This window comes from Salmo salar, unplaced genomic scaffold, assembly GCF_905237065.1.
Source record: "Salmo salar unplaced genomic scaffold, Ssal_v3.1, whole genome shotgun sequence".
Lineage (NCBI taxonomy): Eukaryota > Metazoa > Chordata > Actinopteri > Salmoniformes > Salmonidae > Salmo > Salmo salar.
In genome coordinates, this window is record NW_025548081.1 from 1 (window position 1) to 60,311 (window position 60,311).

At 52.1% G+C, this 60,311-nt stretch overlaps 2 protein-coding genes across 2 annotated transcripts; one reads left to right on the plus strand and one right to left on the minus strand.

The window, feature by feature from the left end:
- Positions 1-10,433: 10,433 nt before the first annotated feature.
- Positions 10,434-43,832, minus strand: LOC106592857 (TBC1 domain family member 30). Its single transcript, XM_045711895.1, has 14 exons — positions 43,490-43,832; positions 37,712-37,876; positions 30,988-31,049; positions 30,639-30,704; positions 27,978-28,103; positions 27,271-27,456; positions 26,935-27,103; positions 26,393-26,561; positions 23,920-24,025; positions 16,971-17,074; positions 15,783-15,922; positions 14,350-14,553; positions 10,608-12,495; positions 10,434-10,557 (listed from the first exon to the last, which is right to left on the minus strand). Exons 1-14 carry the CDS (start codon positions 43,830-43,832, stop codon positions 10,434-10,436), a joined length of 3,852 nt encoding a protein of 1,283 aa, XP_045567851.1.
- Positions 43,833-52,466: 8,634 nt separating this feature from the next.
- On the plus strand, positions 52,467-58,660 carry LOC123732634 (N-acetylglucosamine-6-sulfatase; the record flags this gene model as incomplete). The annotated part of the gene is given in 3 exon segments (XM_045711896.1): positions 52,467-52,768; positions 55,764-55,823; positions 58,454-58,660. Coding segments are annotated over 3 exon segments (429 nt in total), but the record flags the coding sequence as incomplete, so codon positions are not given.
- Positions 58,661-60,311: the final 1,651 nt, after the last annotated feature.

Consider the following 60,311-nt stretch of genomic DNA (forward strand, 5'->3'; position numbering starts at 1 on the left):
GCATGTTGTTCTGAGTCCCCTAGTGGTCCTCTCTACCCGACACTCAGACCAGGGTGGTAGTAGTTCTACACCTCCCTCTGCAACTGGATCCTGGACTTCCTGACGGGCATGTTGTTCTGAGTCCCCTAGTGGTCCTCTCTACCAGACACTCAGACCAGGGTGGTAGTAGTTCTACACCTCCCTCTGCAACTGGATCCTGGACTTCCTGACGGGCATGTTGTTCTGAGTCCCCTAGTGGTCCTCTCTACCCGACACTCAGACCAGGGTGGTAGTAGTTCTACACCTCCCTCTGCAACTGGATCCTGGACTTCCTGACGGGCATGTTGTTCTGGGTCCCCTAGTGGTCCTCTCTACCCGACACTCAGACCAGGGTGGTAGTAGTTCTACACCTCCCTCTGCAACTGGATCCTGGACTTCCTGACGGGCATGTTGTTCTGGGTCCCCTAGTGGTCCTCTCTACCCGACACTCAGACCAGGGTGGTAGTAGTTCTACACCTCCCTCTGCAACTGGATCCTGGACTTCCTGTTGGGCATGTTGTTCTGGGTCCCCTAGTGGTCCTCTCTACCCGACACTCAGACCAGGGTGGTAGTAGTTCTACACCTCCCTCTGCAACTGGATCCTGGACTTCCTGACGGGCATGTTGTTCTGGGTCCCCTAGTGGTCCTCTCTACCCGACACTCAGACCAGGGTGGTAGTAGTTCTACACCTCCCTCTGCAACTGGATCCTGGACTTCCTGACGGGCATGTTGTTCTGAGTCCCCTAGTGGTCCTCTCTACCCGACACTCAGACCAGGGTGGTAGTAGTTCTACACCTCCCTCTGCAACTGGATCCTGGACTTCCTGACGGGCATGTTGTTCTGAGTCCCCTAGTGGTCCTCTCTACCCGACAATCAGTCCAGGGTGGTAGTAGTTCTACACCTCCCTCTGCAACTGGATCCTGGACTTCCTGTTGGGCATGTTGTTCTGGGTCCCCTAGTGGTCCTCTCTACCCGACACTCAGACCAGGGTGGTAGTAGTTCTACACCTCCCTCTGCAACTGGATCCTGGACTTCCTGACGGGCATGTTGTTCTGGGTCCCCTAGTGGTCCTCTCTACCCGACACTCAGACCAGGGTGGTAGTAGTTCTACACCTCCCTCTGCAACTGGATCCTGGACTTCCTGACGGGCATGTTGTTCTGGGTCCCCTAGTGGTCCCTCTCTACCCGACACTCAGACCAGGGTGGTAGTAGTTCTACACCTCCCTCTGCAACTGGATCCTGGACTTCCTGACGGGCATGTTGTTCTGGGTCCCCTAGTGGTCCTCTCTACCCGACACTCAGACCAGGGTGGTAGTAGTTCTACACCTCCCTCTGCAACTGGATCCTGGACTTCCTGACGGGCATGTTGTTCTGGGTCCCCTAGTGGTCCTCTCTACCCGACACTCAGACCAGGGGTGGTAGTAGTTCTACACCTCCCTCTACAACTGGATCCTGGACTTCCTGACGGGCTGCCCCCAGGTGGTGAGGGTAGGTAACAACACATCTGCCACGCTGATCCTCAATACGGGGGCCCCTCAGGGGTGCGTGCTCAGTCCCCTCCTGTACTCCCTGTTCATCCACGACTGCATGGCCAAGCACGACTCCAACACCATCATTAAGTTTGCAGACGACACAACAGTGGTAGGCCTGATCACCGACAACGACGAGACAGCCTATAGGGAGGAGGTCAGAGACCTGGCCGGGTGGTGCCAGAATAACAACCTATCCCTCAATGTAACCAAGACTAAGGAGATGATTGTGGACTACAGGAAAAGGAGGACCGAGCACACCCCACATTCTCATCGACGGGGCTGTATTGGAGCAGGTTGAGAGCTTCAAGTTCTTTGGTGTCCACATCACCAACAAACTAACATGGTCCAAGATGCAGGCCTCCTTACTGTCCCTAGAATTTCTAAGCAAACAGCTGGAGGCAGGGCTTTCTCCTATAGAGCTCCATTTTTATGGAATGGTCTGCCTACCAATGTGAGAGTCGCAGACTCGGTCTCAACCTTTAAGTCTTTATTGAAGACTCATCTCTTCAGTAGGTCCTATGATTGAGTGTAGTCTGGCCCAGGAGTGTGAAGGTGAACGGAAAGGCTCTGGAGCAACGAACCGCCCTTGCTGTCTCTGCCTGGCCGGTTCCCCTCTTTCCACTGGGATTGGGCCACAGTGTCTCCTGACCCCTCCTGTCTCAGCCTCCAGTATTTATGCTGCAGTAGTTTATGTGTCGGGGGGCTAGGATCAGTCTGTTATATCTGGAGTATTTCTCCTGTCTTATCCGGTGTCCTGTGTGAATTTAAGTATGCTCTCTCTAATTCTCTCTCTCTCTCTTTCTTTCATTCTCTCTCTTGGAGGACCTGAGCCCTAGGACCATGCCTCGGGACTACCTGGTATGATGACTCCTTGTTGTCCCCAGTCCACCTGGCCGTGCTGCTGCTCCAGTTTCAACTGTTCTGCCTGCAGCTATGAAACCCTGACCTGTTCACCGGACGTGCTACCTGTCCCAGACCTGCTGTTTTCAACTCTCTAGAGACAGCAGGAGCAGTAGAGATGCTCTCAATGATCGGCTATGAAAAGCCAACTGACATTTACTCCTGAGGTGCTGACTTGTTGCACCCTCGACAACTACTGTGATTATTATTATTATTTGACCCTGCTGGTCATTTATGAACATTTGAACATCTTGGCCATGTTCTGTTATAATCTCCACCCGGCACAGCCAGAAGAGGACTGGACACCCCTCATAGCCTGGTTCCTCTCTAGGTTTCTTCCTAGGTTTTGGCCTTTCTAGGGAGTTTTTCCTAGCCACCGTGCTTCTACACCTGCATTGCTTGCTGTTTGGGGTTTTAGGCTGGGTTTCTGTACAGCACTTTGAGATATCAGCTGATGTAAGGAGGGCTATATAAATACATTTGATTTGATATAACCATGTAGAGTACAGCCGTAATACCCTTTATAACCATGTAGGGTACAGCCGTAATACCCATTATAACCGTGTAGAGTACAGCAGTAATACCCATTATAGCCTAGTAGAGAACAGCAGTAATACCCATTATAGCCTAGTAGAGAACAGCAGTAATACCCATTATAGCCAAGTAGAGTACAGCAGTAATACCCATTATAACCACGTAGGGTACAGCAGTAATACCCATTATAACCACGTAGGGTACAGCAGTAATACCCATTATAACCATGTAGAGTACAGCAGTAATACCCATTATAACCACGTAGAGTACAGCAGTAATACCCATTATAACCACGTAGAGTACAGCAGTAATACCCATTATAACCATGTAGAGTACAGCAGTAATACCCGTTATAACCACGTAGAGTACAGCAGTAATACCCATTATAACCACGTAGAGTACAGCAGTAATACCCATTATAACCACGTAGGGTACAGCAGTAATACCCATTATAACCACGTAGGGTACAGCAGTAATACCCATTATAACCACGTAGGGTACAGCAGTAATACCCATTATAACCACGTAGAGTACAGCAGTAATACCCATTATAACCACGTAGGGTACAGCAGTAATACCCATTATAACCACGTAGGGTACAGCAGTAATACCCATTATAACCACGTAGAGTACAGCAGTAATACCCATTATAACCAGTAGGTGGACAGAAGAGCTGAATCACTCTTCATCAAGATGGGATATTCCTTGGGTTTATGAAATGCTAAACACATTGGCAAACATCTACCTCTTCCCCTACTGTATGTATTTATTTATTTAGCTCCTTTGCACCCCATTATTTCTATTTCTACTTTGCACTATCTTCCACTACAAATCTACCATTATTTTAATTGCTATATTGTAATTACTTCGCCACTATGGCCTATTTATTGCCTTAACTTACCTTATCTCACATCATTTGCTCACATTGTATATAGTCTTATTTTTCTACTGTATCATTGACTGTATGTTTGTTTTACTCCATGTGTAACTCTGTTGTTGTTGTATGTTGTCAAACTGCTTTGCTTTATCTTGGCCAGGTCGCAGTTGTAAATGAGAACTTGTTCTCAACTAGCCTACCTGGTTAAATAAAGGACTTGTTCTCAACTAGCCTACCTGGTTAAATAAAGGACTTGTTCTCAACTAGCCTACCTGGTTAAATAAAGGACTTGTTCTCAACTTGCCTACCTGGTTAAATAAAGGACTTGTTCTCAACTAGTCTACCTGGTTAAATAAAGGTGAAATAAATAAATAAAACACTTTACCCTGTGAAGTCCCTCTTGCTAAATGTTTCTCCTGTCCCCACTCCCTCCCAACGCCACCCCTGGCGGGGACAGGACCGTGCTTTGTGGTGGTCCATCCCTCCCAACGCCACCCCTGGCGGGGACAGGACCGTGCTTTGTGGTGGTCCATCCCTCCCAACGCCACCCCTGGCGGGGACAGGACCGTGCTTCGTGGTGGTCCATCCCTCCCAACGCCACCCCTGGCGGGGACAGGACCGTGCTTCGTGGTGGTCCATCCCTCCCAACGCCACCCCTGGCGGGGACAGGACCGTGCTTTGTGGTTCTGGCGGTCCATCCCTCCCAACGCCACCCCTGGCGGGGTCAGGACCGTGCTTTGTGGTGGTCCATCCCTCCCAACGCCACCCCTGGCGGGGACAGGACCGTGCTTTGTGGTGGTCCATCCCTCCCAACGCCACCCCTGGCGGGGTCAGGACCGTGCTTTGTGGTGGTCCATCCCTCCCAACGCCACCCCTGGCGGGGACAGGACCGTGCTTTGTGGTGGTCCATCCTAAACACCAGTCATGTATTCATTCTGGGGTTTGGAAACGGTTTCCGGGGAACCTGTTTCAATACATCCCATAATCAGACGCTTCCTACCTTCTCGGAGGAAATCACAGAGCCGAACACCTCTCAAAACCACTGGTAAATCTGGGCCTTACATTCATACAGTCGCCCAGGTTGAGTCACATGATGCACTCTGGAAAAATAGATCTCTCAAGAAGACTGAGGGCTCGATTCAATCAATCAATAATCAATCAATAATCAATCAATAAATCAGAGTTCAGAGCTACAGTGTTATAACCCTGAGTTCAGAGCTACAGTGTTATAACCCTGAGTTCAGAGCTACAGTGTTATATGGTCTGAGTTCAGAGCTACAGTGTTATAACCCTGAGTTCAGAGCTACAGTGTTATATGGCCTGAGTTCAGAGCTACAGTGTTATATGGCCTGAGTTCAGAGCTACAGTGTTATAACCCTGAGTTCAGAGCTACAGTGTTATATGGCCTGAGTTAAGAGCTACAGTGTTATAACCCTGAGTTCAGAGCTACAGTGTTATATGGCCTGAGTTCAGAGCTACAGTGTTATATGGCCTGAGTTCAGAGCTACAGTGTTATAACCCTGAGTTCAGAGCTACAGTGTTATATGGCCTGAGTTAAGAGCTACAGTGTTATAACCCTGAGTTCAGAGCTACAGTGTTATATGGCCTGAGTTCAGAGCTACAGTGTTATATGGCCTGAGTTCAGAGCTACAGTGTTATAACCCTGAGTTCAGAGCTACAGTGTTATAACCCTGAGTTCAGAGCTACAGTGTTATATGGTCTGAGTTCAGAGCTACAGTGTTATATGGCCTGAGTTCAGAGCTACAGTGTTATATGGCCTGAGTTCAGAGCTACAGTGTTATATGGCCTGAATTCAGAGCTACAGTGTTATAACCCTGAGTTCAGAGCTACAGTGTTATAACCCTGAGTTCAGAGCTACAGTGTTATAACCCTGAGTTCAGAGCTACAGTGTTATAACCCTGAGTTCAGAGCTACAGTGTTATAACCCTGAGTTCAGAGCTACAGTGTTATAACCCTGAGTTCAGAGCTACAGTGTTATAACCCTGAGTTCAGAGCTACAGTGTTATATGGCCTGAGTTCAGAGCTACAGTGTTATATGGCCTGAGTTCAGAGCTACAGTGTTATAACCCTGAGTTCAGAGCTACAGTGTTATATGGCCTGAGTTCAGAGCTACAGTGTTATATGGTCTGAGTTCAGAGCTACAGTGTTATATGGTCTGAGTTCAGAGCTACAGTGTTATAACCCTGAGTTCAGAGCTACAGTGTTATATGGCCTGAGTTCAGAGCTACAGTGTTATAACCCTGAGTTCAGAGCTACAGTGTTATATGGCCTGAGTTCAGAGCTACAGTGTTATAACCCTGAGTTCAGAGCTACAGTGTTATATGGCCTGAGTTCAGAGCTACAGTGTTATATGGCCTGAGTTCAGAGCTACAGTGTTATAACCCTGAGTTCAGAGCTACAGTGTTATATGGCCTGAGTTCAGAGCTACAGTGTTATAACCCTGAGTTCAGAGCTACAGTGTTATAACCCTGAGTTCAGAGCTACAGTGTTATAGGGTCTGAGTTCAGAGCTACAGTGTTATATGGTCTGAGTTCAGAGCTACAGTGTTATAACCCTGAGTTCAGAGCTACAGTGTTATATGGCCTGAGTTCAGAGCTACAGTGTTATAACCCTGAGTTCAGAGCTACAGTGTTATAACCCTGAGTTCAGAGCTACAGTGTTATAGGGTCTGAGTTCAGAGCTACAGTGTTATAACCCTGAGTTCAGAGCTACAGTGTTATAACCCTGAGTTCAGAGCTACAGTGTTATAACCCTGAGTTCAGAGCTACAGTGTTATAACCCTGAGTTCAGAGCTACAGTGTTATATGGCCTGAGTTCAGAGCTACAGTGTTATAACCCTGAGTTCAGAGCTACAGTGTTATAACCCTGAGTTCAGAGCTACAGTGTTATATGGTCTGAGTTCAGAGCTACAGTGTTATATGGTCTGAGTTCAGAGCTACAGTGTTATAACCCTGAGTTCAGAGCTAGTGTTATATGGCCTGAGTTCAGAGCTACAGTGTTATATGGTCTGAGTTCAGAGCTACAGTGTTATATGGTCTGAGTTCAGAGCTACAGTGTTATATGGTCTGAGTTCAGAGCTACAGTGTTATATGGCCTGAGTTCAGAGCTACAGTGTTATAACCCTGAGTTCAGAGCTACAGTGTTATAACCCTGAGTTCAGAGCTACAGTGTTATAACCCTGAGTTCAGAGCTACAGTGTTATAACCCTGAGTTCAGAGCTACAGTGTTATATGGCCTGAGTTCAGAGCTACAGTGTTATATGGTCTGAGTTCAGAGCTACAGTGTTATATGGCCTGAGTTCAGAGCTACAGTGTTATATGGCCTGAGTTCAGAGCTACAGTGTTATATGGCCTGAGTTCAGAGCTACAGTGTTATATGGTCTGAGTTCAGAGCTACAGTGTTATATGGTCTGAGTTCAGAGCTACAGTGTTATATGGTCTGACTGCAGAGCTACAGTGTTATATGGTCTGACTGCAGAGCTACAGTGTTATAACCCTGAGTTCAGAGCTACAGTGTTATAACCCTGAGTTCAGAGCTACAGTGTTATATGGCCTGAGTTCAGAGCTACAGTGTTATAACCCTGAGTTCAGAGCTACAGTGTTATAACCCTGAGTTCAGAGCTACAGTGTTATAACCCTGAGTTCAGAGCTACAGTGTTATAACCCTGAGTTCAGAGCTACAGTGTTATAACCCTGAGTTCAGAGCTACAGTGTTATAACCCTGAGTTCAGAGCTACAGTGTTATAACCCTGAGTTCAGAGCTACAGTGTTACAACCCTGAGTTCAGAGCTACAGTGTTATAACCCTGAGTTCAGAGCTACAGTGTTATAACCCTGAGTTCAGAGCTACAGTGTTATATGGCCTGAGTTCAGAGCTACAGTGTTATATGGTCTGAGTTCAGAGCTACAGTGTTATAACCCTGAGTTCAGAGCTACAGTGTTATAACCCTGAGTTCAGAGCTACAGTGTTATAACCCTGAGTTCAGAGCTACAGTGTTATAACCCTGAGTTCAGAGCTACAGTGTTATATGGCCTGAGTTCAGAGCTACAGTGTTATATGGCCTGAGTTCAGAGCTACAGTGTTATATGGCCTGAGTTCAGAGCTACAGTGTTATATGGTCTGAGTTCAGAGCTACAGTGTTATATGGCCTGAGTTCAGAGCTACAGTGTTATATGGCCTGAGTTCAGAGCTACAGTGTTATAACCCTGAGTTCAGAGCTACAGTGTTATATGGCCTGAGTTCAGAGCTACAGTGTTATAACCCTGAGTTCAGAGCTACAGTGTTATATGGCCTGAGTTCAGAGCTACAGTGTTATAACCCTGAGTTCAGAGCTACAGTGTTATAACCCTGAGTTCAGAGCTACAGTGTTATAACCCTGAGTTCAGAGCTACAGTGTTATAACCCTGAGTTCAGAGCTACAGTGTTATATGGTTCACGCTGCATATATCTGCTCAAAGGGAAATGACTTTCACATTTCAAGCTCGCTAAAAGCCCTGAAATCCGGGCGCGACGGCCCGTCCGTACCGTTGAAGGTCTGCGTTCTCGTCTCAGAACATTTTATAGGCGATCGCTCCAGATCGAACGGAGCTCTATAAAATAAAAAACGGATTGACAGCATGATTTCACCTTCTTTATTAGCAGTGCAGTGACCTCTCACCCCACAATGGCGTGGGTTCATTTACCAACAATTACAAATCACATCACGGACACACGGGTCTATGGATCTTTCAGTATGGCGTCTTACTGCGGAGAGACACATTGACAGGAAGCAAACAGGAAGTGGGGAACAGAAATCAGCTGAGAGGAAGGAAGGAGTTGAACATTGTGTTTATACGGTGAAGAGAACGTGACCTGGGATAGAAGGTGAGTGGACAGAGACGATCCCATGATGCCGTTCAGCCAGACAGATCCCAGTTTACAGCTTCCAGCAGGGGGGAGGAAATGACCACAACACAGGAAGTTACATAGCAGCTCTTCCTCTTCCTATTGGTTGAGAGGGCATTGACCTCCACTGTGGAGAGTTAAGGTCCTACCTATGAGCAGTGGATCAGACCATAGCTGATTACTGACCCCACTCGTCTCTCTCAGGTCCAGTCCCGTCCCCCAGTCTCTCTCGGGTCCGGTCCCCAGTCTCTCTCGGGTCCGGTCCCCAGTCTCTCTCGGGTCCGGTCCCCCAGTCTCTCTCGGGTCCGGTCCCCCAGTCTCTCTCGGGTCCGGTCCCCCGTCTCTCTCGGGTCCGGTCCCCAGTCTCTCTCGGGTCCGGTCCCCAGTCTCTCTCGGGTCCGGTCCCCAGTCTCTCTCGGGTCCGGTCCCCAGTCTCTCTCGGGTCCGGTCCCCAGTCTCTCTCGGGTCCGGTCCCCAGTCTCTCTCGGGTCCGGTCCCCAGTCTCTCTCGGGTCCGGTCCCCAGTCTCTCTCGGGTCCGGTCCCATCCCCCAGTCTCTCTCAGGTCCAGTCCCGTCTCTCTCAGGTCCCGTCCCGTCCCCCAGTCTCTCTCAGGTCCAGTCCCGTCTCTCTCAGGTCCCGTCCCCCAGTCTCTCTCAGGTCCCGTCCCGTCCCCCAGTCTCTCTCAGGTCCAGTCCCGTCTCTCTCAGGTCCCGTCCCGTCCCCCAGTCTCTCTCAGGTCCAGTCCCGTCTCTCTCAGGTCCCGTCCCGTCCCCCAGTCTCTCTCAGGTCCAGTCCCGTCTCTCTCAGGTCCCGTCCCCCAGTCTCTCTCGGGTCCGGTCCCGTCCCCCAGTCTCTCTCGGGTCCAGTCCCGTCTCTCTCAGGTCCAGTCCCGTCCCCCTCAGGTCCAGTCCCGTCCCCCTCAGGTCCAGTCCCGTCCCCCTCAGGTCCAGTCCCGTCCCCCTCAGGTCCAGTCCCGTCCCCCTCAGGTCCAGTCCCGTCCCCCTCAGGTCCAGTCCCGTCCCCCGTCCCCCTCAGGTCCAGTCCCCAGTCTCTCTCAGGTCCGGTCCCGTCCCCACCAGAGCCAGCCAGTCAGTGCCGCGTGGCCTCTATCGCCTCCTGGTGGACAGAGTGGAGGTAGTACGGCTCAGGCTGAGCCCAGGGAAGTGAACTGTAGGGGTTCTGGGTGTGGGACCGTAGAGACCCAGGTTACGGGCTGCAGATGAACGTCTGTGCTGTTTCACACTCGGGAAGGGAGAGAACACCTGACGGGAGGTGGTCCTGGGATGGTCCTGGGGCACGGAGGGGCAGGAGAGAGGGAGGGAGGGGTAACGGGGCTGTGGGGGGTTAGAGGTGGTCCTGGGATGGTCCTGGGGCACGGAGGGGCAGGAGAGAGGGAGGGAGGGGGTAACGGGGCTGTGGGGGTTAGAGGTGGTCCTGGGATGGTCCTGGGGCACGGAGGGGCAGGAGAGAGGGAGGGAGGGGGTAACGGGGCTGTGGGGGTTAGAGGTGGTCCTGGGATGGTCCTGGGGCACGGAGGGGCAGGAGAGAGGGAGGGAGGGGGTAACAGGGCTACCAGGGCTGTGAGGGTTAGAGGGGGTAACGAGGCTGTGGGGGTTGAAGGGGTAACGGGGCTGTGGGGGTTAGAGGGGGTAACGGGACTGTGGGGGTTAGAGGGGGAAACGGGGCAGGGGGGTTCGAGGGGGTAACGGGGCTGTGGGGGTTCGAGGGGTAACGGGGCTGTGGGGGTTAGAGGGGGTAACGGGGCTGTGGGGGTTAGAGGGGGTAACAGGGCTGTGGGGGTTAGAGAGGGTAACAGGGCTGTGGGGGTTAGAGAGGGTAACAGGGCTGTGGGGTTAGAGAGGGTAACGGGGCTGTGGGGGTTAGAGAGGGTAACGGGGCTGTGGGGGTTAGAGAGGGTAACGGGGCTGTGGGGGTTAGAGAGGGTAACGGGGCTGTGGGGGTTAGAGAGGGTAACAGGGCTGTGGGGGTTAGAGAGGGTAACGGGGCTGTGGGGGTTAGAGAGGGTAACAGGGTTACCAGGGGAGCATCTCATACAGTAGATGTTCTGATAGGAGACTGAAGGGTCGGACTGTTGACCGTGGAGGTGTGATGAGGATGGTCGAGGAAGAGGAGGCAGGACAGGCAGCTCTGGGATGGAGGGAGAGGAGGGCGGCGCGTCCGGGTCAGAGGAGGGCGGCGCGTCCGGGTCAGAGGAGGGCGGCGCGTCCGGGCCAGAGGAGGGCGGCGCGTCCGGGCCAGAGGAGGGCGGCGCGTCCGGGCCAGAGGAGGGCGGCGCGTCCGGGCCAGAGGAGGGCGGCGCGTCGGGCCAGAGGAGGGCGGCGCGTCCGGGCCAGAGGAGGGCGGCGCGTCCGGGCCAGAGGAGGGCGGCGCGTCCGGGCCAGGAGGAGGGCGGCGCGTCCGGGCCAGAGGAGGGCGGCGCGTCCGGGCCAGAGGAGGGCGGCGCGTCCGGGTCAGAGGAGGGCGGCGCGTCCGGGCCAGAGGAGGGCGGCGCGTCCGGGCCAGAGGAGGGCGGCGCGTCCGGGCCAGAGAGGAGGGCGGCGCGTCGGGCCAGAGGAGGGCGGCGCGTCCGGGTCAGGAGGAGGGCGGCGCGTCCGGGCCAGAGGAGGGCGGCGCGTCCGGGTCGGGAGGAGGACGGCGCGTCCGGGTCAGAGGAGGGCGGCGCGTCCGGGTCAGAGGAGGGCGGCGCGTCCGGGCCAGAGGAGGGCGGCGCGTCCGGGCCAGAGGAGGGCGGCGTGTCCGGGCTAGAGGAGGGTCGTGGAGGTGGGGTCTGGTTTAGTTCTGACCCAGAGTTCAGCTCTAGAGACACCAGGTGCTCCTCCTCCTTCCTGGAGGTCTGGGCAGGAGACACAGGGAGGTGACTACCCTCGTCATCAGCCTTTCCCTCACCCACTCCATCTCTCTCCTCCTCCTCCTCCTCCGTCTGACGAGGCCGTCTGTGCTCCTCCTCCTCCGTCTGACCAGGGCGTCTGTCCTCCTCCTCCTCCTCCTCCGTCTGACGAGGCCGTCTGTCCTCCTCCGTCTGACCAGGGCGTCTGTCCTCCTCCTCCGTCTGACGAGGGCGTCTGTCCTCCTCCTCCGTCTGACGAGGGCGTCTGTCCTCCTCCTCCGTCTGACGAGGGCGTCTGTCCTCCTCCTCCGTCTGACGAGGGCGTCTGTCCTCCTCCTCCGTCTGACGAGGGCGTCTGTCCTCCTCCTCCTCCGTCTGACGAGGGCGTCTGTCCTCCTCCTCCGTCTGACGAGGGCGTCTGTCCTCCTCCTCCTCCTCCGTCTGACCAGGGCGTCTGTCCTCCTCCTCCTCCTCCGTCTGACCAGGGCGTCTGTCCTCCTCCTCCTCCGTCTGACCAGGGCGTCTGTCCTCCTCCTCCTCCTCCGTCTGACGAGGCCGTCTGTCCTCCTCGTCTCCAAACCCTAGCTGTACCCGGGCTGTGTTCCTGCGTTGGGTTCGTACGTGGGCTCGCCAGGGGGACCTCGCCCTGCTCCGACAGTCTTCAGCGCGAGATACCAGTCCGTTCCTCTCCCTCTCCCCTCTAGGGGGGACGGTGGCAGGGCTGGACTGTTCCTGGGACAGGGGGACACCTCCCTGCAGGCCGTGGGGACAGGACGGAGGCCGTTCCCGGCCGTTCCTGGGCTTCCTGCCTAGCAACAGGTGGTTGACGACAGGAGAAGGACGGAGTTGAGATGCTAAAACACTGGTGGCTGGACATCGATCTACAGGAGAGAGAGAGAGAGAAGACATACACAGGTCAGCTCAGTGTGTCCCGGTCTACGTTCAGTCTGCAGCAACAGGACAGTAATAACACGGAGGACTCCACATACAGCGATTAAACAACGTCCTGGCTCTGGACCAAACTCAGACCTCACCACAGAGATCACATTTATCACGGGAACGAGACGAAGAAGCTTTACGAGAGTTACAATAAAATACTGCTTTTGGGTTTATAAAAGGAGCTTTGAGTCGTGATTTACTGAAGACGGACAACATCAGGGAGTTGGAGAAATCGTTTTGGAGGGAATATAGAAGCACGGGGGGGGAGTCAAATCCAATGGAAGTGTGTTACATGAGTAGGTAGATTCCTATTGGGTGATGCCGTGTTTAGATGGGCAGCCGCCAGGCCAGACAGACTGACGCTCTCCTGTCAGTCAAAGAGAAGAGCGAGCAACATCAGGCCCCGGACCACCGGCGGCACCGTCCCGTCCCACCCGGACCACCGGCGGCACCGTCCCACCCCAGACCACCGGCGGCACCGTCCCACCCGGACCACCGCGGCACCGTCCCACCCGGACCACCGGCGGCACCGTCCCACCCGGACCACCGGCGGCACCGTCCCACCCGGACCACCGGCGGCACCGTCCCGCCCGGACCACCGGCGGCACCGTCCAACCCCGACCACCGGCGGCACCGTCCCGCCCGGACCACCGGCGGCACCGTCCCGCCCGGACCACCGGCGGCACCGTCCCACCCGCGGCACCGTCCCACCCCGGACCACCGGCGGCACCGTCCAACCCCAGACCACATTCTCCATCAAGGATAAACCAGACTTGTGGAGGTCTACATTTATTTTCTGAGGTCTTGGCTGATTTCTTTTCATTTTTCCCATGATGTCAAGCAAAGAGGCACTGAGTTTGAAGGTAGGCCTTGAAATACATCCACAGGTACACCTCCAATTGACTCAAATGATGTCAATTAGCCTATCAGAAGCTTCTAAAGCCATGACATCATTTTCTTGAATTTTCCAAGCTGTTTAAAGGCACCAGTCAACTTAGTGTATGTAAACTTCTGACCCACTGGAATTGTGATCCAGTGAATTATAAGTGAAATAATCTGTCTGTAAACAATTGTTGGAAAAATAACGTGATTTTTGTTGACAGTGTGTGTGTGTGTGTGTTACCTGTGTGTGTGTGTGTGTGTGTTACCTGTGTGTGTGTGTGTGTGTGTGTGTGTGTGTGTGTGTGTGTTACCTGTGTGTGTGTGTTACCTGTGTGTGTGTGTTACCTGTGTGTGTGTGTGTGTGTGTTACCTGTGTGTGTGTGTGTGTGTTACCTGTGTGTGTGTGTGTGTGTTACCTGTGTGTGTGTGTGTGTTACCTGTGTGTGTGTGTGTGTTACCTGTGTGTGTGTGTGTGTTACCTGTGTGTGTGTGTGTGTGTGTGTTACCTGTGTGTGTGTGTGTGTGTGTGTTACCTGTGTGTGTGTGTGTGTGTGTGACGTGTGTGTGTGTGTGTGTGTGACCTGTGTGTGTGTGTGTGTGTTACCTGTGTGTGTGTGTGTGTGTTACCTGTGTGTGTGTGTGTGTGTTACCTGTGTGTGTGTGTGTGTGTGTGTTACCTGTGTGTGTGTGTGTGTGTGTGTTACCTGTGTGTGTGTGTGTGTGTGTGTGTGTGTGTGTGTTACCTGTGTGTGTGTGTGTGTGTTACCTGTGTGTGTGTGTGTGTGTGTGTTACCTGTGTGTGTGTGTGTGTGTGTGTTACCTGTGTGTGTGTGTGTGTTACCTGTGTGTGTGTGTGTGTGTGTGTGTGTGTGTGTGTGTGTGTGTGTGTGTGTGTGTGTGTGTGTGTGTGTTACCTGTGTGTATGTACAGCCGTCTGGCCTGTTGTTGCTGATGTCTCTTCAGACGCGAGTATTGTTTCCTCAGAGCGCTGACGTCCGTACTCATCCTCTCCTGTAACATACTGTTCACGGCCGCTTGGTGCTCCGCTCTCCCGCCCCCGTCCACCGCACCCGGGCTCAGGGCCGCCATGTCACCTCCCTGCTCCCCCCAGCGCTGGTCTGGAGAGGAGAGAGTCAAACATCTCCTAGGAAATACAAGGACCAGGAGGAGAGAGCAGGACTCTAGGTCTACACACACTGTCTACCACTACATTAAACTAATGGGACCAGGAGGAGGAGGAGAGGAGGACTCTAGGTCTACACACACTGTCTACCACTACATTAAACTAATGGGACCAGGAGGAGGAGAGAGGAGGACTCTAGGTCTACACACACTGTCTACCACTACATTAAACTAATGGGACCAGGAGGAGGAGAGAGGAGGACTCTAGGTCTACACACACTGTCTACCACTACATTAAACTAATGGGACCAGGAGGAGGAGAGAGGAGGACTCTAGGTCTACACACACTGTCTACCACTACATTAAACTAATGGGACCAGGAGGAGGAGGAGGAGAGAGGAGGACTCTAGGTCTACACACACTGTCTACCACTACATTAAACTAATGGGACCAGGAGGAGGAGGAGGAGGACTCTAGGTCTACACACACTGTCTACCACTACATTAAACTAATGGGACCAGGAGGAGGAGAGAGGAGAGAGGAGGACTCTAGGTCTACACACACTGTCTACCACTACATTAAACTAATGGGACCAGGAGGAGGAGAGAGGAGGACTCTAGGTCTACACACACTGTCTACCACTACATTAAACTAATGGGACCAGGAGGAGGAGGAGGAGGACCAGGAGGAGGAGGAGGAGGACTCTAGGTCTACACACACTGTCTACCACTACATTAAACTAATGGGACCAGGAGGAGGAGGAGGAGGACTCTAGGTCTACACACACTGTCTACCACTACATTAAACTAATGGGACCAGGAGGAGGAGGAGGAGGACTCTAGGTCTACACACACTGTCTACCACTACATTAAACTAATGGGACCAGGAGGAGGAGGAGGAGGACCAGGAGGAGGACTCTAGGTCTACACACACTGTCTACCACTACATTAAACTAATGGGACCAGGAGGAGAGGAGAGGAGGACTCTAGGTCTACACACACTGTCTACCACTACATTAAACTAATGGGACCAGGAGGAGGAGGAGGAGGAGAGAGGAGGACTCTAGGTCTACACACACTGTCTACCACTACATTAAACTAATGGGACCAGGAGGAGGAGGAGGAGGAGGACTCTAGGTCTACACACACTGTCTACCACTACATTAAACTAATGGGACCAGGAGGAGAGGTCAGAGGTCAGGAGAGGGGTCAGGGTTCAGACCAACCTTTGATGTGTTTCTGGTACCGCTGTAGTTCTGGAGCTAACAGCCCACCCAGAGGACCCAAACATCCCAACGCTGCTGTCACCACGGCATCTTCATCTTCATCCTCGTCTTCATCGCCCTCCCAGCCACCTGGACCGCCACTGGAATACAACATCATCACTTTACCAGCCACCTAGACCGCCACTGGAATACAGCATCACATTACCAGCCACCTAGACCGCCACTGGAATACAGCATCACTTTACCAGCCACCTGGACCGCCACTGGAATACAGCATCACTTTACCAGCCACCTGGACCGCCACTGGAATACAGCATCATCACTTTACCAGCCACCTGGACCGCCACTGGAATACAACATCATCACTTTACCAGCCACCTAGACCGCCACTGGAATACAACATCATCACTTTACCAGCCACCTAGACCGCCACTGGAATACAGCATCATCACTTTACCAGCCACCTAGACCGCCACTGGAATACAACATCATCACTTTACCAGCCACCTGGACCGCCACTGGAATACAGCATCACATTACCAGCCACCTAGACCGCCACTGGAATACAACATCATCACTTTACCAGCCACCTGGACCGCCACTGGATTACAACATCATCACTTTACCAGCCACCTAGACCGCCACTGGAATACAACATCACTTTACCAGCCACCTGGACCGCCACTGGAATACAACATCACTTTACCAGCCACCTGGACCGCCACTGGAATACAACATCATCACTTTACCAGCCACCTGGACCGCCACTGGAATACAACATCATCACTTTACCAGCCACCTGGACCGCCACTGGATTACAACATCATCACTTTACCAGCCACCTAGACCGCCACTGGATTACAACATCATCACTTTACCAGCCACCTGGACCGCCACTGGAATACAACATCATCACTTTACCAGCCACCTAGACCGCCACTGGAATACAACATCACTTTACCAGCCACCTGGACCGCCACTGGAATACAACATCACTTTACCAGCCACCTGGACCGCCACTGGAATACAACATCACTTTACCATCCACCTGGACCGCCACTGGAATACAGCATCATCACCCTACCATCACCAGACCCGCCTGTACACAACGACCAGACCCGCCTGTACACAACGACTAGACCCGCCTGTACACACACTACATGACCTGTAGATATGAGCTTGACCAACCTGCCGTTGGGGTTGGATGTGGGGAAGGGAGTGATGTTGTAGGTGTATTTCTCTCGGAGTTCAGCCAGCTGAGGGAACGGAAACGCAGCCATGGAGTAGACCGTCTGGAGAGACAAGAAGGATCAGGGTAGTAGACTGTCTGGAGAGACCAGAGGGATCAGGGTAGTAGACTGGAGAGACAAGAAGGATCAGGGTAGTAGACTGGAGAGACCAGAGGGATCAGGGTAGTAGACTGGAGAGACCAGAGGGATCAGGGTAGTAGACTGGAGAGACCAGAGGGATCAGGGTAGTAGACTGGAGAGACCAGAGGGATCAGGGTAGTAGACTGGAGAGACGAGAGGGATCAGGGTAGTAGACTGTCTGGAGAGACCAGAGGGATCAGGGTAGTAGACTGGAGAGACAAGAGGGATCAGGGTAGTAGTCTGTCTGGAGAGACAAGAGGGATCAGGGTAGTAGTCTGTCTGGAGAGACAAGAGGGATCAGGGTAGTAGACTGTCTGGAGAGACCAGAGGGATCAGGGTAGTAGACTGTCTGGAGAGACCAGAGGGATCAGGGTAGTAGACTGTCTGGAGAGACGAGAGGGATCAGGGTAGTAGACTGTCTGGAGAGACGAGAGGTATCAGGGTAGTAGACTGTCTGGAGAGACGAGAGGGATCAGGGTAGTAGACTGTCTGGAGAGACCAGAGGGATCAGGGTAGTAGACTGTCTGGAGAGACCAGAGGGATCAGGGTAGTAGACTGTCTGGAGAGACCAGAGGGATCAGGGTAGTAGACTGTCTGGAGAGACCAGAGGGATCAGGGTAGTAGACTGTCTGGAGAGACCAGAGGGATCAGGGTAGTAGACTGTCTGGAGAGACCAGAGGGATCAGGGTAGTAGACTGTCTGGAGAGACCAGAGGGATCAGGGTAGTAGACTGTCTGGAGAGACCAGAGGGATCAGGGTAGTAGACTGTCTGGAGAGACCAGAGGGATCAGGGTAGTAGACTGTCTGGAGAGACCAGAGGGATCAGGGTAGTAGACTGTCTGGAGAGACCAGAGGGATCAGGGTAGTAGACTGTCTGGAGAGACAAGAGGGATCAGGGTAGTAGTCTGTCTGGAGAGACGAGAGGGATCAGGGTAGTAGTCTGTCTGGAGAGACGAGAGGGATCAGGGTAGTAGTCTGTCTGGAGAGACGAGAGGGATCAGGGTAGTAGACTGTCTGGAGAGACGAGAGGGATCAGGGTAGTAGACTGACTGGAGAGACGAGAGGGATCAGGGTAGTAGACTGTCTGGAGAGACCAGAGGGATCAGGGTAGTAGACTGTCTGGAGAGACGAGAGGGATCAGGGTAGTAGACTGGAGAGACAAGAGGGATCAGGGTAGTAGACTGGAGAGACCAGAGGGATCAGGGTAGTAGACTGTCTGGAGAGACCAGAGGGATCAGGGTAGTAGACTGTCTGGAGAGACCAGAGGGATCAGGGTAGTAGACTGTCTGGAGAGACCAGAGGGATCAGGGTAGTAGAGTGTCTGGAGAGACCAGAGGGATCAGGGTAGTAGACTGTCTGGAGAGACCAGAGGGATCAGGGTAGTAGAAGGTCTGGAGAGACCAGAGGGATCAGGGTAGTAGACTGTCTGGAGAGACCAGAGGTATCAGGGTAGTAGACTGGAGAGACGAGAGGGATCAGGGTAGTAGACTGGAGAGACGAGAGGGATCAGGGTAGTAGACTGGAGAGACAAGAGGGATCAGGGTAGTAGACTGGAGAGACGAGAGGGATCAGGGTAGCAGACTGGAGAGACGAGAGGGATCAGGGTAGCAGACTGGAGAGACGAGAGGGATCAGGGTAGCAGACTGGAGAGACGAGAGGGATCAGGGTAGCAGACTGGAGAGACGAGAGGGATCAGGGTAGTAGACTGGAGAGACCAGAGGGATCAGGGTAGTAGACTGGAGAGACCAGAGGGATCAGGGTAGTAGACTGGAGAGACCAGAGGGATCAGGGTAGTAGACTGTCTGGAGAGACCAGAGGGATCAGGGTAGTAGACTGTCTGGAGAGACCAGAGGGATCAGGGTAGTAGACTGTCTGGAGAGACCAGAGGGATCAGGGTAGTAGACTGTCTGGAGAGACCAGAGGGATCAGGGTAGTAGAGTGTCTGGAGAGACCAGAGGGATCAGGGTAGTAGAGTGTCTGGAGAGACCAGAGGGATCAGGGTAGTAGAGTGTCTGGAGAGACCAGAGGGATCAGGGTAGTAGAGTGTCTGGAGAGACCAGAGGGATCAGGGTAGTAGAGTGTCTGGAGAGACCAGAGGGATCAGGGTAGTAGAGTGTCTGGAGAGACCAGAGGGATCAGGGTAGTAGACTGTCTGGAGAGACCAGAGGGATCAGGGTAGTAGACTGTCTGGAGAGACCAGAGGGATCAGGGTAGTAGACTGTCTGGAGAGACCAGAGGGATCAGGGTAGTAGACTGTCTGGAGAGACCAGAGGGATCAGGGTAGTAGACTGTCTGGAGAGACCAGAGGGATCAGGGTAGTAGACTGTCTGGAGAGACCAGAGGGATCAGGGTAGTAGACTGTCTGGAGAGACCAGAGGGATCAGGGTAGTAGACTGTCTGGAGAGACCAGAGGGATCAGGGTAGTAGACTGTCTGGAGAGACCAGAGGGATCAGGATAGTAGACTGTCTGGAGAGACCAGAGGGATCAGGGTAGTAGACTGTCTGGAGAGACCAGAGGGATCAGGGTAGTAGACTGTCTGGAGAGACCAGAGGGATCAGGGTAGTAGACTGGAGAGACAAGAGGGATCAGGGTAGTAGACTGTCTGGAGAGACGAGAGGGATCAGGGTAGTAGACTGGAGAGACGAGAGGGATCAGGGTAGTAGACTGTCTGGAGAGACGAGAGGGATCAGGGTAGTAGACTGTCTGGAGAGACGAGAGGGATCAGGGTAGTAGACTGTCTGGAGAGACGAGAGGGATCAGGGTAGTAGACTGTCTGGAGAGACGAGAGGGATCAGGGTAGTAGACTGTCTGGAGAGACCAGAGGGATCAGGGTAGTAGACTGTCTGGAGAGACCAGAGGGATCAGGGTAGTAGACGGTCTGGAGAGACCAGAGGGATCAGGGTAGTAGACGGTCTGGAGAGACCAGAGGGATCAGGGTAGTAGACGGTCTGGAGAGACCAGAGGGATCAGGGTAGTAGACTGTCTGGAGAGACCAGAGGGATCAGGGTAGTAGACTGTCTGGAGAGACCAGAGGGATCAGGGTAGTAGACTGTCTGGAGAGACGAGAGGGATCAGGGTAGTAGACTGGAGAGACCAGAGGGATCAGGGTAGTAGACTGGAGAGACCAGAGGGATCAGGGTAGTAGACTGGAGAGACCAGAGGGATCAGGGTAGTAGACTGGAGAGACCAGAGGGATCAGGGTAGTAGACTGGAGAGACCAGAGGGATCAGGGTAGTAGACTGGAGAGACCAGAGGGATCAGGGCGGCAGCTTAAACAGCTGGGAAATACAGGAGGACGAAGTGCTTTTTCCTCCATTATTATAGCCATGCGTTCTGAATGGTCCCGTGTGGCTCGGTTGGTAAGGCAGGGGCACTCGTAATGCCAGGATTGTGGGTTCGATTCCCGCGAAGGGGACCAGCACGAACAAAATATGGAAAAATGTAAACACTCACTACTAAGTCTCTCTGGATAAGAGCGTCTGCTAAATGGACTAAAATGTAACATTTGTGGATGTAAATAAAGGCTGTAAAAAATGTTTGTGTTAAGAGTGGATATACAGTGTGTTCAGAATTGACAGATGACTGAATTTACAATAATTAAATAAAGGTATTGTTACTGGCCTACACACACACAATACCCCATAAAGTCAAAGACCAATTAAATTTTTTTTTAAATGTTTACAAATGATGTTAAAAAATATAATATATATATATATAAAAGCTGAAATGTGTTGAGTCAATAAGTATTCAACCCCTGTGTTATGTCAAGCCTGTATAAATACAGGAGTAAACATGTGCTCAACGAGTCACAAGTGGCCTGGACTCACTCAGTACAGTAATACTGTTGTACAATGATCTGTCAGCTATGGAACCCTGACCTGTTCACCGGACGTGCTTGTTGCACCCTCGACAACTACTGTGATTATTATTATTATTATTATTATTTGACCCTGCTGGTCATTTATGAACATTTTAACATTTTGACCATGTTCTGTTATAATATCCACCCGGCACAGCCAGAAGAGGACTGGCCACCCCTCACAGCCTGGTTCCTCTCTAGGTTTCTAATCTCCTAGGTTTTGGCCTTTCTAGGGAGTTTTTCCTAGGGAGTTTTTCCTAGCCACCGTGCTTCTTTCACATGCTTTGCTTGCTGTTTGGGGTTTTAGGCTGGGTTTCTGTACAGCACTTTGAGAATATAAACTGATGTACGAAAGGCTATATAAAAATACATTTGATTTGAGGTCCCTCAGTCGAGCAGCAGAATTTCAAAACACAAATAAATATTTAGGGCGAGACACACTGGCTTTACTCAGAGCCAGTGACATGTCGTCAGTAAAGATTTTAAAAAGCAAGGGGCCTAAACAGCTGCCCTGGGGAACGCCTGACTCTACCTGGATTATGTTGGATTAGCTTCCATTAGAGAACACCCTCTGTGTTCTGTTAGACAGGTAACTCTTTATCCACATTATAGCAGGGGGTGTAAAGCCATTATAGCAGGGGGTGTAAAGCCATTATAGCAGGGGGTGTAAAGCCATTATAGCAGGGGGGTGTAAAGCCATTATAGCAGGGGGTGTAAAGCCATTATAGCAGGGGGTGTAAAGCCATTATAGCAGGGGGGGTGTAAAAGCCATTATAGCAGGGGGTGGGGTGTTAAAGCCATTATAGCAGGGGGGGGTGTTAAAGCCATTATAGCAGGGGGGGGGTGTTAAAGCCATTATAGGGGGGGGGGGTGTTAAAGCCATTATAGCAGGGGGGGGGTGTTAATAGCCATTGTAGTGTGGGGGGGGGTGTTAAAGCCATTATAGCAGGGGGTGTTAAAGCCATTATAGCGGGGGGGTTAAAGCCATTATAGCAGGGGGGGGGTGTTAAAGCCATTATAGCAGGGGGGGGTGTTAAAGCCATTATAGCAGGGGGTGTTAAAGCCATTATAGCGGGGGGGGGTGTTAAAGCCATTATAGCAGGGGGGGCTGTTAAAGCCATTATAGCGGGGGGGGGGGGTTAAAGCCATTATAACAGGGGGGGGGCTGTTAAAGCCATTATAGCAGGGGGTGTTAAAGCCATTATAGCGGGCGGGGGTGTTAAAGCCATTATAGCAGGGGGGGGCTGTTAAAGCCATTATAGCGGGGGGGTTAAAGCCATTATAGCAGGGGGGGGTGTTAAAGCCATTATAGCGGGGGGGGGGGTGTTAAAGCCATTATAGCAGGGGGGGGTGTTAAAGCCATTATAGCAGGGGGGGGTGTTAAAGCCATTATAGCAGGGGGGGATGTTAAAGCCATTATAGCAGGGGGGGGTGTTAAAAGCCATTATAGCAGGGGGGGGGTGTTAAAGCCATTATAGCAGGGGGGGGTGTTAAAGCCATTATATCAGGGGGGGGGTGTTAAAGCCATTATAGCGGGGGGGTGTTAAAGCCATTATAGCAGGGGGGGTGTTAAAGCCATTATAGCGGGGGGGTGTTAAAGCCATTATAGCGGGGGGGGGGTGTTAAAGCCATTATAGCAGGGGGGGGTGTTAAAGCCATTATAGCGGGGGGGGGGTGTTAAAGCCATTATAGCGGGGGGGGGTGTTAAAGCCATTATAGCAGGGGGGGTGTAAAGCCATTATAGCAGGGGGGGGGTTAAAGCCATTATAGCAGGGGGGGGGTGTTAAAGCCATTATAGCAGGGGGGGTGTTACGCCGCTCTCTCACCTGCATGAGGTGGCTACAGTCCACGAGGCCGCTCTCTCACCCGCATGAGGTGGCTACAGTCCACGAGGCCGCTCTCTCACCTGCATGAGGTGGCTACAGTCCACGAGGCCGCTCTCTCACCCGCATGAGGTGGCTACAGTCCACGAGGCCGCTCTCTCACCTGCATGAGGTGGCTACAGTCCACGAGGCCGCTCTCTCACCTGCATGAGGTGGCTACAGTCCACGAGGCCGCTCTCTCACCCGCATGAGGTGGCTACAGTCCACGAGGCCGCTCTCTCACCCGCATGAGGTGGCTACAGTCCACGAGGCCGCTCTCTCACCTGCATGAGGTGGCTACAGTCCACGAGGCCGCTCTCTCACCTGCATGAGGTGGCTACAGTCCACGAGGCCGCTCTCTCACCCGCATGAGGTGGCTACAGTCCACGAGGCCGCTCTCTCACCTGCATGAGGTGGCTACAGTCCACGAGGCCGCTCTCTCACCTGCATGAGGTGGCTACAGTCCACGAGGCCGTTCTCTCACCCGCATGAGGTGGCTACAGTCCACGAGGCCGCTCTCTCACCCGCATGAGGTGGCTACAGTCCACGAGGCCGCTCTCTCACCCGCATGAGGTGGCTACAGTCCACGAGGCCGCTCTCTCACCCGCATGAGGTGGCTACAGTCCACGAGGCCGCTCTCTCACCCGCATGAGGTGGCTACAGTCCACGAGGCCGCTCTCTCACCCGCAGGAGGTGGCTACAGTCCACGAGGCCGTTCTCTCACCTGCATGAGGTGGCTACAGTCCACGAGGCCGCTCTCTCACCTGCATGAGGTGGCTACAGTCCACGAGGCCGCTCTCTCACCTGCATGAGGTGGCTACAGTCCACGAGGCCGCTCTCTCACCTGCATGAGGTGGCTACAGTCCACGAGGCCGCTCTCTCACCTGCATGAGGTGGCTACAGTCCACGAGGCCGTTTCTCTCACCTGCATGAGGTGGCTACAGTCCACGAGGCCGCTCTCTCACCTGCATGAGGTGGCTACAGTCCACGAGGCCGCTCTCTCACCTGCATGAGGTGGCTACAGTCCACGAGGCCGCTCTCTCACCTGCATGAGGTGGCTACAGTCCACGAGGCCGTTCTCCAACATCTCCTGAGTGATCCATCCCATGGTGCTGTAGAAGTCATCTGCTGTTTGACAGCACTCTATATGCCTGGTGAGAGAGGGAACACAGGGGTTAGGGTGTAGGGGTTATAGGGTGTAGGGGTTAGGGTCAGTGTGTAGGGGTTAGGGTCAGTGTGGTGTAGGGGTTATAGTGTGTAGGGGTTATAGTGTGTAGGGGTTATAGTGTGTAGGGGTTATAGTGTGTAGGGGTTATAGTGTGTAGGGGTTATAGTGTGTAGGGGTTATAGTGTGTAGGGGTTATAGTGTGTAGGGGTTATAGTGTGTAGGGGTTATAGTGTTATAGTGTGGTGTAGGGGTTATAGTGTGGTGTAAGGGTTATAGTGTGTAGGGGTTAGTGTGGTGTAGGGGTTATAGTGTGTAGGGGTTATAGTGTTATAGTGTGGTGTAGGGGTTATAGTGTTATAGTGTGTAGGGGTTATAGTGTGTAGGGGTTATAGTGTGTAGGGGTTATAGTGTGTAGGGGTTATAGTGTGTAGGGGTTATAGTGTGTAGGGGTTATAGTGTGTAGGGGTTATAGTGTGTAAGGGTTTATAGTGTGTAGGGGTTAGGGTTAGTGTGTAGGGGTTAGGGTTAGTGTGTAGGGGTTAGGGTTAGTGTGTAGGGGTTAGGGTTAGTGTGTAGGGGTTAGGGTTAGTGTGTAGGGGTTAGGGTTAGTGTGTAGGGGTTAGGGTTAGTGTGTATGGGGTTAGTGTGTAGGGGTTAGTGTGTAGGGGTTAGTGTGTATGGGGTTAGTGTGTAGGGGTTAGTGTGTAGGGGTTAGTGTGTAGGGGTTATAGTGTGTAAGGGTTATAGTGTGTAGGGTTATAGTGTGTAGGGGTTATAGTGTGTAAGGGTTTAGGGGTTATAGTGTGTAAGGGTGTAGGGGTTAGTGTGTAGGGGTTAGTGTGTAGGGGTTAGGGTGTAGGGGTTAGGGTGTAGGGGTTAGGGTGTAGGGGTTAGGGTGTAGGGGTTAGGGTGTAGGGGTTAGGGTGTAGGGGTTAGGGTGTAGGGGTTAGTGTGTAGGGGTTAGGGTGTAGGGGTTAGGGTGTAGGGGTTAGTGTGTAGGGGTTAGTGTGTAGGGGTTAGTGTGTAGGGGTTAGTGTGTAGGGGTTAGGGGTTAGGGTGTGTAGGGGTTAGGGTGTAGGGGTTAGGGTGTAGGGGTTAGGGTGTAGGGGTTAGGGTGTAGGGGTTAGTGTGTAGGGGTTAGTGTGTAGGGGTTAGTGTGTAGGGGTTAGTGTGTAGGGGTTAGTGTGTAGGGGTTAGTGTGTAGGGGTTAGTGTGTAGGGGTTAGTGTGTAGGGGTTAGTGTGTAGGGGTTAGTGTGTAGGGGTTAGTGTGTAGGGGTTAGGGTGTAGGGGTTAGTGTGTAGGGGTTAGGGTTAGTGTGTAGGGGTTAGTGTGCAGGGGTTAGGGTGTAGGGGTTAGGGTGCAGGGGTTAGGGTGTAGGGGTTAGGGTGTAGGGGTTAGGGTGTAGGGGTTAGGGTGTAGGGGTTAGGGTGTAGGGGTTAGGGTGTAGGGGTTAGGGTGTAGGGGTTAGGGTGTAGGGGTTAGTGTGTAGGGGTTAGTGTGTAGGGGTTAGTGTGTAGGGGTTAGTGTGTAGGGGTTAGTGTGCAGGGGTTAGTGTGTAGGGGTTAGTGTGTAGGGGTTAGGGTGTAGGGGTTAGGGTGTAGGGGTTAGGGTGTAGGGGTTAGGGTGTAGGGGTTAGGGTGTAGGGGTTAGGGTGTAGGGGTTAGGGTGTAGGGGTTAGTGTGCAGGGGTTAGTGTGTAGGGGTTAGGGTGTAGGGGTTAGGGTGTAGGGGTTAGGGTTAGTGTGTAGGGTTAGTGTGTAGGGGTTAGGGTTAGTGTGTAGGGGTTAGGGTGTAGGGGTTAGGGTGTAGGGGTTAGTGTGTAGGGGTTAGTGTGTAGGGGTTAGTGTGTAGGGGTTAGTGTGTAGGGGTTAGTGTGTAGGGGTTAGTGTGTAGGGGTTAGTGTGTAGGGGTTAGTGTGTAGGGGGTTAGGGTGTAGGGGTTAGTGTGTAGGGGTTAGTGTGTAGGGGTTAGTGTGTGGGGTTAGTGTGTAGGGGTTAGTGTGTAGGGGTTAGTGTGTAGGGGTTAGGGTTGGTGTGTGGGGTTAGGGTTAGTGTGTAGGGGTTAGGGTTAGTGTGTAGGGGTTGGTGTGTAGGGGTTAGGGTTGGTGTGTGGGGTTAGTGTGTAGGGGTTGGTGTGTAGGGGTTAGTGTGTGGGGGTTAGTGTGTGGGGTTAGTGTGTAGGGGTTAGTGTGTAGGGGTTAGTGTGTAGGGGTTAGTGTGTAGGGGTTAGTGTGTAGGGGTTAGTGTGTAGGGGTTAGTGTGTAGGGGTTAGGGTGTAGGGGTTAGGGTGTAGGGGTTAGGGTGTAGGGGTTAGTGTGTAGGGGTTAGTGTGTAGGGGTTAGGGTACTCACTCCTCCAGGTGAGACCAGATAGCCAGAGCTACCCTCAGGAGAACCTCCGAACCGTCGAAGAACACCGAGTCCCAGATCTTCAGCACGGTGTTGGGCGGCAGGCACGTCGCAAACATGGTCAGAAACCACTGCATGGTGAAGACATTGGTCAGGGGAGGCTCGTAGCTTCCTGTAAGACACACGCCGGGGTTAGTCAGGGGGAGGCTCGTAGCTTCCTGTAAGACACACGCCGGCGTTAGTCAGGGGAGGCTCGTAGCTTCCTGTAAGACACACGCCGGCGTTAGTCAGGGAGGCTCGTAGCTTCCTGTAAGACACACGCCCGGCGTTAGTCAGGGGAGGCTCGTAGCTTCCTGTAAGACACACGCCGGCGTTAGTCAGGGGGAGGCTGGTAGCTTCCTGTAAGACACACGCCGGCGTTAGTCAGGGCAGTTGTAACGGTCCGTATCCCACCGGCATTAGTCAGGGGGAGTTGTAACGGTCCGTATCCCACCGGCGTTAGTCAGGGAGTAGTAACGGTCCGTACGACAGAGAGACAGACCCACCTCCAGCCTCTCTATCAGCAGTCTTCTGCAGAAGGTGGAGGTGCTGTGAGAGGTGAGGAAGCTTCATCCTCAGGAGATCTCTGAACACGGCCATGTCCACCGACAGAGAACGCAGGTTGTTGGCAAAATAACTCTCCGGTAGCACCTTGTCTATCAGGTAGATCATCACCTGGAGGAGAGAGAGATGGAGGACCAGTAGGAATGAGAAAAGATAAATCTACCTCTTTCAGAGCAGGGTAGGAGTGCACCTTGTCTATCAGGTAGATCATCACCTGGAGGACCAGTAGGAATGAGAACAGATATATCAACCTCTTTCAGAGCAGGGTAGGAGTGTACCTTGAGTGCGTGGCTCTCGTTGCCCTCGGTAACCTCCAGTATGAGAGCCGCCAGTACATTGAAGCCCTGGCAGTATCCTACAGCCTTATTCCAGCGAGCGTACGCCAGGAGTACCCTCTTCAGCACCACTCGGTCCTGCTCCCCCTCCTGGCCGGAGTATGAACTACAACCTGTCCTGTGTAGGTCCTAATGAACAACAATACTTTATTAATCCGTACCAGGGGACAAGCATAACAACAAGACTTTATTCAGAGAGAAAGAGAGAGAGAGAGAGAGAGAGAGAGAGAGAGAGAGAGAGAGAGAGAGAGACAGAGAGAAAGAGAGAGAGAAAGAGAGAGAGAAAGAGAGAGAGAAAGAGAGAGAGAAAGAGAGAGAGAGAAAGAGAGAGAGAAAGAGAGAGAGAGAAAGAGAGAGAGAGAAAGAGAGAGAGAGAAAGAGAGAGAGAGAAAGAGAGAGAGAAAGAGAGAGAGAGAGAGAGAGAGAGAGGAATGGACCTTGTCCTGCTAATTGATGGTTCTCTCTGGAAGTGGAGGGACCAGCTGTTGATTCCATGAACAAATATCCTGCTACACACACACACACAGGCAGTACTGCTAACACACACACACAGGCAGTACTGCTAACACACACACACACACACACACACACAGTACTGCTAACACACACACAGTACTGCTAACACACACACACCCCAGTCTGTGCATTACCTTAACAATCTGGATGCCCAGCGAGTCATCGTCAGGGTTACTGCGTTCGTTGAAAGCGAAGCGGAGAGTTTTGTCCCAGTCGATAGAGATACTGTGGAGGTAGTGATCAGCTAGACTTAACCATACCTGGATAACACACAGAGAGAGAGGATTCATATATACACATTTATACTGTGGAGGTAGTGATCAGCTAGTCAACCATACCTGGATAACACACAGAGAGAGAGGATTCATATATACACATTTATACTGTCCACACTAGTCCTTACAGGAGGAGACGCAGAGTCCTCACAGGGGGAGGGACGCAGAGTCCTCACGGGGAGGGACGGAGTCCTCACGGGGGAGACGCAGAGTCCTCACGGGGGAGACGCAGAGTCCTCACGGGGGGGGAGACGCAGAGTCCTCACGGGGGAGACGCAGAGTCCTCACGGGAGGAGACGCAGAGTCCTCACGGGAGGAGACGCAGAGTCCTCACGGGAGGAGACGCAGAGTCCTCACGGGAGGAGACGCAGAGTCCTCACGGGAGGAGACGCAGAGTCCTCACAGGAGGAGACGCAGAGTCCTCACAGGAGGAGACGCAGAGTCCTCACAGGAGGAGACGCAGAGTCCTCACAGGAGGAGACGCAGAGTCCTCACGGGGGGGAGACGCAGAGTCCTCACGGGGGGAGACGCAGAGTCCTCACGGGGGGAGACGCAGAGTCCTCACGGGGGAGACGCAGAGTCCTCACGGGGGGAGACGCAGAGTCCTCACAGGAGGAGACGCAGAGTCCTCACGGGAGGAGACGCAGAGTCCTCACAGGAGGAGACGCAGAGTCCTTACAGGAGGAGACGCAGAGTCCTTACAGGAGGAGACGCAGAGTCCTCACAGGAGGAGACGCAGAGTCCTCACAGGAGGAGACGCAGAGTCCTCACAGGAGGAGACGCAGAGTCCTCACAGGAGGAGACGCAGAGTCCTCACAGGAGGAGACGCAGAGTCCTCACAGGAGGAGACGCAGAGTCCTCACAGGAGGAGACGCAGAGTCCTCACAGGAGGAGACGCAGAGTCCTCACAGGAGGAGACGCAGAGTCCTTACAGGAGGAGACGCAGAGTAAAGAGTCTTTGAAAGGGGTATGGTAGTAGGTGCCAGGCGCACCGGTTTGTGTCCAGAACTGGGCAAAAAGGGGGAGCAAGTCAATATTAGGAAGGTGCTCTTAACGTTTGGGGACACTCCGTGTATATGTGGTTACCGGTTAGATATCTGGTGGTAGATATACATAAACATATAAAAACACAACAAGTTATAATTTACAGAAGGAAAATCAGTCAACTGAAATAAATTCATTAAGGCCCTAATCTATGGATTTCACATGACTGGGCAGGGGCTCAGCAATGGGTGGGCCTGGGAGGGCATAGGGCCACCCCACAGGGGAGCCAAGCCCAGACAATATGAATGACTTTTTTTTTTTTTGCGCACAATGAGGCTTTATTACAGACAGAAATACTCGTCAGTTTCATCAGTTGTCTGGCTGGTCTCAGACGATCCCGCAGGTAAAGAAGCCAGGGGTCATCTCTGAAGGAGAGAGATGGTGCTTAGAGGAAAAGGGTGGCCAGGGAACACTAGTTTGGTTAAACTAGCACAAATACCACCTACGCAGATTGATCAAGATGGCAAATCAAAAGTATAGGGGACAAAGTGGAGGAGCAATTGAGCGGGGTCGGACACAAAGCACCGGGGGGGCGGCGGCATCATGTTGCGGGGGGTGCTTTGCTGCAGGAGAGACTAATGTGTACTTCACAACATAGATTTGATAGTGTCAAGTGAAGTTAAAAAACAATCCTCACTGTAGGTCTGGGCTAAGCCATTTCTTTTCACCTCTCTGCCTACTGTATGCCGTGGGCGGAGTTTCCTGTCGGACAGAGTGGTGAATGAACGCGCTGCTAACAAGGCAAATACAGGGGAACATAACGAGCACACATTGAATCATGAATGATTCAGAGGGAGCAGTCGAACATAATGAGCACGCATGAATCATTCATGATTCCACTCGTTCAGAGGTAGGCACGATTAGAACTCAGGTGACAAAGAGATCAAAGATAAACCCTGAAGGAGCTGCAAAGCTCCACAGCGGAGATTGGAGTATCTGTCCATAGGACCACTTTAAGCCGTACACTCTACAGAGCTTTAGGGAAGAGTGGGCAGAAAAAAATGCCTTTGGTTAAAGAAAAAAAAAATAAGCAAACACGTTTGGTGTTCGCCAAAAGGCATGTGGGAGACTCCCAAAAACATGGGGAAGAAAGTACTCTGGTTAGATGAGACTAAAATTGAGCTTTTTGACCATCAAAATAAATGCTATGTCTGGCGCAATCCCAACACCTCTCATCACCCCAAGAAAACCATCCCCACAGTGAAGCATGGTGGTGGCAGCCCCATGCTGTGGCCGGCCAGTCATTACAAACACCAATCAACTGGGGCCGCTGGCCGGCCAGTCACTACAAACACCAATCAACTGGGGCTGCCGGCCGCTAGTCACTACAAACACCAATCAACTGGGGCCGCCGGCCGCCAGTCACTACAAACACCAATCAACTGGGGCCGCTGGCCGGCCAGTCACTATAAACACCGCTGGAGAGATGGGAAGTAGCATCAAATCTGTTACATCAGTAGCTCTACTATGACCTACCCTCTTCCTCCACTCTTTAGGGATGCCTGTAGGAAGTCTGACCACAGCCTTCAGAGCATCATACCACTGGGGAGAGAGAGAGAGAACACACAGATCAGATTCACTAAAATCAGATTCCACCCAGATCAGATTCCAACACAGATCAGATTCCCACACAGATCAGATTCCCACACAGATCAGACTCCCACACAGATCAGACTCACTAAAATCAGATTCCACCCAGATCAGACTCCCACACAGATCAGACTCCAACACAGATCAGACTCCAACACAGATCAGACATGACATAAATATGATATACACACAGTCACCTGAAACTGGGCTAAAGATGTGACGGGACCATACTGACCTGTTGGAAGCCGTTCTTGCCCAGAGAAGGTTCGATGGTGAACTTTAACCTGGTGTCCACTCCTACAGAGAAGATGTACAGACTGAAAAACTCCACTGTAGCAGAACTGTCAGTCACCACTCAACACACACACACACACACACACTACATAGAAAGCTCTCTATAACAAGGCTTAGTGACTAATCAGGTACGTAATATCATCAGTCTAAGTTTAAGTACAGTGACGTGCAGGGAGGGAAATAAGCCTATCCATAACTAATGACGTCGCTGCTCTCCGTGTGCACCTGGGATAAACAAAATCACATTTATCATAGTACTGAAACATGGCGATATGGAAATATATTAGTGACAATGACTTTGTTCTTCCAATGATTTAGACTCAATCTATTTTTCACCTCCACCGAACAGCTGTGAGGGGCTAGGCTCTCTGGGGCTAATCATTACGCAAATACTGTGGCAAAACGTTTCTTAAAACGGGAGCAAACCGTACTAAACAGGGTGGCATCTACCCGAATTTGTCCAATAAAAAAAAAACTATTGTTTTTCTCTGTTTGCTTCCTAAACGGTAAACGTTTCCATAACGAATACGCCCCAGGTTGTGTTTTATTAGGATGTTGCTGTCCGTTACGGTGGTGAAATGAAACAAACGGGAAAGAGAAGGATTCAGACTGAACCCGTTCCTCCAGCCTTAACCTGTCCGGCGGCCAGCCAACGACCACAGAGCCGCCATTTGCCCCGCTCTGCACGGCTTCATGTTACAGCTCACACCGGTCTCTCTAACTCTCCCCCACCTACACTAACCTTCTATACCGGTCTGAGCGCTGTCTGTCTCCGCCATGTTGACATCTGGTCAGGTCTTCTATAGCTGGCTAGCTGCTGACCTGGGTCTCTCCGAGCACTGTCTGGGCTAGGCTACATGTAGCTAGGCTACATCAGCAGACGGGCTAGCTACAGATAGATATGACTAGACCTATGGGCTAGGCTACATGTAGCTAGGCTACATCAGCAGACGGGCTAGCTAGAGATGGATATGACTAGACCTATGGGCTAGGCTACATCACCAGACGGGCTAGCTACAGATAGATATGACTAGACCTATGGGCTAGGCTACATGTAGCTAGGCTACATCACCAGACGGGCTAGCTACAGATGGATATGACTAGACCTATGGGCTAGGCTACATGTAGCTAGGCTACATCACCAGACGGGCTAGCTACAGATATATGACTAGACCTATGGGCTAGGCTACATGTAGCTAGGCTACATCACCAGAAAGGGCTAGCTAGAGATGGATATGACTAGACCTATGGGCTAGGCTACATGTAGCTAGGCTACATCACCAGAAAGGGCTAGCTAGAGATGGATATGACTAGACCTATGGGCTAGGCTACATGTAGCTAGGCTACATCACCAGACGGGCTAGCTACAGATAGATATGACTAGACCTATGGGCTAGGCTACATCACCAGACGGGCTAGCTACAGATGGATATGACTAGACCTATGGGCTAGGCTACATGTAGCTAGGCTACATCACCAGACGGGCTAGCTACAGATGGATATGACTAGACCTATGGGCTAGGCTACATGTAGCTAGGCTACATCACCAGACGGGCTAGCTACAGATGGATATGACTAGACCTATGGGCTAGGCTACATGTAGCTAGGCTACATCACCAGACGGGCTAGCTACAGATGGATATGACTAGACCTATGGGCTAGGCTACATGTAGCTAGGCTACATCACCAGACGGGCTAGCTACAGATGGATATGACTAGACCTATGGGCTAGGCTACATGTAGCTAGGCTACATCACCAGACGGGCTAGCTACAGATGGATATGACTAGACCTATGGGCTAGGCTACATGTAGCTAGGCTACATCACCAGACGGGCTAGCTACAGATAGATATGACTAGACCTATGGGCTAGGCTACATCACCAGACGGGCTAGCTACAGATGGATATGACTAGACCTATGGGCTAGGCTACATGTAGCTAGGCTACATCACCAGACGGGCTAGCTACAGATGGATATGACTAGACCTATGGGCTAGGCTACATGTAGCTAGGCTACATCACCAGACGGGCTAGCTACAGATGGATATGACTAGACCTATGGGCTAGGCTACATGTAGCTAGGCTACATCACCAGACGGGCTAGCTACAGATGGATATGACTAGACCTATGGGCTAGGCTACATGTAGCTAGGCTACATCAGCAGACGGGCTAGCTACAGATAGATATGACTAGACCTATGGGCTAGGCTACATGTAGCTAGGCTACATCAGCAGACGGGCTAGCTACAGATAGATATGACTAGACCTATGGGCTAGGCTACATGTAGCTAGGCTACATCAGCAGACGGGCTAGCTACAGATAGATATGACTAGACCTATGGGCTAGGCTACATGTAGCTAGGCTACATCACCAGACGGGCTAGCTACAGATGGATATGACTAGACCTATGGGCTAGGCTACATGTAGCTAGGCTACATCAGCAGACGGGCTAGCTACAGATAGATATGACTAGACCTATGGGCTAGGCTACATGTAGCTAGGCTACATCAGCAGACGGGCTAGCTACAGATAGATATGACTAGACCTATGGGCTAGGCTACATGTAGCTAGGCTACATCAGCAGACGGGCTAGCTACAGATAGATATGACTAGACCTATGGGCTAGGCTACATGTAGCTAGGCTACATCAGCAGACGGGCTAGCTAGAGATGGATATGACTAGACCTATGGGCTAGGCTACATCACCAGACGGGCTAGCTACAGATGGATATGACTAGACCTATGGGCTAGGCTACATGTAGCTAGGCTACATCACCAGATGGGCTAGCTAGAGATGGATATGACTAGACCTATGGGCTAGGCTACATGTAGCTAGGCTACATCACCAGATGGGCTAGCTAGAGATGGATATGACTAGACCTATGGGCTAGGCTACATCACCAGACGGGCTAGCTACAGATGGATATGACTAGACCTATGGGCTAGGCTACATGTAGCTAGGCTACATCACCAGACGGGCTAGCTACAGATGGATATGACTAGACCTATGGGCTAGGCTACATGTAGCTAGGCTACATCACCAGACGGGCTAGCTACAGATGGATATGACTAGACCTATGGGCTAGGCTACATGTAGCTAGGCTACATCACCAGACAGGCTAGCTAGAGATGGATATGACTAGACCTATGGGCTAGGCTACATCACCAGACGGGCTAGCTACAGATGGATATGACTAGACCTATGGGCTGAGGCTACATGTAGCTAGGCTACATCACCAGACGGGCTAGCTACAGATGGATATGACTAGACCTATGGGCTAGGCTACATGTAGCTAGGCTACATCACCAGACGGGCTAGCTACAGATGGATATGACTAGACATATGGGCTAGGCTACATGTAGCTAGGCTACATCACCAGACGGGCTAGCTACAGATGGATATGACTAGACCTATGGGCTAGGCTACATCACCAGACGGGCTAGCTACAGATGGATATGACTAGACCTATGGGCTAGGCTACATGTAGCTAGGCTACATCTGACAGCAACATCCAATAGAAAGACGACATGAAATGAAGGAATTCAACTAGTGGGCTTTAGTTCTATCATCCTATCTGCCCTAAAACCGAGTTAACGGGGAAATCACATGAATGAAACGCCTTGTAAAATATCACCATGATTTCAGAACCACAATGAATGAATGAACAGCCCCCCCCCCCCCATCACAACGAGCAGTGACATGTTATTCTGTACAGACAGACCACAGAGCACAGAGAGTATCAATCAGGCCGGAGCTGAACGGGCTCCGGGAGGTGAACGGGATCCGGTCGGTCACCTGGCTCTAACGTGCAGAGCAGACGGGGTGCTCTACGGGAGATGCCGTTCCTTTTCTTCAGCACGTTACTGATGATGTTACCGACACCGCTCGAACCCTGCCGCGACACACGGTCCAGACCGAGCCCTCCGACCCGCGTTAAACCGGGCCTGCTTCATTTCCCCAATCAAACCCGACACACGCACCGTGTAGACTACAAGTTATTATCGGTAGACTACATTCATGTTTTTTTATTTTTCCCTTTTGTGCTGCTGCTTCAATATATAAAAAAATAAATAAAAATGTCCGTTATTCCCTCCGTCCCACGCGAATCCCGTCGTCTAGCTGCTCCACAACAGCCCGGTGTCTTCCAGGGAGGGAGATTGATCTTTCCGTCTCCGGTCCAACACAACAACTGTCAACAGTCTCCAGCCTACAGGAACATGGCCTTGATGTTTGTTCCATCCAGGAGGAATTCGCACGCAATTATGCCTTTAAAATAAAAGAGTTGCTAGAATATATATAGATCTGTCTTAAATCGATAATCAGATATCAGTTCTCCCTCTAACCGAGGAGATGCGGCTCTGCAGCGGTCTCAGGAGCAGCTGCCCCGGTATACACCCTTACCCAGCGCCGCAGGGGGGAGGGGGAGGGAGGGATGCGGTATGATGGAGGGAGGAGAGGAAAGCCGTGATGAAGTAAATGTAAAAGGGAGGGGTGGAGAGGGGAAGATCGGTAGGGCAACAACCCCCAAAAAGAGAGCCGTAGTGAATGGAAATACAGCCATCTCTGCTACATCACTAGCTAACAAGGAATGTATGAGTCTCAGCCAATAGGGTGGGAGCACGACACTACACGGGGAATAGGGTGGGAGCGCGACACGACACGGGGAATAGGGTGGGAGCGCGACACTACACGGGGAATAGGGAGGGAGCGCGACACGGGGAATAGGGTGGGAGCACGACACGGGGAATAGGGTGGGAGCACGACACTACACGGGGAATAGGGTGGGAGCGCGACACTACACGGGGAATAGGGAGCTCGACACGGGGAATAGGGGAGGGAGCACGACACGGGGAATAGGGTGGGAGCACGACACTACACGGGGAATAGGGTGGGAGCACGACACTACACGGGGAATAGGGTGGGAGCACGACACTACACGGGGAATAGGGTGGGAGCACGACACTACACGGGGAATAGGGTGGGAGCGCGACGCGGGAATAGGGTGGGAGCACGACACGACACGGGGAATAGGGTGGGAGCGCGACACGACACGGGGAATAGGGTGGGAGCGCGACACTACACGGGGAATAGGGAGGAGCGCGACACGGGAATAGGGTGGGAGCGCGACACGACACGGGGAATAGGGTGGGAGCGCGACACGACACGGGGAATAGGGTGGGAGCGCGACACTACACGGGAATAGGGTGGGAGCGCGACACGACACGGGGAATAGGGTGGGAGCGCGACACGACACGGGAATAGGGTGGGAGCGCGACACTACACGGGGAATAGGGAGCTCGACACGGGGAATAGGGAGGGAGCACGACACGGGGAATAGGGTGGGAGCACGACACGACACGGGGAATAGGGTGGGAGCACGACACTACACGGGGAATAGGGAGCGCGACACTACACGGGGAATAGGGTGGGAGCACGACACTACACGGGGAATAGGGAGCGCGACACGGGGAATAGGGAGCGCAACACGGGGAATAGGGAGGGAGCGCGACACGGGAATAGGGTGGGAGGCGCGACACGGGGAATAGGGTGGGAGCGCGACACGGGAATAGGGTGGGAGCACGACACTACACGGGGAATAGGGTGGGAGCGCGACACGACACGGGGAATAGGGAGCTCGACACGGGGAATAGGGTGGGAGCACGACACGGGGAATAGGGTGGGAGCACGACACTACACGGGGAATAGGGAGCTCGACACGGGGAATAGGGAGGGAGCACGACACGGGGAATAGGGTGGGAGCACGACACTACACGGGGAATAGGGAGCGCGACACGGGGAATAGGGAGGGAGCACGACACGGGGAATAGGGTGGGAGCACGACACTACACGGGGAATAGGGAGCGCGACACGGGGAATAGGGTGGGAGCGACACTACACGGGAATAGGGAGCGCGACACGGGGAATAGGGTGGGAGCACGACACGGGAATAGGGAGCGCGACACGGGGAATAGGGAGCGCGACACGGGGAATAGGGAGGGAGCACGACACGGGGAATAGGGTGGGAGCACGACACTACACGGGGAATAGGGTGGGAGCGCGACACGGGGAATAGGGAGCGCGACACGGGGAATAGGGAGCGCGACACGGGGAATAGGGTGGGAGCGCGACACGGGGAATAGGGAGCGCGACACGGGGAATAGGGAGCGCGACACGGGAATAGGGTGGGAGCGCGACACGGGAATAGGGTGGGAGCGCGACACTACACGGGGAATAGGGAGCGCGACTACACGGGAATAGGGAGCGCGACTACACGGGGAATAGGGAGCGACTACACGGGGGAATAGGGAGCGCGACTACACGGGGGAATAGGGAGCGCGACTACACGGGGAATAGGGAGCGCGACTACACGGGGAATAGGGAGCGCGACTACACGGGGAATAGGGAGCGCGACTACACGGGGAATAGGGAGCGCGACTACACGGGGAATAGGGAGCGCGACTACACGGGGAATAGGGAGCACTACACAGGGAATAGGGAGCACTACATAGGGAATAGGGAGCACTACATAGGGAATAGGGAGCACTACATAGGGAATAGGGAGCACTACATAGGGAATAGGGAGCACTACATAGGGAATAGGGAGCACTACATAGGGAATAGGGAGCACTACATAGGGAATAGGGAGCCACGGCGTCTCCTTACTTCTCTTCTGGGACACGGCCTGAAGACAGGCGGTGATGATGTCATAGTTCTTCTGGAGCTTGTGAGCGAGGCGATCTCTCCGCTTCAGCTGGCGTAGCAGCTTGGCTGACTGGAGACCCGTCCTGTAGAGAACCTCCTCTACGATACAGCTCAACTCTCCTGGTGCTGGGAACACAATATAGATATATAGATATATAGAGCAGCTTGGCTGACTGGAGACCCGTCCTGTAGAGAACCTCCTCTACGATACAGCTCAACTCTCCTGGTGCTGGGAACACAATATAGATATATAGATATATAGAGCAGCTTGGCTGACTGGAGACCCGTCCTGTAGAGAACCTCCTCTACGATACAGCTCAACTCTCCTGGTGCTGGGAACACAATATAGATATATAGATATATAGAGCAGCTTGGCAGCAGCTACTCTTCCTGGGGTTTATTATGGATCCCCATTAGTTCCTGTCAAGGCAGCAGCTACTCTTCCTGGGGCCAGCAAAAATAAGGCAGTAATATACACATTATAATACAATTTTTAAACATTAAAAATGCATTTTATAAACAGACTTCACAATACATGAAGTGTGAGGGAGTGAGTGACAGACAGTAGTAGATTTAATGTGATCTGATGATTTCAGAGTAATATTGGCCTGTAGTAGATTCAATGTGATCTGATGATTTCAGAGTAATATTGGCCTGTATCCACGTTTCCATCCACAGTTCCTATGCCAGTAAAGTAATAACATATAAAAAAAAAAAAATTAACATTTTTTCAGTACAATTTTATAATAATGGTTACAGATCATTTGTTCATTTTACATGGGATCTTTTGTGTCCGTAAAATGAATTATGTGAGAAATGGCCGAGGAAACGCCTATATACACAAATACTAAATATATTTATACACAAATGTTTATTTTTATTTCACCTTTATTTAACCAGGTTAGGCTAGTTGAGAACAAGTCCTTTATTTAACCAGGTAGGCTAGTTGAGAACAAGTCCTTTATTTAACCAGGTAGGCTAGTTGAGAACAAGTCCTTTATTTAACCAGGTAGGCCAGTTGAGAACAAGTCCTTTATTTAACCAGGTAGGCTAGTAGAGAACAAGTCCTTTATTTAACCAGGTAGGCTAGTTGAGAACAAGTCCTTTATTTAGCCAGGTAGGCCAGTAGAGAACAAGTCCTTTATTTAACCAGGTAGGCTAGTAGAGAACAAGTCCTTTATTTAACCAGGTAGGCCAGTTGAGAACAAGTCCTTTATTTAACCAGGTAGGCCAGTTGAGAACAAGTTCTCATTTACAACTGCGACCTGGCCAAGATAAAACTCAGAAAACATTTGAGAGTCAAACCATGATGAGGTGTGCAGTCCTCCCACTACGACGTGATGATCAACTGCTCAGGGTGGTGAAAGAGCTGTGAGTTCAATGCTGCTTTTCAATAGAGAGTCTAGTGACATGATGATCAACTGCCGTCTGACAAATACAATATTATCGCTGTTATCCAAAATAATCCCATCATGTAGGCTGAACCCCCCCCACTGTATCCTAGAGCTGGACTCCCCCCCCCACTGTATCCTAGAGCTGGACCCCCCCCACTGTATCCTAGAGCTGGACCCCCCCACTGTATCCTAGAGCTGGACCCCCCCACTGTATCCTAGAGCTGGACCCCCCCACTGTATCCTAGAGCTGGACCCCCCCACTGTATCCTAGAGCTGGACCCCCCACTGTATCCTAGAGCTGGACTCCCCCCCACTGTATCCTAGAGCTGGACTCCCCCCACTGTATCCTAGAGCTGGACCCCCCACTGTATCCTAGAGCTGGACTCCCCCCAACTGTATCCTAGAGCTGGACCCCCCCCACTGTATCCTAGAGCTGGACCCCCCCACTGTATCCTAGAGCTGGACCCCCCCACTGTATCCTAGAGCTGGACCCCCCCCACTGTATCCTAGAGCTGGACTCCCCCCACTGTATCCTAGAGCTGGACCCCCCCACTGTATCCTAGAGCTGGACTCCCCCCCACTGTATCCTAGAGCTGGACTCCCCCCACTGTATCCTAGAGCTGGACTCCCCCCCACTGTATCCTAGAGCTGGACTCCCCCCCCACTGTATCCTAGAGCTGGACTCCCCCCACTGTATCCTAGAGCTGGACTCCCCCCCCACTGTATCCTAGAGCTGGACCTCCCCCCCCACTGTATGCTAGAGCTGGACTCCCCCCCACTGTATCCTAGAGCTGGACTCCCCCCCCACTGTATCCTAGAGCTGGACTCCCCCCCCACTGTATCCTAGAGCTGGACTCCCCCCCACTGTATCCTAGAGCTGGACTCCCCCCACTGTATCCTAGAGCTGGACTCCCCCCACTGTATCCTAGAGCTGGACCCCCCCCACTGTATCCTAGAGCTGGACCCCCCACTGTATCCTAGAGCTGGACTCCCCCACTGTATCCTAGAGCTGACCCCCCACTGTATCCTAGAGCTGGACCCCCCCCACTGTATCCTAGAGCTGGACCCCCCCCCACTGTATCCTAGAGCTGGACTCCCCCCCCACTGTATCCTAGAGCTGGACCCCCCCCACTGTATCCTAGAGCTGGACTCCCCCCACTGTATCCTAGAGCTGGACCCCCCCACTGTATCCTAGAGCTGGACTCCCCCCCCACTGTATCCTAGAGCTGGACCCCCCCACTGTATCCTAGAGCTGGACTCCCCCCACTGTATCCTAGAGCTGGACCCCCCCCACTGTATCCTAGAGCTGGACCAACCCCACTGTATCCTAGAGCTGGAAACCCCCCCCACTGTATCCTAGAGCTGGACCCCCCCCACTGTATCCTAGAGCTGGACCCCCCCACTGTATCCTAGAGCTGGACTCCCCCACTGTATCCTAGAGCTGGACCCCCCCACTGTATCCTAGAGCTGGACTCCCCCCCACTGTATCCTAGAGCTGGACTCCCCCCACTGTATCCTAGAGCTGGACCCCCCCACTGTATCCTAGAGCTGGACTCCCCCCACTGTATCCTAGAGCTGGACCCCCCCCACTGTATCCTAGAGCTGGACTCCCCCCCCCACTGTATCCTAGAGCTGGACTCCCCCCACTGTATCCTAGAGCTGGACTCCCCCCCCACTGTATCCTAGAGCTGGACCCCCCCCACTGTATCCTAGAGCTGGACCTAGAGCTGGACCCCCCCACTGTATCCTAGAGCTGGACCCCCCCACTGTATCCTAGAGCTGGACTCCCCCCCACTGTATCCTAGAGCTGGACCCCCCCCACTGTATCCTAGAGCTGGACTCCCCCCCCCACTGTATCCTAGAGCTGGACTCCCCCCCACTGTATCCTAGAGCTGGACTCCCCCCACTGTATCCTAGAGCTGGACTCCCCCCCCCACTGTATCCTAGAGCTGGACTCCTCCCCCACTGTATCCTAGAGCTGGACCCCCCCCCACTGCATCCTAGAGCTGGACTCCGCCCCCCCCACTGCATCCTAGAGCTGGACTCCCCCCCCCCCCACTGTATCCTAGAGCTGGACTCCCCCCCCACTGTATCCTAGAGCTGGACCCCCCCCCACTGTATCCTAGAGCTGGACTCCCCCCACTGTATCCTAGAGCTGGACTCCCCCCCCACTGTATCCTAGAGCTGGACTCCCCCCCCCCACTGCATCCTAGAGCTGGACTCCCCCCCACTGTATCCTAGAGCTGGACTCCCCCCCACTGTATCCTAGAGCTGGACTACCCCCCACTGTATCCTAGAGCTGGACTACCCCCCCTGTATCCTAGAGCTGGACTACCCCCCCCCACTGTATCCTAGAGCTGGACCCCCCCACTGTATCCTAGAGCTGGACCCCCCCCACTGTATCCTAGAGCTGGACCCCCCCCACTGTATCCTAGAGCTGGACTCCCCCCCCCCCACTGTATCCTAGAGCTGGACCCCCCCCACTGTATCCTAGAGCTGGACCCCCCCCACTGTATCCTAGAGCTGGACTCCCCCCACTGTATCCTAGAGCTGGACCCCCCACTGTATCCTAGAGCTGGACTCCCCCCACTGTATCCTAGAGCTGGACCCCCCCACTGTATCCTAGAGCTGGACCCCCCCCACTGTATCCTAGAGCTGGACTCCCCCCCACTGTATCCTAGAGCTGGACCCCCCCCACTGTATCCTAGAGCTGGACTCCCCCACTGTATCCTAGAGCTGGACCCCCCCCACTGTATCCTAGAGCTGGACCCCCCCACTGTATCCTAGAGCTGGACACCCCCCCCCACTGTATCCTAGAGCTGGACCCCCCCCCACTGTATCCTAGAGCTGGACCCCCCCACTGTATCCTAGAGCTGGACCCCCCCACTGTATCCTAGAGCTGGACCCCCCCACTGTATCCTAGAGCTGGACTCCCCCTCCCCCCCACTGTATCCTAGAGCTGGACTCCCCCCACTGTATCCTAGAGCTGGACTCCCCCCACTGTATCCTAGAGCTGGACTCCCCCCCCACTGTATCCTAGAGCTGGACTCCCCCCCACTGTATCCTAGAGCTGGACTCCCCCTCCCCCACTGTATCCTAGAGCTGGACCCCCCCACTGTATCCTAGAGCTGGACTCCCCCCCACTGTATCCTAGAGCTGGACTCCCCCCCACTGTATCCTAGAGCTGGACTCCCCCCCCCACTGTATCCTAGAGCTGGACTCCCCCCACTGTATCCTAGAGCTGGACTCCCCCCCACTGTATCCTAGAGCTGGACCCCCCCCACTGTATCCTAGAGCTGGACTCCCCCCCCCACTGTATCCTAGAGCTGGACTCCCCCCACTGTATCCTAGAGCTGGACTCCCCCCCCACTGTATCCTAGAGCTGGACCCCCCCCACTGTATCCTAGAGCTGGACTCCCCCCACTGTATCTAGAGCTGGACTCCCCTCCCCCACTGTATCCTAGAGCTGGACTCCCCCCACTGTATCCTAGAGCTGGACTCCCCCCACTGTATCCTAGAGCTGGACTCCCCCCCCACTGTATCCTAGAGCTGGACTCCCCCCCACTGTATCCTAGAGCTGGACTCCCCCCCCACTGTATCCTAGAGCTGGACCTCCCCCCCACTGTATCCTAGAGCTGGACCCCCCCACTGTATCCTAGAGCTGGACTCCCCCCACTGTATCCTAGAGCTGGACCCCCCCCACTGTATCCTAGAGCTGGACCCCCCCCCACTGTATCCTAGAGCTGGACTCCCCCCACTGTATCTAGAGCTGGACTCCCCCTCCCCCCCACTGTATCCTAGAGCTGGACTCCCCCCCACTGTATCCTAGAGCTGGACTCCCCCCACTGTATCCTAGAGCTGGACTCCCCCCACTGTATCCTAGAGCTGGACTCCCCCCCCCACTGTATCCTAGAGCTGGACTCCCCCCACTGTATCCTAGAGCTGGACTCCCCCCCCCCCACTGTATCCTAGAGCTGGACCCCCCCCACTGTATCCTAGAGCTGGACTCCCCCCACTGTATCCTAGAGCTGGACCTCCCCCACTGTATCCTAGAGCTGGACCCCCCCCACTGTATCCTAGAGCTGGACCCCCCCCCACTGTATCCTAGAGCTGGTGGCTAGAGCGCATGTGCCATGACCAGAGTTGCCACATTTGCTATTTAATGGAACAGTTTTTTGTACAAAACAATCTGTCGTTCTGCCCCCTGAACAAGACAGTTAACCCGCTGTTCCCCCGTAGGCCGTCGTTGTAAATAAGAATGTGTTCTTAAATGACTTGCCTCGTTAAATAAAAGGTAACACATAAACATATATATATATATATATTTAATACAAATTGAACTGACCTTTCTGAGACAGGTAGCTGACCTGATGTCTCCTGGTGTGTTTCTCCTGTAGTTCCTGGAGGAAACTGGACCCAGTATTACTACGGCAGAACAGCTCCGAACTGGACGCCTCGGTACTACTATCCGGGCTGTCGACACTGATCCGGGCGCTACTGTAGGTGTCATACAACTCCACCAACAGACAGTCCACTATGGAGGAACGAGGAACTCGGTGATCCCGACCCTGAAGCTCTCCAAGGATCACACGATCACCGGATTCACACCCCGGGCCGTTCTGGGGATACAGACTCGGGGGATGGTGTGGTGTCGTTATTGAAGCAGTCTCTCGGTCTCTTTGAGACATAGTCTGTGTTGTTTTGGTCTGAAGACGGACGAGAACTAGATCCAGTCCACTGCTGAAACTCCGAGAAACCGTGTAAGAGTGACGCGCCTGTACCGGAGTTGATGAATAGTCCGCTCTCCACCTCCGAACAGACGTCGCCGTTACATATGTCTATTTCTAAAAGTTCCGCCACGTTTTCCGCCCGGGACGACATTACAACACGAATAGTCCCCCCTCCCCGTTCGTTACTGTTATTAATTCTGGCGCTTCGTCAAGTTGCCGTCTCTCTCCAAACACATGACCGTTTGAATGGGAAACAGGTGCAACTCGTTTTGTTAAATTGAACACAGATCTATGAAGAGGAAGTTGAGTTCCGGGTCGCATTCCATTCCACTACTCAGGAGGTTCTGTTCGGGAGTTACTCGTTTGCTTCCTGAAACTTATCAATCTGTCGCACGTTTCCGGAGTCCAGCCCACTGGAAACTCATTCTGTCCCTGTTATTCCGATATCCTTGGGACGTCCCGCCCTCCTCACCTCCCATTGAATTTGACATTTTAAATGGTTAGGTAAAGGTTAAGGTTAGGGACCCCCCCCCATTGAATTTGTCATTTTAAATGGTTAGGTAAAGGTTAAGGTTAGGGACCTCCTCACCTCCCATTGAATTTGACATTTTAAATGGTTAAATCGCTCTGGAGAAGTAAATGTAAAATGTAACTGACCTGTCGTCTCTGCTGAGACAATGTAGAATTACAGCGCAGCAAATAAACCGTTTATTAATGAGGATTTAGAGGATTCATAAAAGCCTAGTCCTCATGATTTAGAATCGAGTAATAAACACGGCATTTATTAAAACAATATCAATCTGCTTTCTTTACTCTTCTGTAGCCCCCCCCTGAGACAACTGTTGTAGATTTGTTTGTTGGTAAGACTTCTGTAGTGTGTGACCTGTTTTCTCTGTCTGTTTACAGTCGTCTGTTGTATTTTAGTCGGTGGTGGGATAAATGATTCCGTTAGTTTTGTCTTGTCTTGTCTTGTCTTGACCATCTTCTGTTATAATCTCCACCCGGCACAGCCAGAAGAGGACTGGCCACCCCTCATAGCCTGGTTCCTCTCTACCCGGCACAGCCAGAAGAGGACTGGACACCCCTCATAGCCTGGTTCCTCTCTACCCGGCACAGCCAGAAGAGGACTGGCCACTCCCTCATAGCCTGGTTCCTCTCTACCCGGCACAGCCAGAAGAGGACTGGCCACCCCTCATAGCCTGGTTCCTCTCTACCCGGCACAGCCAGAAGAGGACTGGCCACCCCTCATAGCCTGGTTCCTCTCTACCCGGCACAGCCAGAAGAGGACTGGCCACCCCTCATAGCCTGGTTCCTCTCTACCCGGCACAACCAGAAGAGGACTGGCCACTCCCTCATAGCCTGGTTCCTCTCTACCCGGCACAGCCAGAAGAGGACTGGCCACCCCTCATAGCCTGGTTCCTCTCCACCCGGCACAGCCAGAAGAGGACTGGCCACTCCCTCATAGCCTGGTTCCTCTGGTCTACCCGGCACAGCCAGAAGAGGACTGGCCACCCCTCATAGCCTGGTTCCTCTCTACCCGGCACAGCCAGAAGAGGACTGGACACCCCTCATAGCCTGGTTCCTCTCTACCCGGCACAGCCAGAAGAGGACTGGCCACCCCTCATAGCCTGGTTCCTCTCTACCCGGCACAGCCAGAAGAGGACTAGCCACCCCTCATAGCCTGGTTCCTCTCTACCCGGCACAGCCAGAAGAGGACTGGCCACTCCCTCATAGCCTGGTTCCTCTCTACCCGGCACAGCCAGAAGAGGACTGGACACCCCTCATAGCCTGGTTCCTCTCTAGGTTTCTAATCTCCACCCGGCACAGCCAGAAGAGGACTGGCCACCCCTCATAGCCTGGTTCCTCTCTACCCGGCACAGCCAGAAGAGGACTGGCCACCCCTCATAGCCTGGTTCCTCTCTACCCGGCACAGCCAGAAGAGGACTGGCCACCCCTCATAGCCTGGTTCCTCTCTAGGTTTCTAATCTCCACCCAGCACAGCCAGAAGAGGACTGGCCACCCCTCATAGCCTGGTTCCTCTCTACCCGGCACAGCCAGAAGAGGACTGGCCACCCCTCATAGCCTGGTTCCTCTCCACCCGGCACAGCCAGAAGAGGACTGGACACCCCTCATAGCCTGGTTCCTCTCTACCCGGCACAGCCAGAAGAGGACTGGCCACTCCCTCATAGCCTGGTTCCTCTCTACCCGGCACAGCCAGAAGAGGACTGGCCACTCCCTCATAGCCTGGTTCCTCTCTACCCGGCACAGCCAGAAGAGGACTGGCCACTCCCTCATAGCCTGTTTCCTCTCTAGGTTTCTAATCTCCACCCGGCACAGCCAGAAGAGGACTGGCCACCCCTCATAGCCTGGTTCCTCTCTACCCGGCACAGCCAGAAGAGGACTGGCCACCCCTCATAGCCTGGTTCCTCTCTACCCGGCACAGCCAGAAGAGGACTGGCCACCCCTCATAGCCTGGTTCCTCTCTACCCGGCACAGCCAGAAGAGGACTGGCCACCCCTCATAGCCTGGTTCCTCTCTACCCGGCACAGCCAGAAGAGGACTGGCCACCCCTCATAGCCTGGTTCCTCTCTAGGTTTCTTCCTAGGTTTTTGCCCTTTCTAGGGAGTTTTTCCTAGGGAGTTTTTCCTAGCCACCGTGCTTCTACACCTGCATTGCTTGCTGTTTGGGGGAGTTTTAGGCTGGGTTTCTGTACAGCACTTTGAGATATCAGCTGATGTAAGAAGGGCTATATAAATACATTTGATTTGATTTGTATATTTCCATTACTGTAGCTATGTTTTCATCCAAATGGAGATAGATGTTCATGTAAATATTCAAAATTCTGGATTATGAAACTCTGCATTTTCCTCCCCACCGGTGCGGGTAGACTAGTCTACACGATGAGATTATTATGGATTATAGCGAGAATATTTTGTATTTGTCAATCGTCAGTGAAGCATTGATGATCATGTGAGCAGAATAAGACCCGGTAAATGTAAAAGGATCACCAAGCTCATCACCAGGCCCTTCCACCCCCCCCGGGCACCAGGCCCTTCCACCCCCCCACCCCCCCTGGGCACCAGGCCCTTCCACCCCCCGGGCACCAGGCCCTTCCACCACACCCCCCGGGCACCAGGCCCTTCCATCCCCCCCGGGCACCAGGCCCTTCCACCACACCCCCCCCGGGCACCAGGCCCTTCCACCCCCCCCGGGCACCAGGCCCTTACACCCCCCCCTGGGCAGTTCCTCATACCACCCGTTCCACCTGTAGCCTGGTAATCTGCACCGTTTCCCGAGTCGCGGTGGGACGTGATGTAGTGACGGGAGACAACATGTCATCGCGTCGCTCCGACTTGACTTTCATACAGTTATGATGGTTGTTAAATATCAAGATTTTAGCATAAAGGCGTTTCTCACATCATATATTATACCAACACAAAACCGATTCCGCCCGTGTTGAACGAACAAACGATCTGTCAGCGTGTATACAATTACACACCAAACTTTCTGTTTCCATCACAGCTGTCATGGTTTTAAAAATATTGAGCTATACAGTCCAGATAAAGTACATTTTATAGGAATACCTCAATGTAGGTTATAAAATAAACCCTCTGTAACGCCCTGGCCATAGAGAGGGGATTTTGTTCTTTATTTTGGTTAGGCCAGGGTGTTACATTGGGTGGGCGTTCTATGTTCCTTTTTCTATGTTCCTTTGTCTATGTTTTTTGTATTTCTTTGTTTTGGGCCGTGTGTGTGGCTGGGGGATGGGGACGGATGGGGGGGGGGACGGATGGGGGGGGGGGACGGATGGGGGGACGGGGACGGATGGGGGGACGGATGGGGACGGGACGGATGGGGGGACGGGGACGGATGGGGGGGACGGATGGGGACGGGACGGATGGGGGGGAGGACGGGACGGGACGGATGGGGGGACGGGGACGGATGGGGGGGGGGTACAATATCACATTACACAAGGACCTTATGGAGCATAAACACATTTATCATTCTAACAGAGTATTTCCATTGTCTTAGAATATAGTTCCATTTATTTTTGTAAGGTAAGTAAATGTGATGTTTGTAAATTTACATTTGTGAATATGAAATTTGGCCAAAAGAATAAGGAAATGAATTACGTAAAATTGTTTCGACTTATTTCTATCGTAGGTAATAAGAATCCAAGCAGTACATCTCTCCATAATAGTAAATGTGTTTCATTATAAATCTACTGACGTCTTGCCAGGTTCCTTACATGAATACAATGCAACACTGTTTCTGGGTGGTCGTTACAAAAGGTACAATTTTATTATTTTTATATTGACATGTTGTTGTTTTTTTTAATATATTGACGTGTTTTTATTTTTAATTATTTTTATATTGACGTGTTTTTATTTTTATTTATTTTTATATTGACGTGTTCAATTGAACGTTTTCCTCATTTTGACGTCATACCCCAAGTCGTGCGGGCGCACATGGTATATCAGCTGACCGGGACTTCCGTTGTCAGGCAGCAAATTACCCATTTTCCTTCAAAATAATAGTCTCGCACTGAAGATTGTAAAAAAGAATACAAATGGCCGAAATGTGTTAGATTTTATTAGGAAAGGTTACCAGACTTAGAATTTTGTTAAACAATTGAAAAAAAATGAAAATAGATAATAGCCTTAATAGCACAAATAATATTATAGCATTTACCATATTGACAATAGCATTGGCAGTATTAACAATAGCATTGACAGTATTAACAATAGCATTGACAGTATTAACAATAGCATTGACAGTATTAACAATAGCATTGGCAGTATTAACAATAGCATTGGCAGTATTAACCATAGCATTGGCAGTATTAACAATAGCATTGACAGTATTAACAATAGCATTGGCAGTATTAACAATAGCATTTACCATATTAACAATAGCATTGGCAGTATTAACCATAGCATTTACCATATTAACAATAGCATTGGCAGTATTATTCCCCTGGCTATCTGTAAATGATGTCTGAGTGTTGGAGTGTTGGAGCGTGCCCCTGGCTATCTGTAAATGATGTCTGAGTGTTGGAGTGTTCCCCAGTCTATCTGTAAATGATGTCTGAGTGTTGGAGCGTGTCCCAGTCTATCTGTAAATGATGTATGAGTGTTGGAGTGTTCCCCTGGTTATCTGTAAAGATGTCTGAGTGTTGGAGTGTGTCCCTGGCTATCTGTAAATAATGTCTGAGTGTTGGAGTGTTCCCCTGGCTATCTGTAATGATGTCTGAGTGTTGGAGTGTTCCCCTGGTTATCTGTAAAGATGTCTGAGTGTTGGAGTGTTCCCCTGGCTATCTGTAATGATGTCTGAGTGTTGGAGTGTGTCCCTGGCTATCTGTAAATGATGTCTGAGTGTTGGAGTGTTCCCCTGGCTATCAGTAAATGATGTCTGAGTGTTGGAGTGTTCCCCTGGCTATCTGTAAATGATGTCTGAGTGTTGGAGTGTTCCCCTGGCTATCTGTAAATGATGTCTGAGTGTTGGAGTGTTCCCCTGGCTATCTGTAATGATGTCTGAGTGTTGGAGTGTTCCCCTGGCTATCTGTAAATGATGTCTGAGTGTTGGAGTGTTCCCCTGGCTATCTGTAAATGATGTCTGAGTGTTGGAGTGTTCCCCTGGCTATCAGTAAATGATGTCTGAGTGTTGGAGTGTTCCCCTGGCTATCTGTAAATGATGTCTGAGTGTTGGAGTGTTCCCCTGGCTATCTGTAATGATGTCTGAGTGTTGGAGTGTTCCCCTGGCTATCTGTAAATGATGTCTGAGTGTTGGAGTGTTCCCCTGGCTATCTGTAAATGATGTCTGAGTGTTGGAGTGTTGGAGTGTGTCCCTGGCTATCTGTAAATGATGTCTGAGTGTTGGAGTGTGCCCCTGGCTATCTGTAATGATGTCTGAGTGTTGGAGTGTTCCCCTGGCTATCTGTAAATGATGTCTGAGTGTTGGAGTGTTCCCCTGGCTATCTGTAAATGATGTCTGAGTGTTGGAGTGTTCCCCTGGCTATCTGTAAATGATGTCTGAGTGTTGGAGTGTTCCCCTGGCTATCTGTAATGATGTCTGAGTGTTGGAGTGTTCCCGTGGCTATCTGTAATGATGTCTGAGTGTTGGAGTGTTCCCCTGGCTATCTGTAAATGATGTCTGAGTGTTGGAGTGTTCCCCTGGCTATCTGTAATGATGTCTGAGTGTTGGAGTGTTCCCCTGGTTATCTGTAAAGATGTCTGAGTGTTGGAGTGTTCCCCTGGCTATCTGTAATGATGTCTGAGTGTTGGAGTGTGTCCCTGGCTATCTGTAAATGATGTCTGAGTGTTGGAGTGTTCCCCTGGCTATCAGTAAATGATGTCTGAGTGTTGGAGTGTTCCCCTGGCTATCTGTAAATGATGTCTGAGTGTTGGAGTGTTCCCCTGGCTATCTGTAATGATGTCTGAGTGTTGGAGTGTTCCCCTGGCTATCTGTAAATGATGTCTGAGTGTTGGAGTGTTCCCCTGGCTATCTGTAAATGATGTCTGAGTGTGTTGGAGTGTTGGAGTGTGTCCCTGGCTATCTGTAAATGATGTCTGAGTGTTGGAGTGTGCCCCTGGCTATCTGTAATGATGTCTGAGTGTTGGAGTGTTCCCCTGGCTATCTGTAAATGATGTCTGAGTGTTGGAGTGTTCCCCTGGCTATCTGTAAATGATGTCTGAGTGTTGGAGTGTTCCCCTGGCTATCTGTAAATGATGTCTGAGTGTTGGAGTGGCCCCCTGGCTATCTGTAAATGATGTCTGAGTGTTGGAGTGTTCCCCTGGCTATCTGTAAATGATGTCTGAGTGTTGGAGTGTTCCCCTGGCTATCTGTAATTATGTCTGAGTGTTGGAGTGTTCCCGTGGCTATCTGTAATGATGTCTGAGTGTTGGAGTGTTCCCCTGGCTATCTGTAAATGATGTCTGAGTGTTGGAGTGTTCCCCTGGCTATCTGTAAATGATGTCTGAGTGTTGGAGTGTTCCCCTGGCTATCTGTAAATGATGTCTGAGTGTTGGAGTGTTCCCCTGGCTATTTGTAAATGATGTCTGAGTGTTGGAGTGTTCCCCTGGCTATCTGTAAAGATGTCTGAGTGTTGGAGTGTTCCCCTGGCTATCTGTAAATGATGTCTGAGTGTTGGAGTGTTCCCCTGGCTATCTGTAAATGATGTCTGAGTGTTCCAGTTTTTGGCGGGAAATACCGGGTTAACCGGCGAGAAAAGTGATCTATTCTCAGGATGGAACATTTGTAAAATACTGGGAAAATATTAAACCGTAATGTAGACAGATATGATTGAAGCCTGGGCTATAATAGTTTACATAGTTAATTGTTGTTTAAAAACCCCAGAGACCTAGCCAGTTGAACAACTGAATACACTCAAACCCGAAAAGCGTCTTCCGCATTTAACCCAGCAACTTCCGCAAGTCACCTTGTCCTAGAGAGTGACCTTGTCCTAGAGAGTGACCTTGTCCTAGAGAGTGACCTTGTCCTAGAGAGAGACCTTGTCCTAGAGAGACACCTTGTCCTAGAGAGACACCTTGTCCTAGAGAGTGACCTTGTCCTAGAGAGACACCTTGTCCTAGAGAGTGACCTTGTCCTAGAGGGTGACCTTGTCCGAGAGAGTGACCTTGTCCTAGAGAGTGACCTTGTCCTAGAGAGTGACCTTGTGACCTTGTCCTAGAGAGTGTCCTTGTCCTAGAGAGTGACCTTGTCCGAGAGAGTGACCTTGTCCTAGAGAGTGACCTTGTCCTAGAGAGTGACCTTGTGACCTTGTCCTAGAGAGTGACCTTGTCCTAGAGAGTGACCTTGTCCTAGAGAGTGACCTTGTCCTAGAGAATGACCTTGTCCTAGAGAGAGACCTTGTCCTAGAGAGTGACCTTGTCCTAGAGAGTGACCTTGTCCTAGAGAGACACCTTGTCCTAGAGAGTGTCCTTGTCCTAGAGAGTGACCTTGTCCTAGAGAGTGACCTTGTCCTAGAGAATGACCTTGTCCTAGAGAGTGACCTTGTCCTAGAGAGTGACCTTGTCCTAGAGAGTGACCTTGTCCTAGAGAGTGACCTTGTCCTAGAGAGTGACCTTGTCCTAGAGAGAGACCTTGTCCTAGAGAATGACCTTGTCCTAGAGAGTCACCTTGTCCTAGAGAGTGACCTTGTCCTAGAGAGACACCTTGTCCTAGAGAGAGACCTTGTCCTAGAGAATGACCTTGTCCTAGAGAGAGACCTTGTCCTAGAGAGTGACCTTGTCCTAGAGAGTGACCTTGTCCTAGAGAGTGACCTTGTCCTAGAGAGTGACCTTGTCCTCGAGAGTGACCTTGTCCTAGAGAGTGACCTTGTCCTCGAGAGTGACCTTGTCCTAGAGAGTGACCTTGTCCTATTTTAAGTGCTTCTAAAATCTTTTATAGGAAAAAATGAATAATGGAAAAATGATTGGAACCATTTCCTTGTTTGACCACTAGGTTTTATGGGTAATATGACTCATACTATGGTACTCTACTGCGTTGCATTCTCTGTCTGAAATGTGCTGTATAAATAAAGCTTCATTTGACTCTTATTCTGAAGGTGTATATAAATCCGTGACCGGAAAGCGCTTACTTATTCGTGCGTACTTTACGACGGAGTTATTATAAGCTCATCACAGGAACATTTTCCTAACTACGTTTCCACGCTTTTAACAATTTAGGAGTCGCAGAGAGAAAGACACACGGTCTTTAATTTCACAGTGAAAATGACCTCGATTCGCTTCAATCTGCCAACGTTATTGAATCGTCTGTTAATCTGCGTCACCTTGCTGCTGAATATCCGCTGCTGTGTTGTGGCCAAGTGGTACCACAGACCCAACGTTGTTCTGATCCTCACTGATGACCTGGACAGCGCTATTGGGGGCATGGTAAATTACTTTACAACGTTACTTTACTCTATTGGTGGTATAGAACTACACGTTAGGTTTATAACATTAGTTTAGTCTATTGGTGGTATGTTCATTGTACTAAACGTTAGGTTTATAACATTAGTTTAGTCTATTGGTGGTAACGTTAGGTTAGACTGCTATGGGCTGATGCTCGCAGTGTTTAGGTTTATCTAACGTTAGGCTGCAGAGTTAGATAGATCAGTAGATAGGTCTGTAGATAGATAGATCAGTAGATAGATACTATAGATAGATCAGTAGATAGATACTATAGATAGATAGATCAGTAGATAGATCAGTAGATAGATCAGTAGATAGATACTATAGATAGATCAGTAGATAGATACTATAGATAGATAGATCAGTAGATAGATCAGTAGATAGATCAGTAGATAGGTCTGTAGATAGATAGATCAGTAGATAGATACTATAGATAGATACTATAGATAGATAGATCAGTAGATAGATCAGTAGATAGATACTATAGATAGATCAGTAGATAGATACTATAGATAGATAGATCAGTAGATAGATCAGTAGATAGATCAGTAGATAGATCAGTAGATAGATCAGTAGATAGATCAGTAGATAGATAGATCAGTAGATAGATACTATAGATAGATAGATCAGTAGATAGATACTATAGATAGATAGATCAGTAGATAGATACTATAGATAGATACTATAGATAGATAGTTAGCCTAGCCATCACATGTAGCCCAGCTATGTTGAGGGTGTGTTGATAGATAGATAGATAGCCTAGCCAAAACATGTAGCCCAGCTATGTTGAGGGTGTGTTGATAGATGGATAGTTAGCCTAGCCATCACATGTAGCCCAGCTATGATGAGGGTGTGTTGTTAGATAGATAGCTAGATAGTTAGCCTAGCCATCACATGTAGCCCAGCTATGATGAGGGTGTGTTGTTAGATAGATAGCTAGATAGTTAGCCTAGCCATCACATGTAGCCCAGCTATGATGAGGGTGTGTTGTTAGATAGATAGCTAGATAGTTAGCCTAGCCATCACATGTAGCCCAGCTATGTTGAGGGTGTGTAGATAGATAGATAGCTAGATAGTTAGCCTAGCCATCACATGTAGCCCAGCTATGTTGAGGGTGTGTAGATAGATAGATAGCTAGATAGTTAGCCTAGCCATCACATGTAGCCCAGCTATGTTGAGGGTGTGTTGTTAGATAGATAGTTAGCCTAGCCATCACATGTAGCCCAGCTATGATGAGGGTGTGTTGTTAGATAGATAGTTAGCCTAGCCATCACATGTAGCCCAGCTATGTTGAGGGTAGATAGATAGTTAGCCTAGCCATCACATGTAGCCCAGCTATGTTGAGGGTAGCTAGATAGTTAGCCTAGCCATCACATGTAGCCCAGCTATGTTGAGGTTAGCTAGATAGTTAGCCTAGCCATCACATGTAGCCCAGCTATGATGAGGGTAGATAGATAGTTAGCCTAGCCATCACATGTAGCCCAGCTATGATGAGGGTGTGTTGTTAGATAGGTAGTTAGCCTAGCCATCACATGTAGCCCAGCTATGATGAGGGTGTGTTGTTAGATAGATAGTTAGCCTAGCCATCACATGTAGCCCAGCTATGTTGAGGGTAGATAGATAGTTAGCCTAGCCATCACATGTAGCCCAGCTATGTTGAGGGTGTGTTGATAGATAGATAGATAGATAGTTAGCCTAGCCATCACATGTAGCCCAGCTATGTTGAGGGTAGATAGATAGTTAGCCTAGCCATCACATGTAGCCCAGCTATGTTGAGGGTGTGTTGTTGTTTTGCTAAAGGTGATGATGACCTGCTAGGTGATCTAGCCCTCAGGTCTGCCTCGCCTGATCATGTCCCGGATCTCACCAGCCCACAGAACAATCATATGACTGGATGGGTCCAATGTCAGGAGTCCTGCTGATCTAGGATCAGTTTAGATGGTCTTCCATAATGGATAAGATTACATGGATAGGATTGGACCTGATCTCTGATCAGCAATCCTACTCTGAGACTCTTGATACATACGACTACAGCAACAGCTAAAGCTGATGGACCTCGGCCCTTCATAAACCTGTTTCCTCCTCTCTAAACCAGCCTAACTGATGGACCAGGGCCCTTCATAAACCTGTTTCCTCCAGGCCCTTCATAAACCTGTTTCCTCCTCTCTAAACCAGCCTAACTGATGGACCAGGGCCCTTCATAAACCTGTTTCCTCCTCTCTAAACCAGCCTAACTGATGGACCAGGGCCCTTCATAAACCTGTTTCCTCCTCTCTAAACCAGCCTAACTGATGGACCAGGGCCCTTCATAAACCTGTTTCCTCCTCTCTAAACCAGCCTAACTGATGGACCAGGGCCCTTCATAAACCTGTTTCCTCCTCTCTAAACCAGCCTAACTGATGGACCAGGGCCCTTCATAAACCTGTTTCCTCCTCTCTAAACCAGCCTAACTGATGGACCAGGGCCCTTCATAAACCTGTTTCCTCCTCTCTAAACCAGCCTAACTGATGGACCAGGGCCCTTCATAAACCTGTTTCCTCCTCTCTAAACCAGCCTAACTGATGGACCAGGGCCCTTCATAAACCTGTTTCCTCCTCTCTAAACCAGCCTAACTGATGGACCAGGGCCCTTCATAAACCTGTTTCCTCCTCTCTAAACCAGCCTATATCCCAAACCAGACATGTTTTCAGTTAGTTGTATTCTCACCCTATTGTTTAGCAGGGCCCTGCTCTCACAGTCCAGGTATTTGGCATCCAGTCTGAAGTAGTTCAGTAGGCTGAGTAGGTATACTAGAAGTCTGGCCTGGAGAATCTTATGATACCGTTTCAGATTGTATTATTCTAAAGTTTAGAACCCGGCCAGGTGTTGACGAGGACGACAGGTCAGTGTGAAATAAGTTACCTGAACAGGTGTGTCTGTGAGCTTGAGGTTTTCACAATGGGACGTCCATTTTAAAGCCTGTCTTGTGTTTCTTCAGACCCCACTGAACAAGACCAAGAAGCTGATTGGTGAAGCAGGGATCACCTTTACCAACGCTGTGAGTATCCTGTTTTCAGAGTTAGGGGGTCGGTCTCCAACGCTGTGAGTATCCTGTTTTCAGAGTTAGGGGGTCGGTCTCCAACGCTGTGAGTATCCTGTTTTCAGAGTTAGGGGGTCGGTCTCCAACGCTGTGAGTATCCTGTTTTCAGAGTTAGGGGGTCGGTCTCCAACGCTGTGAGTATCCTGTTTTCAGAGTTAGGGGGTTTCAGCGGCAGGACGGGAGATGAATGGGGTGTGTGAGGGTTTCAGCAGCAGGACGGGAGATGAATGGGGTGTGTGAGGGTTTCAGCAGCAGGACGGGAGATGAATGGGGTGTGTGAGGGTTTCAGCGGCAGGACGGGAGATGAATGGGGTGTATGAGGGTTTCAGCAGTGAGATGAATGGGGTGTATGAGGGTTTCAGGCGGCAGGACGGGAGATGAATGGGGTGTATGAGGGTTTCAGGCGGCAGGACGGGGAGATGAATGGGGTGTATGAGGGTTTCAGCAGGGAGATGAATGGGGTGTATGAGGGTTTCAGCGGCAGGACGGGGAGATGAATGGGGTGTATGAGGGTTTCAGGCGGCAGGACGGGAGATGAATGGGGTGTATGAGGGTTTCAGCAGGGAGATGAATGGGGTGTATGAGGGTTTCAGGCTCAGGACGGGAGATGAATGGGGTGTATGAGGGTTTCAGCAGCAGGACGGGAGATGAATGGGGTGTATGAGGGTTTCAGCAGGGAGATGAATGGGGTGTATGAGGGTTTCAGGCGGCAGGACGGGAGATGAATGGGGTGTATGAGGGTTTCAGGCGGCAGGACGGGAGGTGAATGGGGTGTATGAGGGTTTCAGCCGGCAGGACGGGAGATGAATGGGGTGTATGAGGGTTTCAGGCGGCAGGACGGGGAGATGAATGGGGTGTATGAGGGTTTCAGGCTCAGGACGGGAGATGAATGGGGTGTGTGAGGGTTTCAGCGGCAGGACGGGGAGATGAATGGGGTGTATGAGGGTTTCAGGCGGCAGGACGGGGAGATGAATGGGGTGTATGAGGGTTTCAGCGGCAGGACGGGGAGATGAATGGGGTGTGTGAGGGTTTCAGCAGCAGGACGGGGAGATGAATGGGGTGTATGAGGGTTTTAGCGGCAGGACGGGAGATGAATGGGGTGTATGAGGGTTTCAGCGGGGAGATGAATGGGGTGTATGAGGGTTTCAGACGGCAGGACGGGGAGATGAATGGGGTGTATGAGGGTTTCAGCAGGGAGATGAATGGGGTGTATGAGGGTTTCAGCAGGGAGATGAATGGGGTGTATGAGGGTTTCAGGCGGCAGGACGGGAGATGAATGGGGTCAGCAGCAGGACGGGAGATGAATGGGGTGTATGAGGGTTTCAGCAGGGAGATGGATGGGGTGTATGAGGGTTTCAGGCGGCAGGACGGGAGGTGAATGGGGTGTATGAGGGTTTCAGCCGGCAGGACGGGAGATGAATGGGGTGTATGAGGGTTTCAGGCTCAGGACGGGAGATGAATGGGGTGTATGAGGGTTTCAGCAGCAGGACGGGAGATGAATGGGGTGTATGAGGGTTTCAGCAGGGAGATGAATGGGGTGTATGAGGGTTTCAGGCGGCAGGACGGGAGGTGAATGGGGTGTATGAGGGTTTCAGCCGGCAGGACGGGAGATGAATGGGGTGTATGAGGGTTTCAGGCGGCAGGACGGGAGATGAATGGGGTGTATGAGGGTTTCAGGCTCAGGACGGGAGATGAATGGGGTGTGTGAGGGTTTCAGCGGCAGGACGGGAGATGAATGGGGTGTATGAGGGTTTCAGGCGGCAGGACGGGAGATGAATGGGGTGTATGAGGGTTTCAGCGGCAGGACGGGAGATGAATGGGGTGTATGAGGGTTTCAGGCGGCAGGACGGGAGATGAATGGGGTGTGTGAGGGTTTCAGGCGGCAGGACGGGAGATGAATGGGGTGTGTGAGGGTTTCAGGCGGCAGGACGGGAGATGAATGGGGTGTATGAGGGTTTTAGCGGCAGGACGGGAGATGAATGGGGTGTATGAGGGTTTCAGCGGGGAGATGAATGGGGTGTATGAGGGTTTCAGCGGGGAGATGAATGGGGTGTATGAGGGTTTCAGGCGGCAGGACGGGAGATGAATGGGGTGTATGAGGGTTTCAGGCGGCAGGACGGGAGGTGAATGGGGTGTATGAGGGTTTCAGCCGGCAGGACGGGAGATGAATGGGGTGTATGAGGGTTTCAGGCGGCAGGACGGGGAGATGAATGGGGTGTATGAGGGTTTCAGGCTCAGGACGGGAGATGAATGGGGTGTGTGAGGGTTTCAGCGGCAGGACGGGGAGATGAATGGGGTGTATGAGGGTTTCAGGCGGCAGGACGGGGAGATGAATGGGGTGTATGAGGGTTTCAGCGGCAGGACGGGAGATGAATGGGGTGTATGAGGGTTTCAGGCGGCAGGACGGGAGATGAATGGGGTGTGTGAGGGTTTCAGGCGGCAGGACGGGAGATGAATGGGGTGTGTGAGGGTTTCAGGCGGCAGGACGGGAGATGAATGGGGTGTAATGAGGGTTTCAGGCAGCAGGATGGGAGATGAATGGGGTGTAGAGACATGCTGATGGGAGTGTGTTGTTGTGTTTACCCCAGTTTGTCGCCAGCCCGCTGTGCTGTCCCAGCAGAGCCAGCATCCTAACAGGGAAGTATCCCCATAACCACCATGTGATCAACAACACTCTGGAGGGGAACTGCGGCAGCACGGCCTGGCAGGAAACCCAGGAGCCCAAGACCTTCCCTGCTCTACTGCAGGCCTACGCTGGTTACCAGACCTTCTACGCTGGGAAATACCTCAACCAGGTAACTACACCTCACCCAACCCTACCGCCCGACTCTACTACTAACCCTACGCTGGTTACCAGACCTTCTACGCTGGGAAATACCTCAACCAGGTAACTACACCTCACCTAACCCTACCGCCTAACCCTACCGCCCGACTCTACTACTAACCCTACGCTGGTTACCAGACCTTCTACGCTGGGAAATACCTCAACCAGGTAACTACACCTCACCTAACCCTACCGCCTAACCCTACCGCCCGACTCTACTACTAACCCTACGCTGGTTACCAGACCTTCTACGCTGGGAAATACCTCAACCAGGTAACTACACCTCACCTAACCCTACCGCCTAACCCTACCGCCCGACTCTACTACTAACCCTACGCTGGTTACCAGACCTTCTACGCTGGGAAATACCTCAACCAGGTAACTACACCTCACCTAACCCTACCGCCCGACTCTACTACTAACCCTACCGCCCAACCCTACCGCCCAACCCTGCCGCCCAACTCTACTACTAACCCTACGCTGGTTACCAGACCTTCTACGCTGGGAAATACCTCAACCAGGTAACTACACCTCACCTAACCCTACCGCCCAACCCTACCGCCCAACTCTACTACTAACCCTACGCTGGTTACCAGACCTTCTACGCTGGGAAATACCTCAACCAGGTAACTACACCTCACCTAACCCTACCGCCTGACTCTACTACTAACCCTACCGCCCAACCCTACCGCCCAACCCTGCCGCCCAACTCTACCGCCCGACTCTACTACTAACCCTACCGCCCAACCCTACCGCCCACCCCCACCGCCCACCCCACCGCCCAACTCTACCGCTCAACTCTACCGCCTACCGCCCAACCCTACCGCCCAACCCTACCGCCCAACCCTACCGCCCAACTCTACCGCTCAACTCTACCGCCTACCGCCCAACCCTACCGCCTACCGCCCAACCCTACCGCCCAACTCTACCGCCCAATCCTACCGCCTACCGCCCAACCCTACCGCCTGACCCTACCGCCCGACCCTACCGCCCGACCCTACCGCCCGACCCTACCGCCCACCTCTACCGCCCAACTCTACTACTAACCCTACGCTGGTTACCAGACCTTCTACGCTGGGAAATACCTCAACCAGGTAACTACACCTCACCTAACCCTACCGCCTGACTCTACTACTAACCTTACCGCCCAACCCTACCGCCCACCTCTACCGCCCACCTCTACCGCCCAACTCTACCGCCCAACTCTACCGCCCAACTCTACCGCCCAACTCTACCGCCCAACTCTACCGCCCAACTCTACCACCCAACCCTACCGCCTACCGCCCAACCCTACCACCCTACCGCCCAACCCTACCGCCCAACCCTACCGCCCACCTCTACCGCCCAACTCTACCGCCCAACCCTACCGCCTACCACCCTACCGCCCAACCCTACCGCCCAACCCTACCGCCCAACCCTACCGCCCAACTCTACCGCCCACCTCTACCGCCCACCTCTACCGCCCACCTCTACCGCCCACCTCTACCGCCCACCTCTACCGCCCAACTCTACCGCCCAACCCTACCGCCTACCACCCTACCACCCAACCCTACCGCCCAACCCTACCGCCCAACCCCTACCGCCCACCTCTACCGCCCACCTCTACCGCCCAACTCTACCGC

Excerpts from the sequence above, each read along its gene's own strand:
- LOC106592857 (XM_045711895.1), bottom strand. The coding sequence starts at position 43,832 with ATGTCTCAAAGAGACCGAGAGACTGCTTCAATAACGACACCACACCAT. Across the intron at positions 31,050-37,711 it reads GGCCGTGTCCCAGAAGAGAA|GAGTGGACACCAGGTTAAAG; the intron begins GTAAGGAGACGC and ends TCTTCTCTGTAG. Across the intron at positions 28,104-30,638 it reads CTAAAGAGTGGAGGAAGAGG|GTATGGTTAAGTCTAGCTGA; the intron begins GTAGGTCATAGT and ends TGTGTTATCCAG.